Source organism: Panicum hallii, chromosome 5, assembly GCF_002211085.1.
Source record: "Panicum hallii strain FIL2 chromosome 5, PHallii_v3.1, whole genome shotgun sequence".
Lineage (NCBI taxonomy): Eukaryota > Viridiplantae > Streptophyta > Magnoliopsida > Poales > Poaceae > Panicum > Panicum hallii.
In genome coordinates this window covers 40,464,302-40,536,390 of record NC_038046.1, presented here as the reverse complement: position 1 = coordinate 40,536,390, position 72,089 = coordinate 40,464,302, and the positions used below count along the sequence as shown (strand labels likewise).

General features: G+C 47.3%; 1 protein-coding gene across 1 annotated transcript; it reads left to right on the top strand.

The window, feature by feature from the left end:
• Positions 1-40,233: 40,233 nt before the first annotated feature.
• LOC112894242 (pathogenesis-related protein PRMS-like) lies at positions 40,234-41,023 on the top strand. Its single transcript, XM_025961883.1, has one exon. It carries the CDS (start codon positions 40,281-40,283, stop codon positions 40,770-40,772), a length of 492 nt encoding a protein of 163 aa, XP_025817668.1. The 5' UTR covers positions 40,234-40,280; the 3' UTR covers positions 40,773-41,023.
• Positions 41,024-72,089: the final 31,066 nt, after the last annotated feature.

The window sequence follows — 72,089 nt, the reverse complement described above, 5'->3', positions numbered from 1 at the left end:
TGTGGGCTGGGACGTGAGATTGCTTGCCAAAGAATTGGCAGTTTTGGCATATCCGCACCAGGTCTTCATCATCTAACACTGCGGTGGGCCAACAAAAACCAGCTCTGTATGCTTTCCCAACTAGCGCTCTTGAAGCTGCATGGTTGCCGCATACGCCCTCATGTATCTCTTGTAGTATGTCATAGCCATCTTCTCCCGTGACGCATTTCATGAGTACACCTGATCATGCGCCCACGCCGGTAGAGTTTATTGTCAACTAGGACAAAACCTTTGCTTCTGCACATGACATGAGCTGCCGCTATGCTTCTTGCATCCATCCCCGCTGGTTGTCTTTGGTCCCGGATGAAGTCAATGTAAGTTTCTCTCCAGTCCTCTCCGAGCATCAAAACCTCCCGATCGGGCTTCCGTAGGCTGGTATCAGTGGTTATCTGAGGTGAGGGCTTGATGGATGGTTGCTTCAGCTCCTGGATGAAAACTCCCACTGGAACTTGTGCACGGGTGGATCCTAGTTTGGATAGTATATCTGCGCCAACATTGTATTCCTGTATCACCTAATGAACCTCCAGTTCGGAAAACTTATTTTCCAGCTTGCGCACTTCTTGTACGTAGGCGTCCATTATCTCCTTATTGCAGTCCCACTCTTTGTTGACTTGCTGAATGACCAGAAGTGAAGCGCCGTATACAAGTAGTCACTTGATGCCTAGTGATATCGCCAAATGTAGCCCGTGAAGCAAGGCTTCATACTCGGCTTCTTTCTTGGATACCTCCCAAAGGATCTGGAGGACATACTTCAGTTGCTCGCCTTTCAAAGAGATAAAGAGGACTCTAGCACCTCCGCCATCGAGTTTAAGAGATCCATCAAAATACATGGTCCATTGCTATGGCTTGTCGACTGGAGTTGGAATTTGGTTCTCTCTCCACTCGGCCATAAAATTGACTAGAGCTTGAGAATTAATTGCAGTGCATGGCTTGAAGTCGATTGATAGAGCCCCCAGTTCCACTGCCCACTTTGATATACGTCCCGTGGCGTCTTGATTGTGTAGAATATCCGCCAACGGAAAATCTGTAATCACAGTGATCTTGTACTCGTCGAAGTAATGGTGTAGCTTTCTTGATGTGATCAGTATTGCATATAGAAGTTTCTGGACTGCCGGGTATCGTACCTTAGATTCAGAGAGTACCTCACTAACGAAGTACACGGGCCTCTTCACTCCAAACGCATGGCCCTTCTCGCTGCGCTCGACTACAATGGCACTGCTGACGACACGAGTTGTTGCCGCAATATAGACTAGTAGATTTTCTCCCAGCAGTGGTGCTGTGAGGATCGGGGTGAATGTAGGTGTTGTTTCAGATCCTGCAGGGCCCGCTCGGCCTCTTCCATCCACTGGAACTTGTCTTGGCACTTCCGGCAGTGATGCCCTCTCGACATCATCTAAGCCTGCACCGATGACAGTGGTCTTAGATGAGTCGCCCTCCTGGAGCTGGATCGTCTTGAGGGCCATGTCACCGGTCGACTGGATACTCGACTTGCTAGCCTTCCTCGTTGGGATTTCCAGCCCGGCTTGGGAGAGTTGTTGTGCGGCCGCGAGTACTTCTCCTGAAGCATATGGCACACGCGTAGTCGAAGCGTACTTGATGGCCTCCTGGTTGCAGTCATATGACTTCTTCAAGTCACCTCGGAGAGTGAGTACCCCACTTCATCCTGGCATCTTGAGAAGTAAATAAATATAATGCGGCACTACCATGAATTTGGCCAGTGCCGGCCTGCCTAGTATGCAATGATATGAAGATTCGAAGTTGGCAACTTCGAATTTGATGAACTCGGTACGGTAGTTCTCCCTCGTGCCGAAGGTGACTGGAAGGACCATCGTGCCAAGTGGATGCGCTGCATTGCCTGGGACAATGCCATAGAAGGGAGACTTGCTTGGGACAAGCATGTCTGTTAAGTCCAAGCCCATCTTTCTCAACGTGCTGGCGAAGATGAGGTTGAGACCGCTTACGCCGTCGATGAGTACTCTGGTGAGCTTGACCTCTGCCACCACCAGGTCCAGGACGAGGGGGAATTTGCCAGTGTGGCAGAACCAACCTAAATTACACCGGCTCAAGTACGCGAGTCCTCGCTGGAGGGCTACCTCGTACTTCAAACGGTATAATACTATTGGTCTATCGGGTAACGTCCCGATAAACCACCGAACACAGGATCCAACAAGGTACCTCACACGAAGGTGAGTCCAGAGATATAAATACCATTACATTTTTACACCACAGGCAGATATATTACAAAAATACACAAAGCATCATCAGTTCCCAGTGAAGGGAGATTATTACAAAACAGGTTTAAGTTTTACGTCAAAGCATCAGAGTTTAAAAAGCGTAAACACAATACACGTCGTTATTACAGATATCATGCTAGCCCTGGCATGATATCACGCGGCGGAATCTGTGTTGGTCGGGGACGGATCCCACTCCACGGACCAACCATCAGGCAAAGGGTAGGGCCACGGTGTAATGAATGCTGGCTCATCAGGAGGATTACCTGAAGTAGATCAACAAAAACAAGGCTGAGTATACTAATACTCAGCAAGACTTACCCGCTCATGGTATACTTAGCCATGTATCTAGACTTATGTTGGCTTTTAAGGTTTTGGGTAGGGTTTTTAGCTGAAAAGCAACAAAGAGTAGATCCTTAATTTCAACTTTTAGCTTTCAGGTTCTATTTGATTAACCATTCTAGGTAAGCACCTACAACTATTCAAACATGGTAGAATCTTTAATCAAACATCATATTTGATAGTCACATAGTTGCTCTTGTTACTCTATGTGGCAAAGGGATTAAGCATTCTCAATCTCCGCGAGAAACAGACGATTCCTGAAACGAATTTCAAAACCTTGCAAGGATAAACCTAACACACACACTGGGAACACCACAGGGTTGTTCCGAAGCAACCATTTGCCTTTCATTCCGACTCGTGGATCAGATCCACCACAAGCGACTGCAGGACCATACACACTTCCAAAGTGCAGGACGTACGTCTGTAGCGCGACTACAAAACCCGTACTCCTGGTTGCCTAGCAACACGTATTCCTACACGTCGAACAAAGTAACCAAAAGAAGCAAATACATGTGGTGGGGGGTATGTCCACTCCTCGGGCCGATTGGTTACTAGGCTTACCGCTTGCCATATTTCACGGCATGTGGCTAGTACTTTCAAACGCTTAACCACCGCTACCACACACTGCGACCTTATCAAATTCCATACACAGACGGGTATCATCTCAATATGATACCTCACAAAATCCCATCCGTCATCCTTATAATGATAACAGGAATGTAAACATCACAATTCCTATATCGCGTGAGTGACAGGAAATCACTCGACTTCTACCGGTCCTATAAGCATAGCAGCTAGTCGGACTCAAGTTCTAGTGTACAATACATTGGTTCCTGGAATTATGCAACTAAGGTTTTCAAACAATTCCTAAGAACTTAATGCATAAAGACATATATAAATAGTATAATTCGCAGTGTAGATAAAGTAAGGGTTATGTCCGGGGCTTGCCTTCGCTGGTGGGGCTGGGGTTAGTCAAATTAATATCTTCCGAACCTTGGTTCGGGGCTTCAGAGAATTCCACGACGAGACTTCCGGGGTCTTCAGTTGATTCTATTCCTTGTTCTAGAACAAGTTCGTAGTCTCCGTCGGCAAGAGCGGTCGAATCTATATGAGATGCAATGTTGCAAGTTATGGAATGCATAAACTTTTATGGTATTTCACAATAAAGTTGCAATCCAAACAAAAGAACATTACATTAAAATAAATAACCTGACTATCCTACACTGGGCAGTCATTTATCGAGTATTAACTAAACTAACTAGTCTCATTAGGCAATAGGGGGGTTACCCTAAACATTCAATTAACTATAAAAGGTAGCATATCTGGTTACCATAAGCAACACTAACAACACTTAGCAAACTCCATTTATTTTATTAGTAAACGATGTAATTAACCTTAGGTTATTATTTAAGTATGGCTAACTTTGGATTAATTAAGCAAATCTTATTTTAGGAAAAATAAATTAATATTTATGAAAATTATCCTAAGTGGGTTTAATTGAAATAATATGTTTATCTTGAATAATTTTTACAGAGCAAGATATTCCAAAACAGGAGCTACAAACTTTACTGAACATAGATTGGTATTAGATCTAATTACTGTAGTTTTATTGGAATTTTATTCTAAAAGAAACTAAGCCACAAAATTAAACAAGATCAAGATTAAAATTTTAAGATGAAATTATATCTGGAGTTTTACACTAAAACTAGGGTTCAAAACTTAAGGACACCATAAACTACTCAAGACTAGCATTCCAGAAAAGTTTCATAAGTTTTCATGCATAATAATTATTATTTATGAATTACCTTTGAATTTAAGCTTGAAATTTATAACTCAAGTTATATTAGGTTTCTGATTCTCAAATTTGTATGATGGATCATACTTATAAAGATCAAGTTATGGTAGAAATTTCATCCCTAAATATGCACAGATGCTTTTGAAATTAATTTGTGAAGCTTTCATGAACATATAACAAAGGTAACAAAATACTCTAGCTAGAGGGCTGATCTATGCCTAAAAAATTTACACAAGCCTACTCAAATCATATGCAACATATGCTCCAAAAATCAACAGCAGCAAGGCTATAGATCATAAGGTTCAATTAAAACATCCCTTTACTTGTATTTAAAATACAGAACAAACTATGCATTTTCATAACTTGACTGTGAAATAAAAGTTGTAGAACTCATCATAAGGATTCTAACCCAACAAGTTTGGTATTTTTCTGATTTTTCTATGAATTTCTACACATTTTTAAACTTCACTGATTTGAAAGAGAGGGAGGGACTGAACTTTTGCGTTTAGACCCCTAGACAAACTCAAATCGTTGCACTCCAGTCCTAGCTGCCATGGCCGGCAGGGAGAGCTCGGTTCCGGCCAAAATCCGGCGATCCCCGGGGTCGGCGGCGAGGGGCAAGGGTAGAGGAAGCATTAGGGAGTCGAGGGCTACCTGTAGAGGGTCTCGGGGAGAATGGAGAGGGCCGGTGGCGAGCTGCCCACGGGAGCAGTAGCTCCGGCGAGCGGCGGCTCGAATTCCGGCGAGCTCGGGTGGGGAATGGGGATGGCGCGTGGTATAGAAGCTCTACGGCGAGGAGGGGACCCGATTCCGAGACTCAACTCAAGGAGAGGAAGGTCGGAAGGGGGAGCTCGACGTGGAGCAGAGGGCGGCGGCAATGGAAGTGGGCGGCGGCCGTCGGTGCACACGCAAATGAGGCTTGGGCTGCTTGGAATGGATCACCAGGAATGGAAGGAGTGAGGAGGGAGGTAGCATTGCGGCTTGGGGCGGCTACTAAGGCCCGGCGGTGGATGAGCAGGAGGTGGCCGTGACCAGTGACGCTGGCAGTCCGAAACAGGAAGGGAAGCGAGGTGGCGCGCGGGGAAGAAGACAACGGAGAGGAGGTAGAGCGGTGGAAGACCCTCAGGCGACGCGTGGGCTTGTACAGTGGCTGGAGGTGGAGCTTGGGGTGCGGCGCCGGCGATGGGCGGCGGTGGCAGAACGGGAGCAGAGGGGAAGCGAGGCTGACAGAGGAAGAAGAAAGCAGACAGGGGTCAGAAGGACCCATTTGCAAATTGAAAAACTTCCAGGAACTCCTCTGTAAAGAAAAATTTCCCATTGATAGAAAATCCTAGTGAGAAAAATATCTAAAGCAATGTTGTAAAGAATTTCAAACCCTACAATAATGCTTTAGGGTTCAAGTTCAAAATCTCAAAGGATACAGTTTTATTTTAAACTTTTGAACACAACTCAAATTATAAACTTTTTGTTATAATTCAAACAAAATGCTTTAATGATTAGGGTCTTTTTGTAAGATTGCCTGCAGTGTAATCATGACTAGCCTTTTTACATTTTAGCCCTTAAGTAAAACTGAGTTTTACTTTTATCTTTCAACAATTTTACATGTAAACCCTTATACCTTTGTGTTAATTACACATGGTCCTTAGTTTCCAACAAAAGTCTATTTTTCTTAGATTTTATTTAACTTTTGCACTTTTCTTCTCTATAATCATTTAGATTTACCACTAAAGAGTACTTTTTCTCAATTACACTCAAGTACTTATATAATTCATAAATTAAAATATACCCCTAGCTCTCTTTACAACTCGTATACACCATATCATGCATACATACAAGACATCCAAACTTAATGTCTAGATTTCTAACTACCTGGATGTTACAGCCGGGCTCCGAGAAGCAGGTCCACTGATCGTCTCGTGAGAACGAGATGGGGACCTCCGACAACCGGAGTGGTCAAGGTACCGCTGGCTCGACGAACATGATTTCTCGGAGGAGCAGTTTCTGTTCCCTCCTGGGACTGAACTCTTCATCACCTTCGAAGATGACGTCGATGGTTTTCGAGGTATCTTGGAACTTCGCGTTGTGCGATTTGTCCCCTTGGTCGTCCTCCTCGGGTTCTTTCTCCGCTGACTTGTTCTTCTTGTTATTGCTGGGATTGCTGAATGTCCTCCGGAGGGGGTAGCAATCAATTGCCGTATGATTGGCACCTGGATGCCATGGGTATTTCTTCTGCAAGAGTTTTTCAAACTCCTCCTGCATTGTTGTCTTCCTGCCTCATGAAGGATGATCCACAACCGCGACGAGGTCGTTTGGCTTGCGCTTTCGGGATGAACCCGAGTAGTCCAACTGGCCCTTGTCGGTACGATTGTCATTTGTGCGCCTCAGGTTGTTGTTATTGCACCTCGGGAACCGCTCACACATCTTTTCCTCTTTCTCGGACCAATCGTGCAACATGTCATGAAGTCCTGCAACAGTTTTTAGTCTATTTCGCCCAAAGTCTCTATAGATGCCTGGGTCGGTGAGGCTTGTAGAAGCAGTCGATGATGTCCTCTTCTGAGATGTTCGCAATGGTGGCTCGCACGTCGAAGAAACGGTGTGTGTATGACCATAGGAGCTTATTGCATTCCTGTCTACACTGAGCAAGGTCATGACGAGTACCTGCGCGGGCGATCACCCTTTGGAAGTTGTCGATGAAGACTTTCTTGAGCCGCTCCCAGGAGTCGATCGAGTTGTTGCTAAGGCTCTCTAGCCATGTGAGCGGCGTAGGGTCCAAAGCCATCGGGAAGTAGACGACCTTGGTGATGTTGGAGCCTCCTGCGACTTCTATGGCGGTGGAGTAAAATTGTAGCCATTGCTGAGGAGCTTGTTTGCCATCATACTTGGTGATCCCAATCAGCTTCAAGCCCTCAGAGTACTTGTAACTGCTGAACCGTGCTATGAACGCTAGAAAGCAATCACTGTAGTCGGTACCCTCTGGATCGGCTACTTCACGCTCTCTGCATCTGGAATCAATTATGGATCATGCATCGCGTCCTTCATTGATTCTCTAGCGCAGGTCTTCTGGAGGATTCCGATGATTGGGCTATCGAGGGTTGCCTCCTGGAGGTGGCTGCTACATCCTGCCAGTGACCTGACTCCCGCGAGCGTTGTTGTTGTTATTGCTTTGCTGAGGTCGAGGACGGCCACCTGCCATTCGACTGTTAGGCTGGCTACAGCTTTGGCCCACGTGTTCTTCTCCGATGGTGGATGCCGGGTTTTGTTGATCGAGCTGAATCCATGCCCTCTACGCGTAGCGAAGTGCTGGGCGTAGGTTTGAATCGTTGCTGCGTTCGAGTATGGCAGTTACCCTGGCGATGTTAGCCACGGGGGTTCTGAAGTCCCGCTTGCTCACGGCGGCGAATTCGGCGTCTAGCTCATGATGCATAGATCGCATGCGCTCGTTGACCCTCCTTCGCCGGGCTGCGCGGGCTCTGTTCCTGTAACACCCTAATGTAATTTTCCCAAATTTTAAGAAATTTATTTTGGCTCAAATAAAATTTTCAAGGTTTTTCTAATTTATCCTGCATTTAAAAGAAATTTATAACACGGGAAATAAAATTTATTATAAGGTCAACATGTTTGTGCATTCATGCTGGTGCATAAGTTTTATTTGGTTGAGTGCATACAAGTTGAATTCAAATTCGAACTGAATTCCAATAGATTTGAGTGGAAACAGGAAAGTGAGTCAGTCATTCTCTCTTTTCTCAGTCACTCCCGTAGTCTCTCTATTCTCAGTCATTCCTTCCTTTCTCTCAGTCATTCCTTCTGTTCTCAGTCATTCCTTATATTCTCAGTCATTCCTTCCTTTCTCTCAGTCATTCCTTCTATTCTCAGTCATTCCTTATATTCTCAGTCATTCCTTCTTTTCTCAGTCATTCTCGTTCTTTCCTCAGTTATTCCTTCTTTCTCGGTCATTCCCCCAGCTCGACCCCACCTGTCGGCCCCTTCTTCCTCCTTCTTCTCCGGCGCTCAACTTCCCCCCGAGATCTCCGGCGAGCTCCCTCGCCTCGGGCCCGCACGTCAGTGGGACCGCCGCCGCCCTACAAAGAGCAGCCCCCAACCCATCCGAACCCTAACCCTAGCCCTTGCGTCGCCCCGAGGACCCCCAGCGCCGCCGCCGGTGAGGCGCTCCGTCCTCGCAATTCCTCGCCGTCGGTGATCCCCGGACCTCCCTAATCCCTCTGGCACCCTCGCAGGACCTTCGCGTGTCGAACCGAGGAAACCCGACGCTCGGAGAGCGCCCACAGCCGCCTTCCCCACGAGCGCCGCCTGTCTCCGTCCGTGCTCCGCCGCCGTCGTCGCCAGCACCTTTGCACCGCCCCTCAGTCGATCTAAACCCCTCGGTGAGCTTCCCCTTCGCGCCCTGGTTCTTTTGTACTAGGAGTCGTGATCCTTAGCCAGCCGCAGAGCCTGGACCGCGCGCACGCCGTCGTGGTTTGTCGTGCCGAGCCGCTCTCGCCGTCGTTCCACCCTAACCGAGCTCGAATCCACCTCCACAAGTGCCCAACTAGGTTCCCCGCGTTGTGCTCTACCTCCTGGGTTTGATCTCGTCGTGAAAACGTCCCCGGGAACGCGTGATCGCGTGTCTCCGGCGAGCTCCCGAGCCGCGCCGCCGCGGGCTTGATCGCCGGCGTCTTCTGCCGCCGCCTGTGCTCCCCGACCCAACCTGAGCCGTCCGATCCGAAGTCAGCGGTCGGGATTAGATCCCGCGTACCTCTTCCATCCCAGCCCTCCGATCAGGATCCAGTGGACCGGACCCCCTCGGACAGATCGGACCGTCCGTAAACGGCAGTCAGATCGGACCGTCCGTAAACAGCAGTTAGATCGGACCGTCCGAACTGAATCGCGTGTAAACCGTTGGATCTAGATCCAGCGGCCACGATGCGCACATACCCCTTCGCGAAATAGATCTGATCTGGGCCGTAGAAGTTAGATCCAGTGGTCCAGATTAGCGCGTACCGCTTCAGCCTGGCCATTTTGTTAAAGAGCCCCTGAGTTTCCTTGGAATCAACCCGCAGTCCACCCGTAGTTCAAAAATAATTACGGTTAGGTCCTTTTCTTCTCGTTTAGACCCCTGAGCTTCCTGTATTTTTGAAACCGCAGTCCATATCCAGTGTTTTCACGCGCTAGCCCCGTGTCTATCCTTTAATTACGTTTAAGTCCTCAGTTTTTGTCCAGAAGCCCCTGGTTTTCCTGTTTTTCTCGCAAATAGGTCCCTGGATCTTGTTTTAGGCGTAGTTTTCGCGTTTTAGCTCCGTTTTAGGTGTTCTTTATATCCACGCGATCGCGGTAACACGTAGAATCGTTCTAGCATAGTTTTGTGTGCTATTTCTATGTAATGTTGTACTGTTTCTTATATTTTTGTCCTTGTTTGCATGTATGTGTATGTGCTGGACTATGTTTTGGCGTTACGATCATGAGTAGACGCGGAGCCTTTGGACCAGTACCAGGAGCAGCCATCTTTCGAGCAGTTCGAGCAGCAGCCGGGAGAGTACGAGGAAGGCAAGTATAACATGAACCTCCTATCACTTTTAAATACAATTTCATACTGCATTTTAATACTGTATGCCTATAAGGATTTCCTAGCCACCTTTATATCCTTATATACATCCTTCGGGTTGCATTTTGGTTAGTTGTGCTAGGTTGCTGCGCTATAACAAATCTTGGTCCTTTTTAATTAATTGGATTAATGGTCCTATGCAACTTAATTCTGGAGCCTACCCTCTGTGCTGTGTGCTTGAGTGGTTAGTGCGTCCTTAAAAGATGTTTTGTTAGAAACATGGTTTAGGGGGCCAGCACGGTGCTTAGTGCTTGGTTGGCCACTCTCCCTAAGGACCGGTTCATAGAGCGACAACCTGGGACAACCGCGCAACCACAAGACTGGAATGGGACGGTCTTGACTTACTAATTAGGTCATTTTGGTTTGGGAGTAACTTACCTGCGTGGGCAAGAGGGGTGGTAAGCTTCAATGGTCCCTGCTCCTCCGGCTTGGTCTGTGCTGTGTGTCTTGTACCCCCGGAGGTGGGCCCCATCGTCGCTGATCCAGAATCCTTAGCGGTTACACCTTACCAACGTGATCCTTTGTAATGGTCTCGTAGTGTGCTTGCTAGCCATCTCACCTAAGGAAGTGTGATGAACAACTAGCGTAGCCCACGACTTGTGGGTAAAGTTGTGCAACCTCTCGAGAGTGTAAAACTGATATATCAGCTGTGCTCACAGTCATGAGCGGCCCAGATCCTCCGTCTGATTAGTGGGGTTATCAACCTTTGATTAGGGAGATTCCCCGGGGTGGTTTTGGTTTGGATGGTTCTCAGTAGTTCTTAATTAATATTGATTAAATTCTTATGCAATTGGGTTATGGTAATTCATCCACTTGTAGTAATTAGCTTTAATAAAATTTGCCAAGATTAAAAGCTAATGCAGTTGAGTCAGCTAGCCTAGAGCCTCATAGTTTGTGTTATACTTGTTGAGTACGAGTTTGTACTCACACTTGCCTCTCTACTCTTCTGTTCTATTTCGGATATCTTCGACTGCTGCTCAGTGCCCGGCAACGTGGAGGACTACGTCAGCGGCTTCGACGACTTCTAGGCGTTTGTCTCCCAGTCGACGTCCCTGTGGCGCCCAGCTCTTCATGTATTCATATTACGCTTCCGCATCCCTTGAACTGATTCTTGATTCAGTTGTAATAAAGATATTCATTTTATAATTTATACGCTTTTATTCGTGACATGTGTTGTGATATCTTGACAGTCTGTTGTATATATGCGTGACTTGATTCTGGCGCATATATGATTGCTCGATTTATGTTCTTATAAATCGGGTGTGACAGATTGGTATCAGAGCCGTGTCGACTGTAGGACGAAGCCTAGATAGAACTGGTCGAGTTTAGGACTTCTTTTCGCTTGCTCTGCTTCCGCAAAACCCAAACCTCATTTTCTGCTTCTATTCCTTGAGCCTTAAGTCCTTGATTTGCTATCTCTCTCCTGTCCTTTCTGAGAAGTAGCTTGAGTCTTCCGTAGACGTTGGCCTGAGTCGCCTAACCATGTAATTTATAAGTTTAGGTTGTCCCGGTGAAAATACGCTAGAACGAGTGTGTTGGTCGAGTAGTGTGGAAAACTCGACTAAGTTGTGAATGTTGAATGGTTGTTATTGTGCAAATGTATGATTTGGATCTTTGGTTGATTGCATAGTCTAGCAGTTAAACTCGTTCATGCAAATTGATCCTAACCCCACTTGAACTAAATAATAAAATTTGATTTAGATCGTTGGGGGTAAAACCTATATTCCTTTCTCTCTGTTATATCCTATCGAAGTTTCATCTCCTCAGCAGCACCATATCTTATTCTCATAAATTTCGTTTGTTGCAATCAGATGGTGAACACCAGGCGCACTGGTTCCGGTTCTGACCAGCAGGAGCAGAACAACCAGGGTATTGGTCAGCCGCTGCCGATGCCCCCACCACTGACCCCGGAGCAGTTCTTCCAGCTCCAGATGCAGATGATGGCGACCCTGAACAACACTGTCCAGGCTCTGCAGCACATCCACGCCCAGCCACCGCCTCCACCGCCGCCTCAGCCCCGTGATCGGCGTGCGGACTTTCTGAGAGGTCATCCTCCGACCTTCTCTCACGCCACGGACCCACTCCAGGCGGACGACTGGCTTCGTTCAGTGGAGCGTCAGTTGGTTGTTGCGCAGTGCGACGACCGAGAGCGGGTTCTGTACGCAGCAGGGCAGCTGCGAGGTTCCGCTCTTGACTGGTGGGAGTCCTACCCAGCTCGGGACCGTGATGCTCTCACGTGGGACCAGTTCCGTGAGCGTTTCAGGAACCACCATATTCCTGAGGGCATAATGAAGATGAAGCAGAAGGAGTTCCGTGCCCTTAAGCAGGTAAATTTGAATGGAATTCCCTGCAACTTCTTTGAGCTTGATCTATCCTTGAACTCTCTCGTAAGCCTGACCTATTGAGCGATTTCTACCCTTGTTATCGGTGTTCGTTATTTCAGGGATCGATGACGGTGACGGAGTACCGTGACCGTTTCCTTCAGCTTGCCCGCTACGCCCCTGCTGACGTCGCTCGTGATAGCGATAAGCAGGAGTACTTCAAGGAGGGACTGGATGATCACATCCAGTATGCGCTACTGAACCACCGCTTCGACAACTTCAACCAGCTGGTTGATGCTGCCCTCAACACCGAGCGTAAGCGCCGGGAGATTGAGGATAAGAAGAGAAAGATGGCTCCATCCTCTTCGGGCAGCAACACTCGTCCCCGCTATCAGCATCCACCACCGCCGCAGCAGCAGAGGCTGCCTCAGCAGTACCAGCAGCGGCAGCAGTTCCCGCCTCGTCCTCAGCAGCAGCAGCAGCAGGCGGGACAGGGTCAGAGGCTTCCAGCGCCTCCGGCTCCACCAGCTCAGAGGCAGGGGGCGCCCACTCCTCCTCCTGGGCAGCAGGCTCCAGCACTCCCACGAGTGTGCTTCCACTGCGGCGAGCCGGGGCACTACGCCAATGTCTGCCCTCAGAAGGCGCAGGCAGGACAGCAGGGGCGTGCAGCTCAGCCCAAGGCCCCAGCTCAGGGCAGGGTGAACCACGTGATGGCCGAGTCAGCGGCCGAGGCTCCTAACGTGGTTATTGTTACGTTCATGGTTAATGCCCATCCTGCTACAGTGCTTTTTGATACTGGTGCTACACATTCTTTCATCACCCAGTCTTTTGTTGAGCATCATGGTATTCCTACTAGCACATTAAAGAGGTGCATGTTAGTATCTTCACCGGGAGGGCAGTTGAGGTCTCATGTCTTCTGTCCCAGAGTCAGTGTGGCCATAAGGGGGGTAGATTTCAGTGCAAATCTGATGGTGCTAGACACCAAGGGCATTGATGTGATTCTCAGGATGGAGACTCTTGCTAAGTGGGGAGTCCGGATAGACTGTGCTCAGAGGACAGTTCTTCTGTCAGCACCGGATGGTCAGGAGGTTACTGTTGGAGCTACAGAGCCTTCTGGATTTCTTCATCAGATGGAGGCTAGACCCACGGATGGTATTCGCGTGGTGTCTGAATTCCCGGATGTCTTTCTGGACGATTTGCCAGGTATGCCGCCTGATCGCGACATTGAGTTTTCTATTGATCTCTTGCCTGGCACAGCCCCTATTGCTAAGCGGCCTTATCGTATGGCTCCTGTCGAGCATGAGGAGGTTAAGAAGACTGTCGATGAGTTGCTAGCTAAGGGTTATATCCGTCGCAGTTTCTCTCCTTGGGCTTTTCCTGTATTGCTTGTAGAGAAGAAGGATGGCGCGAAGAGGATGTGTGTCGATTATCGGGATCTGAATGCAGTCACCATCAAGAACAAACATCCACTGCCCCGTATTGAGGATCTCTTTGATCAGCTTCAGGGTGCTTGTGTATTCTCGAAGATTGATCTGCGTTCTGGTTATCATCAGCTGAAGATTCATCCTGAGGATATTCCGAAGACGGCATTCACCTGCAAGTATGGGCTATACGAGTATACGGTCATGTCCTTTGGCTTGACTAATGCTCCGGCTTTCTTCATGCATCTGATGAACAAGGTTTTCATGGATTATCTGGACACCTTTGTGGTGATATTCATTGATGATATCCTGATATATTCCAAGTCAGAAGCAGAGCATGAGAAGCATCTGAGGCTTGTGTTGCAGAGGCTCAGAGAGCACAAGCTGTATGCCAAGCTCAGCAAGTGCGAGTTCTGGATTGACGAGGTTCCATTCCTCGTCATGTTATCTCCAAGGGAGGTATTGCTGTGGACCCCGGGAAGGTGAAGGATGTGCTTGACTGGGTTGTACCGCAGACGGTGAAGGAAGTCCGTTCTTTCTTCGGTTTAGCAGGTTATTATCGGAGGTTCATTGAGAATTTCTCCAAGATTGCGAAGCCTTTGACTTCCTTGCTAGAGAAGGGTGTGGATTTCTCTTGGACTGATGAGCGTCAGAGTGCCTTCGAGGAGCTGAAGAAGAGGTTGACTACGGCACCAGTCCTTACTCTGCCAGACCAGAGCAAGAGGTTCACAGTGTATTATGATGCTTCGAGGGATGGTCTTGGTTGCGTCCTGATGCAGGAAGGCAGAGTGATAGCTTATGCCTCGCGGCAGTTGCGCCGGCACGAGCTAAATTATCCCACTCATGATCTGGAGTTAGCCGCGGTTGTGCATGCTCTGAAGATATGGAGGCATTACTTGTTTGGGCAGAGGTGTGATATTTACACCGATCACAAGAGCCTCAAGTATATTTTCACTCAGAGTGAGCTGAACATGCGGCAGAGAAGATGGCTAGAGTTGGTCAAGGATTATGACCGGGAGATTCATTATCATCCGGGCAAGGCTAATGTTGTAGCAGATGCTCTGAGCAGGAAGAGCTATGCTAACATGGCCGTGGCTTTTCAGATGCCTCAGGAGTTATGTGAGGAGTTTGAGCAGTTGAGCCTGGGTTTCTTGCATCACACCTCGGGTACATCATTCGAGGCAGAACCCACTCTAGAGGCAGAAATCAGGCAGCATCAGAAGGAAGATAAGAAGCTGCAGGAGATTCGTGAGTTGCTCAAGATTGGCAAGGCTCCTCATTTCAGAGAGGATGATCAGGGTACCTTGTGGTGCAAGGGTCGTATATGTGTGCCGGATGTGAATGATCTCAGGAAGCTGATTCTGAGTGAGGCTCATGATACAGCATATTCTATCCATCCAGGCAGCACGAAGATGTATTACGACCTGAAGGAAAGATTCTGGTGGTATGGAATGAAGCGTTCCGTTGCGGAGTATGTGGCTATCTGCGACACTTGTCAGCGTGTCAAGGCAGAGCATCAGAGGCCAGCAGGTTTATTGCAGCCGCTGAAGATTCCAGAGTGGAAAAGGGAGGAAATCACCATGGACTTCATTGTTGGCTTGCCTCGTACTCAGAAAGGGTACAACTCCATATGGGTAGTAGTGGATCGGTTGACGAAGGTTGCTCACTTCATTCCGGTGAACACTACTTACTCCGGTACTAGACTCGCAGAGTTGTACATCTCCAGGATTGTCTGTCTGCATGGAGTCCCGAAGAAGATTATATCTGATCGAGGATCTCAGTTCACTTCACGGTTCTGGGAGCAGTTGCATGATTCGTTGGATACGAAGCTGCGCTTCAGTACCGCTTATCATCCTCAGACAGATGGGCAGACAGAAAGAACCAACCAAGTGTTGGAGGATATGCTTCGAGCTTGTGCTATTCAGTATGGTACCAGCTAGGATAAATGCCTGCCGTATGCAGAGTTTTCATATAACAACAGCTATCAGGCCAGTCTGAAGAAGTCTCCTTTCGAGGCCCTGTATGGTCGGAAGTGCAGAACTCCGCTGTATTGGGATCAGATTGGCGAGAGGCAGGTATTTGGTCCGGATGTTGTTGAGGAGGCCGAACAACTGGTACAGCAGGTGCGAGAGAATCTGAGGGTCGCTCAGACTCGTCAGAAGAGCTACGCGGATGTTCGTCGTCGGGAATTGACCTTCGCAGTGGGTGATCATGTGTATTTGAAGGTCTCGCCGATGAGAGGGATCCGCAGGTTTAATGTACGAGGGAAGCTAGCACCTCGGTACATTGGTCCGTTCAAGGTGTTGGAACGGAAGGGTGAGGTGGCATATCGTTTGGAGTTGCCACTCAATCTCTCAGGGGTGCACGATGTGTTCCACGTGTCTCAGCTGAAGAAGTGCTTGAGGGTGCCAGAAGAGCAAGCACCAATAGAAGGGTTGGATGTGCAGGAGGATCTGACCTACACCGAGCATCCAGTGAAGATTCTGGAGACATCTGAGAGAGTTACCAGAAACAAGAGGATCAAGATGTGCCGTGTTCAGTGGTGTCACCACACGGAGGATGAGGCTACTTGGGAGCGAGAAGACGAGCTGAGGAAGACATATCCCGATCTCTTTGCTAGCTAGCCTATCCGAATCTCGGGACGAGATTCCTGTAAGGGGGGTAGGTTTGTAACACCCTAATGTAATTTTCCCAAATTTTAAGGAATTTATTTTGGCTCAAATAAAATTTTCAAGGTTTTTCTAATTTATCCTGCATTTAAAAGAAATTTATAACACGGGAAATAAAATTTATTATAAGGTCAACATGTTTGTGCATTCATGCTGGTGCATAAGTTTTATTTGGTTGAGTGCATACAAGTTGAATTCAAATTCGAACTGAATTCCAATAGATTTGAGTGGAAATAGGAAAGTGAGTCAGTCATTCTCTCTTTTCTCAGTCACTCCCGTAGTCTCTCTATTCTCAGTCATTCCTTCCTTTCTCTCAGTCATTCCTTCTGTTCTCAGTCATTCCTTATATTCTCAGTCATTCCTTCCTTTTTCTCAGTCATTCCTTCTGTTCTCAGTCATTCCTTATATTCTCAGTCATTCCTTCTTTTCTCAGTCATTCTCGTTCTTTCCTCAGTTATTCCTTCTTTCTCGGTCATTCCCCCAGCTCGACCCCACCTGTCGGCCCCTTCTTCCTCCTTCTTCTCCGGCGCTCAACTTCCCCCCGAGATCTCCGGCGAGCTCCCTCGCCTCGGGCCCGCACGTCAGTGGGACCGCCGCCGCCCTACAAAGAGCAGCCCCCAACCCATCCGAACCCTAACCCTAGCCCCTGCGTCGCCCCGAGGACCCCCAGCGCCGCCGCCGGTGAGGCGCTCCGTCCTCGCAATTCCTCGCCGTCGGTGATCCCCGGACCTCCCTAATCCCTCTGGCACCCTCGCAGGACCTTCGCGTGTCGAACCGAGGAAACCCGACGCTCGGAGAGCGCCCATAGCCGCCTTCCCCACGAGCGCCGCCTGTCTCCGTCCGTGCTCCGCCGCCGTCGTCGCCAGCACCTTTGCACCGCCCCTCAGTCGATCTAAACCCCTCGGTGAGCTTCCCCTTCGCGCCCTGGTTCTTTTGTACTAGGAGTCGTGATCCTTAGCCAGCCGCAGAGCCTGGACCGCGCGCACGCCGTCGTGGTTTGTCGTGCCGAGCCGCTCTCGCCGTCGTTCCACCCTAACCGAGCTCGAATCCACCTCCACAAGTGCCCAGCTAGGTTCCCCGCGTTGTGCTCTACCTCCTGGGTTTGATCTCGTCGTGAAAACGTCCCCGGGAACGCGTGATCGCGTGTCTCCGGCGAGCTCCCGAGCCGCGCCGCCGCGGGCTTGATCGCCGGCGTCTTCTGCCGCCACTTGTGCTCCCCGACCCAACCTGAGCCGTCCGATCCGAAGTCAGCGGTCGGGATTAGATCCCGCGTACCTCTTCCATCCCAGCCCTCCGATCAGGATCCAGTGGACCGGACCCCCTCGGACAGATCGGACCGTCCGTAAACGGCAGTCAGATCGGACCGTCCGTAAACGGCAGTTAGATCGGACCGTCCGAACTGAATCGCGTGTAAACCGTTGGATCTAGATCCAGCGGCCACGATGCGCACATACCCCTTCGCGAAATAGATCTGATCTGGGCCGTAGAAGTTAGATCCAGTGGTCCAGATTAGCACGTACCGCTTCAGCCTGGCCATTTTGTTAAAGAGCCCTTGAGTTTCCTTGGAATCAACCCGCAGTCCACCCGTAGTTCAAAAATAATTACGGCTAGGTCCTTTTCTTCTCGTTTAGACCCCTGAGCTTCCTGTATTTTTGAACCCGCAGTCCATATCCAGTGTTTTCACGCGCTAGCCCCGTGTCTATCCTTTAATTACGTTTAAGTCCTCAGTTTTTGTCCAGAAGCCCCTGGTTTTCCTATTTTTCTCGCAAATAGGTCCCTGGATCTTGTTTTAGGCGTAGTTTTCGCGTTTTAGCTCCGTTTTAGGTGTTCTTTATATCCACGGGATCGCGGTAATGCGTAGAATCGTTCTAGCATAGTTTTGTGTGCTATTTCTATGTAATGTTGTACTGTTTCTTATATTTTTGTCCTTGTTTGCATGTATGTGTATGTGCTGGACTATGTTTTGGCGTTACGATCATGAGTAGACGCGGAGCCTTTGGACCAGTACCAGGAGCAGCCATCTTTCGAGCAGTTCGAGCAGCAGCCGGGAGAGTACGAGGAAGGCAAGTATAACATGAACCTCCTATCACTTTTAAATACAATTTCATACTGCATTTTAATACTGTATGCCTATAAGGATTTCCTAGCCACCTTTATATCCTTATATACATCCTTCGGGTTGCATTTTGGTTAGTTGTGCTAGGTTGCTGCGCTATAACAAATCTTGGTCCTTTTTAATTAATTGGATTAATGGTCCTATGCAACTTAATTCTGGAGCCTACCCTCTGTGCTGTGTGCTTGAGTGGTTAGTGCGTCCTTAAAAGATGTTTTGTTAGAAACATGGTTTAGGGGGCCAGCACGGTGCTTAGTGCTTGGTTGGCCACTCTCCCTAAGGACCGGTTCATAGAGCGACAACCTGGGACAACCGCGCAACCACAAGACTGGAATGGGACGGTCTTGACTTACTAATTAGGTCATTTTGGTTTGGGAGTAACTTACCTGCGTGGGCAAGAGGGGTGGTAAGCTTCAATGGTCCCTGCTCCTCCGGCTTGGTCTGTGCTGTGTGTCTTGTACCCCCGGAGGTGGGCCCCATCGTCGCTGATCCAGAATCCTTAGCGGTTACACCTTACCAACGTGATCCTTTGTAATGGTCTCGTAGTGTGCTTGCTAGCCATCTCACCTAAGGAAGTGTGATGAACAACTAGCGTAGCCCACGACTTGTGGGTAAAGTTGTGCAACCTCTCGAGAGTGTAAAACTGATATATCAGCTGTGCTCACAGTCATGAGCGGCCCAGATCCTCCGTCTGATTAGTGGGGTTATCAACCTTTGATTAGGGAGATTCCCCGGGGTGGTTTTGGTTTGGATGGTTCTCAGTAGTTCTTAATTAATATTGATTAAATTCTTATGCAATTGGGTTATGGTAATTCATCCACTTGTAGTAATTAGCTTTAATAAAATTTGCCAAGATTAAAAGCTAATGCAGTTGAGTCAGCTAGCCTAGAGCCTCATAGTTTGTGTTATACTTGTTGAGTACGAGTTTGTACTCACACTTGCCTCTCTACTCTTCTGTTCTGTTTCGGATATCTTCGACTGCTGCTCAGTGCCCGGCAACGTGGAGGACTACGTCAGCGGCTTCGACGACTTCTAGGCGTTTGTCTCCCAGTCGACGTCCCTGTGGCGCCCAGCTCTTCATGTATTCATATTACGCTTCCGCATCCCTTGAACTGATTCTTGATTCAGTTGTAATAAAGATATTCATTTTATAATTTATACGCTTTTATTCGTGACATGTGTTGTGATATCTTGACAGTCTGTTGTATATATGCGTGACTTGATCCTGGCGCATATATGATTGCTCGATTTATGTTCTTATAAATCGGGTGTGACAGTTCCTGGCCCTTCGTGCCTCACACTCGGGGTCATTTTCATCGCCGGTGTTGGTTGTTGCCTCGTCTTCGGATATCATGTCAAGTGCTTCGTTGGGTGAGATGCCATCGTCCTCGCCCTCTTCCACCATCAACACTTGGCATGATATGAGCTCGTCGGAGCTTGCTTCAACTAGCTCGGTCGATTCTTCTACCATGGTGGCTCATGGCTTGCCCTCCTGAAAAAGGCAAGGGCTCGAGGTGTGCCATGAGTCGGTCTTCGTCTTCCAGTAGATCGACGAGTTTCATGCCCTTTCAATGCACGAAACGGCCTTCTGGAGTGGAGGTGATCATCAGACCATTGTCACCAAGGCAACCCGTAGCCCCCCGACATGCGGTGGCTTTGGGTTTTCCAATTTGGAGTAAATAGTCCAAGTCCTTTTCCAATGTGGAGAGAGACTTGGAATTGTTGGTCTCCTCATGTTCAGTGGCCGAATTGCGTAGACCGAGTCATGATCGGTTACGCAAGTTCTCAGATTGGAGCGAGTCCATCCGAGCATGGTCGTTGCAGCGCAGGGCGGAGTCGCGTTGAAAATGGACTCCTCCTCGGTCTTCCTGGTGGAGCCATGGGTCGACAAGTCATCGAGATTGTCAACAAACTCGTCGAGCTCGCTATGAAAACTTGCTGCGAGAGACTTCGGCTTCATGACGTCGATGGTTAATCGACGAAAATCGCCCGCGCCGTCTGCGACGCAGACCCACGAGCCGAAAATGAATGTCGTGCCCGGGGGGGGGGCACAACACTGGTGAACTTGAATGATGCCATCGAGTTCACCGTTGGATCTTCGATGCGCACCCCTACCTGGCGCACCAGCTATCAGTGTTTTACCGCCTGCCCACCGAGGGGTATAGCCGAGGTGGTAAGTTTTAGGTAGGGTGACGCCGAGATCAGGAACTTGAAGGTGCAAGCAACACAAGGTTTAGACAGGTTCGGGCCGCGATGTGCGTAATACTCTACATCCTGTTCGGTAGTTTATATTGCCTTAGGTGTTGATGTGTTTTGACGGGGTCCCTGCCCGCCCTTATATATTCGGGAGGACAGGGTTACATGAATCCTTGTCTGACACTAGCCTAGGAATCATACTCGAGTACAACTCGAGTAGTACAACTCGAGTACACAGATAAGGTATAGGACATGTCCTATCCCCTATTCCTGTATGAACTACGTTATGTACACAGTCCCGTAGTCCCGGGTTTGACAACGCGCGCTTCCAGCAAGTAGCGATAGCTATCTTCGTAAAACAAAACCCAACCCCTCCCTGGCGGTGGCTGAGGAGTATTAGTACCTGGGAGGGCAACCAGATAAGTTTAGGGTTTGCCCTCCAACCCTAGGATGCGCCCTTGCTGGGCTCTACTGGGTATACAGCCCATTGGGCCTAATTGGTGATGCAGCACCATGGACAGAGCGGCAGTCTGTAAGAAAAATGAGGACTGCGCCCAACTCCAAATAGATGTCATTGAGTTTCCAGATCCATTTGAAAGTAGACTTCATAAGCTTTCCGTGATGTCCTTGAACTCTCCAATCAGAGTCCAAATGAGGTCGGAGCCGCTGTCACGAGTTGGTGCTATCCTATTGTCCGAATCCAGTCCACGCGAATGCCCTCCCTTTCTTATCCTCCCCATCATACCTAAGCAAAACAAAAGCATGTGTGTTTGCATCATCTAAATATAATGGACAAGAGTAAGAATGAACTTACCTGATGATGGAGTTGACGGGTACGAGCTCAAGTAATAGGACTGAGCGGTGACGATGTTGGTGTGGATGTACCGTTGGTGTTGATGTTCTCAACATCCTCCCCTTCTTGCATTTGAGTCATCCTCGATTCAAGCTCATCTTCCTCTCCCAAATATGGTGTCAAATCTGCAATGTTAAATATGGGACTAACCCCAAAATCTGCAGGAAGATCAAGCTTATATGCATTCTCATTAATTCGTTGCAGCACTTTAAAAGGTCCATCAGCTCTAGGCATCAACTTAGATTTTCTCAATTCAGGAAACCTTTCCTTTCTCAAATGCAAACAAACCAAATCTCCCGGTTCAAAAGTCAATTGCGTCCTTCCTTTATCACCAGCAACCTTATACCTAGCATTCATGCGTTCTATATTTTCCTTAGTTGTTGCATGCAGTTTTGACACCAATTCAGCACGCTGTGTAGCATCAAAATTCAATTTCCCAGAAGTTGGCAAAGACATTAAATCAACAGGAGCATGAGGTAGTAGGCCATAAACAATCTCAAAAGGGCACATCTTTGTAGTAGAGTGCAGTGAACGATTATAAGCAAACTCAATATGAGGCAAACAATCTTCCCAAATTTTAATGTTCTTCTTTAAAACAGCCCTTAACATCGTTGACAAAGTCGATTCATTTGACCATCAGTTTGGGGATGACAAGTGGTAGAAAATAAAAGCTTAGTCCCCAACTTAGCCCATAAAGTCCTCCAAAAGTGACTAAGAAATTTAGCATCTCGATCAGAAACAATGGTACTTGGCACACCATGTAGACACACAATTTCTCGAAAAAAAGTCAGCAATATGTGTAGCATTATCTATCTTATGGCAAGGTATGAAGTGTGCTACCTTTGAAAATCTATCAACCACCACAAAAATGCTATCACACCCCTTCCTAGTACGAGGCAAACCCACCACAAAATCCATAGATATATCCTCCCAAGGAATACTAGGGACAGGTAAAGGCATATACAAACCGTGTGGGTTTAGTCGATACTTAGCCTTTTGACATGTAGAGCAGCAAGCAACAAATCTCTCCACATCTCTTCTCATCTTTGGCCAAAAGAAATGACCAGCAAGGATGTCCTCTGTCTTCTTTGCTCCAAAATATCCCCTCAACCTGCCTCCATGTGCTTCTTGTAGTAACAACAAACGAACAGAGCTAGCTGGAATGCATAGCTTGTTAGCTCTAAACAAAAAGCCATCATTAACCACGAATTTATTCCATGCTTTACCCTCTTTACAATGCAGCAACACATCTTTAAAATCATCATCATGCACATATTGCTCCTTACTGGTTTCTAGACAAAAGATCTTATAGTCAAGTTGTGTCAACAAAATATACCTCCTGGACAAAGCATCAGCAATGACATTCTCTTTCCCTTTCTTGTGTTTGATGACATAGGGAAAGGACTCAATGAATTCGACCCACTTAGCATATCTACGGTTCAGCTTTTCTTGATTACAGATATGCTTCAAAGATTCATGATCAGAATGTATGATAAATTCTTTGGGCCAAAGATAATATTGCCATGTTTCTAAACTTCGCACAAGAGCATATAATTTCTTATCATAAGTAGAATAATTCAGAGCAGGCCCACTCAATTTCTCATGAAAATATGCAACGGGTTTCCCTTCTTGTAACAAAACACTACCGAAACCAATCCCACTAGCATCATATTCGAGCTCAAAAGTCTTATTAAAATCAAGAAGTTGGAGGAGAGGTGCATGCGTCAACATATCTTTCAAAATGTTGAAGGGGTTCTCTTGTGCTACGCCCCAAGAAAAAAGGAAGTCCCTTCTTTGTTAGCTCATTTAACAAAGCAGCAATGGTGTTGAAGTCCTGCACAAAGCAACGATCAAATCCAGCAAATCCCAAAAAGCTTCGCACTTGGGTGATGGTCTTGGGGACAGGCCACCCTTGAATGGCCTCCACCTTGGCTTGCTCAACTTCAATTCCCTGTGGAGTGACAACAAAGCCAAGGAAAGAGACTTGATCCGTGCAAAGTGTGCACTTCTCAAGATTACCAAAAAGATGTGCGTCACGTAGAGCATCAAAAACAGCACGTAAATGATCAAGATGTTCATCCATGGATTTGCTGTAGATCAATATATCATCAAAGTAGACAACAACAAAATTTCCAATGAAAGCACATAAAACTTCATTCATTAATCTCATGAAAGTGCTAGGTGCGTTAGTTAACCCAAATGGCATGTCTAACCACTCATACAACCTGAACTTAGTTTTGAAAGCAGTTTTCCATTCATCTCCTATTTTCATGCGAATTTGGTGGCAGCCACTACACAAATCAACTTTCAAAAACACAACAGCACCACTCAATTCATCAAGCATATCATCCAAGCATGGAATAGGATGGCGATAGCGAATGTTGATGTTATTAATTGCTCTACAGTCCATACACATACGCCATGATCCATCTTTCTTCGGCACTAAAAGAACCGGAACAGCACAAGGACTAAGTGTGAAGCAATTCTTGCACTTGACGCTGAATCTCTTTGGTTTCTTCCGGGTTGGTCCTGTACGGTGCACGGTTAGTCAATGAGGCACCAGGAATGAGGTCAATCTAGTGCTCGATCCCTCGAAGTGGGGGCAGCCCTGGTGGTACCTCACTTGGGAACACATCAGCATATTCCTACAAAATGTTAGCAACAGCAGGAGGCAAGGAATGCTGCTCATCACGAAGGGAAATAAAAGCATCTTTGCAAACCAAAGCATAGACAACTGATTTGGAGGCAGCCAATTCATTAATAATAGATTTAGTAGCTAGCAAGCACTTTCCCTTCAAAGTTATCTCACCTTTTGGATCAAAAACAGAATTGCTATTGTTCTTGTTCTCATTTTAGCATGTTCCTATGATCTAAATTCTCTTGCTCTAGCGACATCATCTTGCATAATCGCTTCAGGTGACATTGGATGCAACACAATCTTTTTATCATGGTATAGGTAGAGTATTGATTTGATCTACCATGATACATAGAATCTCTATCAAATTGTCAAGGTCGTCCTAGCAGAATACTACAAGCTTGCATCAGCATAACATCACATTCAACAACATCTTTGTATGAACCAATGGCAAAATTGATTCACACAAGTTTAGTTACCTTGGCCTTACCACTGTTATTCAACCATTGAATGGAATATGGATGTGGGTGTGGTTTGATAGTAAGTGCGAGCTTCTCCACCATGTTGCTGCTAGCCAAGTTGTTGCAGCTACCGCCATCGATGATCATGCGGCACGAATGCTCTTTAATGACACACTTTGTCTGGAATAATGTATGGCGCTGATTTTGCTCCGCTTTCTCCATTTGCGCGCTCAGCACACGCTGCACAATGAGGCTCTCATACCGGACAGCTTCACCTGCATTAATATGTTCTTCCGGGCAGCCCTCACTACCTGCATGGTCAGCCACAAGCAGTGCAAGTGTAGCTTCATCAAGTTCACTAGCAAATGAGTACTCACCATCATGATTGACAATCAAGACACGCTTGCTTGGACAGTCACGCATGACATGTCCAAAACCCTTGCACCTGTGACATTGAACATCCCTTGTTCTTCTTGTGGATGCCACCGATGAAGCACTCGTAGCTGGCTTTAGGGCAGTCTTTCCCGCTGAATTTATCAGGCTATCACGAGGCTTCTCACTAGAAGGAGGGGGTGCTGACCGGCTCGATGATGAATACGGTGTAGCAACATGTCCAGTCGGTGTAGTCGACGAGCAGGGCTGCATAGAAAAATTCTTTCCTACAGAAATATTAGTCTTGGTGCTAGCTCGTCATCCCTGCACTTCCCTTTCAACTTTGCAAGCAAGATGGAACAAACAGGTTATGTTAGTGTACTCTTTATAAGCAAGTATGTTCTGAATTTCCCGGTTTAACCCGTCCAAAAATCTAGCCATAGCAGGTTCCGTAGCCTCCTCTAAGGTATAACGCAACATACCCATTTGCAGCTCTTGGTAATACTCTTCTGCACTTTTAATTCCCTATTTTAATTGTTGCAGCTGGTTCAAAAGACCACGCACATAGTAAGATGGAATAAATCTCGCTCTCATGATCCGTTTCGAAGCATCCCAAGTTTGTGGCATGTTATTAGGATTTTTCTTGCCATGTTCTATCCACCAAACGAAAGCAAAATTAGTAAACTCACTAGTTGCAGCCCTAACACGTGCATTCTCAGGAAAGTCATGCCAAGCAAACTTTTGACCGACAGCCATCTCCCAAGTAAGATAAGCATCAAGATTATATTTACCATCAAAAGAGGGTATCTTAAATTTTATCTTACTGTAAAGCATTGTCATTGTTGTGTACCTCACGTGGACGCTGTCCACCCATACCCTGACGGATATGGTGTCGACGTCGCTGATCTCAACCCTCAACTTCGGTGTCAGCAGAATAATCAGCACTCAAATTTTTTGCATTGCGCTCATCCTCTTCTCTATGCTGATCATGAGTCCGTGCATGGAGCTCATCGAAACGCCCCAACAGAGCAGCAAGACTCATGTCGACACAGCCAACCATTGTCTCCAACCTTGCAAGCTTGGTGCTGTTGAAAATTTGCGCGGTCTCCATTTGCCCGATCTTCTCATTTATCACCTGCAAATCATTATCAATTTCATCTGTGTACTCCCTCACTTTTCTCTGAAAATGTTGTATGATGCCCTTGGTACGAGGTGTAAGCTGACCACTATCCTCTTCTTCATCGGAACCTGCCATGGTAAAAGTGCAAGAGCAAACAGGAAACAAGTAGAAAATTTCCTACAACTACTAGATGTAATTGCTGTGTGGTGCTCTCTTACTCTCAACCTGTTGTACAAGCTAGGGGTCTGCAACAACAAGTCAGGCACTAGGAGGAAAGCGTATCAGTGTTGCAGCAACAACTCCTGTGAAGCTGAAATCGAGCATGTGGAGCTGTAGGTGGGCTAAAAAAAAGTGGACACAAGAAAATACTAGCACCACGTTAGTCATGAAAGCAAGTTGAGTAATCGCTCGATGGTAGTACAGTGCTGGTTCTAGTCTAGACCATGCTATAGATGCGAGCCTAGACACAAGGGAAGCCACAAAGCACCAACCAAAACACCAAGAACCAACAAAGGAAGAATCAGCCCCTTTCTTTTTTTCTTATCTTTTCTCTTCTTTTCCTTTTTTTTTCAGAGGGAACTCAAAACTGATTATATGAACAAAAAGACTAAAATTGAACAATTCATGGCACACACATTTTCTGGAGAGGGTAGGGGTAAAAAGGTAAAAAGAAGACCGAAACTGCACCTATTGAGTAAGGTAAAACTCTCTCTCTCTCTCTCTTGAGTAAGGCTGAAACTGCACCTATTGCAGCGCCATACGGTCACTAAACCAGATCGGAAACAAGCACGATGGATACAACTTGGAATCAGCGAGCAGATACTATATGAAGATGCGTGGATGAGGCTAGATGGTGACAAGGACTCAAAACTCTAAAAGGACTAAAACTAAGACCAACAACTCGACACGGACCAAAGTAACCGAAGACTCAACAAGCCCTAACCAAGCAATTCTAGCAAAGGCTCAAAGGGTCTATACAATCTCGGGAGAACCTAATCTAGTAATTTTTTGGCTTTTTTGTGGACTATAGGAAAATAAATAGTAAAGGGTAGGAAATCTCTCACCGATGAACCTTGCTTTAATACCAACTGATGAGAACCTGAGGGGCGGATCCCAATCTTTTGGTGAGGGATGAACTGGATAACTCGAATTGGGAAAAAAGAAGACGTTGGCCGTCCGACTTCAGCAACGAAGGATGCTACGCCTTAGCAACTGATACACCTCCTCCCTAGTCGCCGTTCCCTTGTGATGCGCGACATTGGCCACGAGGGCACCCGTCCTGCAAGCAAATAGAAGAACTTGCAAGAACAAGTAAACAGGCACTGAAATCGCAAGAGGGAATCAAAGAACTCAATCTAGATTGATCGAAAATGGGGTTCCGAATACAAGAAGGTGGGCGGTTCAACGAACACGCGCGCTTCCAGGAAGTAGCGATAGCTATCTTTGCCCTCCAACCCTAGGATGCACCCTTGCTGGGCTCTACTGGGTACACAGCCCATTGGACGGACCTAATTGGTGATGCAACACCATGGACAGAGGGGCAGTTTGTAAGGAAAACGAGGACTTCACCCAACTCCGAACAGATGTCATTGAGTGGCCAGATCCATTTGAAACTAGACTTCAGAAGCTTTCCATGTTGTCCTTGAACTCTCCAATCAGAATCCGGATAAGGTCGGGGCTGCTATCATGAGTTGGTGTTGTCCTGCTGTCCGAATTCGGTCCACGCGAATCCCCTCCCCTTCTTATCCTCCCCATCATACCTAAGCAAAACAAAAGCGTGCGTGTTTCCAATGTTTAAATATAATGGACAAGAGATTAAGAATGAACTTACCTGATGATGGAGTTGACGAGCATGAGCGTGAGTACTAGGATCAAACGGTGATGATGTTGGTGTGGATGTACCGTTGGTGTTGATGTCGTCATCAAAGTTGATGTAGTCGAAGTAGCCATAGCCGAAGGTGCCGTAACATCTTCAAGCCTTATCTCACGAGCACCGGACAAGACTCCGTCGTCTAGGATGGACTTATCCTCTAGTACGCCCCCAACCCCTCTTGGCTGGTGTTTGTGAGATAAGCTTTGTATGTAGTGGAAGTAGTCAGCGCAGATGACGTAGACGTTGTAATTGTAGCAGCAGTCGAAGGTGATGACGAGTCGGCAGGCACTCGAGCTGTTTAAGGTGATGATGAGCCGGCGAGCCCCTCGAGCTGAACTAGCAGCGAGGGCGACGTTGGTGGTGAAGCCAAAGGTTATGGCGAGCCCTTCAAACCGTAGCTGAGGCGAGTCAAAGTTGAGGCTGAGGGTGTGGTTGAGTCCCTCGAGCCTAAAGTGGTAGTGACCACATCTCAACTTAGCCTGGAAGCTTCAATCGGTTGGCGCCTTGTTGCTTGCTCGGTGGCTTCACTCAGTGTCGCCAACGGACGAACGTAGCAGCAGCTTCGCATCTCGGGCCTGCACGGACACCAGCTCCTTTGGCCCTTTGCCAATTGAAGCTTCCAACGTTGCCTTGTGCAGTTGTCCTATGCTTTTCTACTTTTGCAAAGCAAAAAGGAGAACAACGAAAGTAGAAGGATTAAAGTATTTTGTATGGACAGGTGGAATATAACCTTCAATCTTGGCTTTGTAGCTTCTTTGAACACATGAGATAACCTTCGCATGTTGGCTTATTGCTTGGGTTTGAAATAGGCATGCCAGTGATTAATGCTTGTGTCATTATGAGTCAACCAATCGCAGCATGCGATGGTTCGTCCTCTGAACATTTCAGGAAGACTTACGGAGGTTTGTGATACCCAAGAAACGGAGGTTTGCCTCGCTGCTCCTATGAAATTGAGCATCGCCTCTCGATCACTTGTTAGGCGCAGGCATCAAATGGATAACATGGCCTTGAATTGAATCGATACATAGACAAAACACTAGTGCACGCTAGTGTAGTAACTGTTGCTTTTTTGTTTCACCGAGCGAAGGTTCTGTCTCATGCTTGGACTATGAACAGCCGTAGGAACTTCGATTTATGCAAGAACTTCTCTGAGCTTGAGGACTGCACTTTTCCTCGATTGCTGCGAGGGTTTGGCACTCGCCGCGGAGGTTCCTGCAGCTTCGGTTTGCTGTAGAGCTCGGCGCTTGCCGGCCACTGCAAGGGTGTGACAAGTGAAGCATGGCGAGGTAGCAGCTTTGCTTGCCCGACTTAGCTTGCTTCTTAACGTGAGCCTCGCAGGCTGTGTACATGTGTTTAGGACGGGCTTGCCGCGGAGGTTTGTGCTGGCCACGAAGGTTCTTGCACCTGGGAACTGAGGTGAGGTACATCATTGCCTGGTACCTCGAGCGCGCACCTGGAGACGACGAGCTATGGTCTAGCTTGGCTGTTATGTCTCTTAGCAGCTTCGATATCGTTTCGTGATGCTCAACAGGTTCGATGCTACTCTGAAAGTGAAACATTTGATCCTGCAAAAAAATTTCTTTTCTGACAAGTGCTTTCAAGGAGCAAAAAGGATGACCCTTGGGTTAGAGAAAAACAAAGATTCTTATTTTTAGAAGGCGAAGTCTCATTGTAGAGGTCACAAGCCTCTTAGCTCCTCGAAGCTAATCTTTTCTTTGCCATGCATAAAGATGATGTGTTCATACGATGAGATGATTTGATGTATGCTTTTGATGCGTATGAATGAAATGAATGCATTTGTATAAATATAGCCAAAGGTTTTTTGGCCTCTGGTTACTTTCGAACCATGAGAGCCCCTTGGCTTTCGAGTGCTTATTGCACTTTTACTTTTTAGCTGAATGTGTTTTGGCTTTGATACCCTTAGGTTCTACAGCCTCTTGGCTTTTGAGTTCTTATTGCACTTTTGCTTTTGAGCCAAAGATGTTTTGGCTTTCGAGTGCTTATTGCACTTTTATTTTTGAGTCGAAGGTAACCGCGTGATGTGTGTTTAGGTTTCCTTGTAAGGTTAAGAAATTCGATTCGAATCGTCCATTTCTCGTGGTAATTAAGATTGTTTAATACTTCTGCCACATAGAGTAACAAGAAGAACTACGGCTATGTTGAAACTTGTTGAATGGTTAAATATTTACCACCATATTTGCTCAGAGATAGATGCTCACTTAGACTGGTTAAATGAACTAGAATATTGAAAGCTAAAATATAAAATTAAGGATTTACTCTTTGTTGCTTTTTAGCAAAAAGAAAACTCTAAAATCTTAGAGCCATGCATGCTTAGTAGTCGGTATTTTTATACCACTGGTCGAGTAAGCCTTGCTGAGTGTTAGTATACTCAGTCTTGCTTGTGGTAATATTTTTCAAGTGGGTCTTTCGAAGATATGATAGCTGGTTTGACTTGGCCGTGTACTTTGCCGACTGGTTGGTCAGTGGAATGGGATCCATCCTTGGACAACAATAACTCTGCCGAGTGATGCCACATATTGGCTCCATCGTGGTATCTAGATCGATGCTAGATGATCGTATTTTTCTTTCCGCTATTGTTAAACTCTGAATAATATTTTATGTTGCACTCTAAAGCACTCGTGAACTTGACTTGTAATAATTGATGTCAGACTTATAAGATAAAAGCTATGGAATGTTGTAATATCTGGACTTGCCTTCATGTGAGTTATGTGTACGCTTGGTTTCGATAATTGGTTGCATCGGGATTTACCCGACAGACTGTTGGATTACTCTGTTTGAAGTGCATGGTAGCCAGTCTATCTTTATGGATGAAGGTTAGTGCACTTGAACCGGGTTAATCCGGGCGGTTCTGCCACAATTAAGGACATCAATTTATAAACCACAAGCACAAGGATCATCGTAGTTTTTCCCTTATGAGTATTCTTTTCAAGGTTTATCAATTGGTGGAACAAGTAATCAAGAACTATTTCAACTAAGCATTGAGCACATGGATTCATTTTTACAGTTGAGAGAATTGATCTATAGCGAGTATAAACACAAACAGATAACAAATAGAAGCAAGAGGTAACCAATCTAGAACAAGCCTAGACTATGCACAAGTAGTAGCTCAGAGCATGAATAACATATAACCATTCAAAGCATCTTTAAATCCCCACCTCCGGTTTGACTCTTGAATATTGACCTCGCTACTAAGAACCAAATACTGTTACGATCCTACTGTTCTGAGCAAGAGGTTCTAAGAGCATAAACACAAGGCACATGTCACACTGCTATGATAGATCATGCATGAAAATCTAGTAACCACGACGACAAGAACAGCCTTACAATAATCAATATGGATCACAGATTGTAATAAGCATACTCATAATAGCAGAAATCATCAAAGGAGCCATATGGATAGCTAAAGAATCAGAACATATAAATTATATTACTATGACATATTGTTCATCACTAGATCACCACCGAGATCATACCTCTGGTCTATTTATCCTAGCTCAAGAACACCAGCATATATGCTCATCTTTACGATCAATCATACATGTATTCGGACTTGCAGGGCTGTAAGTAGTAATAAAGTTAAGTGAATGTGCTAGTGTCATACCAAAGCATACCAACCACATACTTTTGGAGTTGAATTTCAATTGTCCCGATTCCAATAATCTCAATCGCTTCAATCAAATGGTATAACATGTCCCCGAAACATGTTACAAGTCTAATTTTTCTGCTACCTTGCACCCTACAAGGTGCACCGGGCACTTCTCGTAATGGGAATGCACGATCACAAACGACCGCTGCACGCCGAGATGCAGCGCCCGCAGCGCCATCCCGCGCGCCCGGTCCATGACGTCGACAACCTGAACCACAAGCGAGCTCGTCCCCGCCTCTGAAGTCATCTCGAAGTCTTTCAAAACCAACCTGATGGCAATCCGCAGGGTATCATGCTCGTCGGATTCCTTGAGGAGAGTGGTTTTCGTCTCACCAAGCTCCTTCTCCAGGCGGCAGCGCGCCACCACATCCTCTCCATGTTTCCCATCGAGCAATGTCCAGACACATGTCAACGACATCAAAAAGCCTGCTGGGAAACTTCGAAAGGATGGCTAAGGCAAGCAAGGTCTTACAATTCACTTGATCGCGGAGCTTGCCCATCTCAGTAGTCAGGCGAGCAATTTTCGCTCGCCCAGTTGGAACCTCCACGGCAAGCTCGGCAGCCATCGCCTCAGCTTGGAGCTTTCGCTCAGCTTCAACGACGCACTCTTGCTGAAGGAGTGCCACCTGCTGGGCATTTGCTAGGAAGGAAAATCAAACACACCACGCCTATGAAACCGACAATCCGAGGGGAGAAGGAGAAGGATCATACCCGCGAGATTCCCCTTAGCGACCCACGCCAGCTCCTCCCGCTCCTTGGATAGGCGCACGGCAGCGTAGTAGTCTTGGTCAAATGCCTCGAGTTTGCCATGAAGCTCGTCCATGGTGCAAACCCACTGGTCCTGCTCCCCTCACAGCTGCTCGAACGCCTCGACATCTACAAGCGCCTTGGCTTGGGCATCGGCCACCTCTTGGCAGACCACTGTGAGCTGCTCTGCCAGCTCCTCACACCGTTGCAACTCTTCAGCACGGTGATCCTGGTTGCGATTCATGAGGAACTATGAAAAATAAACATGAAAGAAGTGCCCGGGAAGGGCGCGAGGAACAAGGATGCCGAGGTGCCGTACCTGGCAGGTCGGGATGACAACGACACACAACACGCCCAGCACGGCGGACAAGGCTTCTAAGACGCCTTGCCACTCCGAGAGCAAGGATCACTGCAACGGGGTCACGCGAGTCCCGAGCACCTCCCGCGCGGGCAGATCGCCGCCCGTTTGAGCCAAGGACGGCGACGCCCTCCCGCCATGGCTGGGGTTGGCCACTTCTGTAAACGCCAAGGTGGCGGGCATCTTCTGCGACACCACCCCTGCCAGGGCAGCCCCGGCCGCCTCACCACCAACAACCAAGGACTCCTCCTGGGCAACCGCCATGACCTCACGTGGTTGCGGCTTCTCCCGCACAATCTCCTCATTTGTGCGCCCCGCGAAGAATGCATTAGCCTGATGGGGTGGCGGTGCCACCTGCGTCTCAACCTCAGGGAGCGAATCGGGCATGCCCGTCCCTGACCCCTCCTCGATGAGCGTCGCCAACGGCGGCACCTCTTCCGTTGGTGCATCTCCCCCTGACAGATCCTCGGCCATCGTCCGCAGCCCCAGGTTCACAGGCGCCGCGTCTTCCTCGGCACCCTCCATGCTTGCACCAGACGAAACGCCGCCGCTCCCGAAGGCATCCGCCGGAGCACTAGGACCTTCCACGGCACCACCACCAAGGTACCCACTCGGCCTCCGGCACTATAGCAAAGGCCTGAGGGCAGTTAGTGCACCATTGGCAGAGAGTCGCCAAGCATGAAGAAACAAAGTGATGGTCGACTCACCGAGACACCACCATACGAGGGCGCTTCGGGGTCGGACCTCCCGACCCCAGCTCCGCCTCTTCGGCACGCTGTCGTTTGGGACCCCCACCCCCCACTAGTACGGGAGCCCCCAACAGGGTGCCGCGATCCATCTTCGTCGCTTCCGTGCGTGCAGCCCCCCTGCTACATCGGTGCAGGCGTAGGGCTGGAGGGCACCTGCATTGACGCCGACGGCTGAGGGGATGGCCCCATGTTGTCATCGCGTGCCCGCTCGTCATAGGGAAAGTCATCCCACTCCTCCTCCTCCTCGTCGATGTCATCATCATCATCATCATCGCCCTCTGCTGCTTCCTCGTCTGATCCCTACCGGCACTTCCAGTGCTGCAGCTTTTCATGCTCCCGCGCTTCCTTCTTGACCTTCTCCACATCCTTTTTCTTCTTGCGTGCCTCGTCGGCAGCATGGTTCGCCGCTCGCATAGCTTCATCCTCCGGCAACGGCGCGCGAGAATGGCGGAAGGGGCTGAACTGTCCCTACAAAAATGGACCCACGAAGTCAAAAGTAAGAATCAAGAAAAGAGCAAGATACAACGAGGATGTCGGGAAGTACTCACCAGGTCGATGAAGCCAGTGTCAGGCCGCATCATTGGATGACCCTCGACCGGGAAGATCGCGTCGGGCTCATCCGCCTCCCAGATGCGTTGCTGGATCTTTGAATCCCGGAGCAAACCCTAGGCAAGCGTCGTGCCCTCAAGCTGCATGCCTGGCGCCATCCCATATAGCGGAAGCATGCGCGCCGTCAATGGCGCCACCCGCCTTGAGTGGTAGGCTCCGGTGACACCGACGCCATAGAGGCTATGGCCCTTTAGGTACGCTATGGCACCCAGGAGCAGGGCGAGACTCTTCTTCTTCTTTTCCACGGGCCGCCATGACCACACCGGTGGAGCCGCCACAATCGCACGGCCGGTGAAGAGCGGAAGGGGGGCGGCGTCGTGGTTCTTGATGTAGAACCACCGTGAATGCCACCCTTTGTTGGACTTCATGGTGGTAATGGCCATGTACTTGTGGGCCCGGGGTCCGCGGAGGTGGATTCCGGTGCAACCTATCGGAGCTGTCGACCTGTCCCTCTTCTTGACCAAGGAGATGGTGAAGAAGTATCTCCAGAGCTCAAAGTGAGGTTCGATCCTATGAACCCCTTGCAACGCGATGAAGGCTGCAATTTGCTGGATCCCGTTCGGGTTGAGGTGCTGCAATTCAATCTAGTAGTGATGGAGGAGCCCTCGAATGAAGGGATGAGGGGGCATCCCAAACCCGAGCTCGTGGAAGTGCGCAGAAGAGACAAGGTAGCTATCACGCGGCGTCGTGCTCTCATCGGTCACGTTGATCAAGGCATGAAGGCGAACACGTCTGCAGGACCCTCTTCGTGAATCTCTGATTCGTCCAGAGGCTCGGGGGCAACACCTAGTGGGTGCGCTCACCCGCACCCACATGAGCCTGACAAGGGCAAGACCCACCCGAGTCACGTCAACCAAGATGCATGGCCACGGACGGCCCACCGGAAGGAAGGGCACCGACGGCCCAATACCAGGCCAAGAAGAAGGGCATGAGCCACCTCGCCCGACCACTAGAGGACAGGATCCGCCTCGCCCGATGTGACAACCTAGGTGTCTGAATGTAGCCAACAGAGGGAGAAGTTGTAATGTATATGTTGAATTAGTGAAATTGAGTGAAGTGTGTAAAATAAGGGTTTATGTGTAATTTCTCAAAAATATAAGTTCTTTTGTACAAAAGTTTTGAATTACAAATGTAACTCTCACTTCTACTAGGGGTCAAAATGTAAGAATGTTAGTCATCATTACCTTGCATAAAAACTTGCATTTAGGTCCAAAACCTAATGAAATTTACCTTCAATAGGACAAAAACATGATAATTTTGAATTTAACCCAAGAGTTCAAAACTAAAACCTTATTCTTTGAGTTTTTGAACTTGAACCTTAAAGCAAAGTTGTAGTTTTTAAAAAGTTCTACAACTTTTATTTTGACCATTTTCTCATTTGAGCTTTAGAACAGAGGGAAGTTTTGTTTTGCAGTGAAGTCCCTGTAATTCCTGTAATTGCATATAGGACCCTAGGATGCCCCCTTTCTCCTTCCTCTGTTTTCTCTGCCGCCGCAGCGGCGCTGCCGCTGGCTGCTGTTGCCACACCACCCGAGGCCAGTTCCTGCTCCAACGCCGCTCCACGCGTCGCTAGGAAGCTCTGCCGCAGCCTTAGCGCCTCCCCGCTATCCTCTCCCGCGCATGCCACGTCGTGCCGCCGTCGCCCGAAGTTGCCACGTCGCGTCACCGGTCGACAGCAGCTGCTCCGACTCACCCGTGCCTCTTCTTGGTTCCGCCGCACGTCCAAGAGTCCTTCTCGACTTCTTTTATCCGCTCATGCGCTCGCATTTTGCTTCTTCGGCTTCTCCTCCGCTCAGTACCCTGCCAGACCACCACCACGCTCTCTGCTCGCCGTCGTCAGCCGCCTCCGCCTCCCCACACCCACAATCCCATGCTCCACCGGCACCGCCTCCCCACTGAAGCTTCATAGCTAGTTCTTCTCCATTCCCTCACGCTCGCGCCACTAGAATGCCGCGCCGGCCGTTCTGTCCACCGTTGCCGTTCGACTTCACCGTCGTCCCGCTGCTCCACCCCTCTTGGACCTCATCGAGCTCACCACCAGCACTACATCTACTCGAAGAAGCTTCCTAGCCACTTCTTCGCCGCCTTCCTGCACTCCGACCACCGGAATGCCGCCGCTATTGAACTCCATTGCCGTCGCTCCGCGCCGCCGTGGACAGGTAGCCCCACCTCTTCTCGATCCACACCAACCCCTCCAGCAACTTCGCCTTGTTCTCGTGAAGCTCGCCAGCCCCTCCATCGCCACCCTTGAGCACCGAAGCCACCTCGCCGTCAATCTCCCTCTCGCCGCCGTCTCGGGTCGCCGTAGGGACCAGCCCTTCCGGCCATCCTAGCCCCCGCCAATCAGCTCTTGTGAACTGCCTCAGCCCCTTGAAGCTCCTTCCCCACCTCTGATCCACCATCGGTGAGCCACCTCGCTAGAACGCTGGCGTTCCCCTCCCTGTCCCCTCTTTCAATCCGGTCAAGGACTTGATTGCTTTGATTTCAATCTTATTAGGGTCTTTCCTGTGAAAAAATAGGGATCTATCAAGAATGAAAAATTGTGCTAGATCCTGTTCATGAAAAATTATGAAAATATTTTTGAATAATTTTTCTGAGTTGCTTAACATGCCCATAAAGTTTCAGCACCTGAATCTATAAGGAACTCTATATATAAATATATCTTAAAATAATAGTGCTGATTTTGTTTTATTTTTGTAGCACTGTTCTTGTGGAGATAAAATTCTATTAAATTTACAGAAGCTTTATTCATGCTTCATCAGTACTCAATTAAATTTATAGCTCCAGTACTGCAGTGGTTTGCTCTGTGGAAATAAAACATGTTCTAGGTGCTGATTAATTGAAATATTTATTCTAATTTATTTACTGCATAAAATATTCTGAAAATTTTAGTATAAGATTATTTCAATTAGGTCTGTTTATAATAATTTTGTAGTATTAATAATGACTCCTAACTTAGGGTTTGATTATTTGATCAAAAACAAAAGTTTTTAATAATAATGACCCCATTTCTTTAAAGCATAATTAGTCTAGTTCCTAAAATCCACTAATGGTGTTTAATGGAATTAGTTTGGTAAATTAGGATCACCCCCATGCTATCTAATGTAATTAGTTTGGTTGCTTAGAGTAACTAAACATGTCACTTAATGCAATTAGGTAGTTTAGTTTGCACTCGATAAATGATTGCCCAGTAGGAGAGTAGATGATAGGTTTGCTAAATAGAATGTTTGTTTATTGGATTGCAACTTTATCGTAAAATGAAATGAAAGTGTATGCATTCCCTAAATTATAATGTTTGCATATCATGTAGACTCAACGACTCTCGCTGACGAGGATTATCAGCTAATTCCGGAACCAGAAGAAGGAATTTCTGAAAACCCCGGGAACGTCACCGGAGATTTAACTGAAGCCCCAAACCCCGGTTCGGAAAGTTTTAGTGTTGACATCTCTAACCCCAACCCCACCAGCGAAGGCAAGCCCCGGACATAAACCCTATTTTCATACACTACAATTTAAATATTGATTTATTGTACTGGTGCATCTAAGTTCTTAGGAGTTGTATGGAAACCCTAGTTGCACATTCCTAGAATCCTGTGTACTGTATATTAGAACTTGAGTTCGAGTAGCTGCTATGCTAATAAGACCGGTAGAAGTCGAGTGATTGCTTGTCACTCGCGAGCTTTATAGGAGTTGCAATATTTACAATCCTGCAATCACTGTAAGGATAATGGCCGGGGTTGTGATTATGATTCATGACCTTGGCAGAGACCCCGTCTGTGTTGATAAAAGTTTGATAAGGTCGCAGTGTGTGGTAGCAGTGGTTAAGCGTTTGAAAGTACTAGCCACATGCCGTGAATTATAGGTAAGCGGTAAGCCTAGTAACCGATCGGCCCAAGGAGTGGGCATACCCCCCACCACTCATAATTTGGTTTTCCGCACACGCACCAACTTGCGAGAGTATGTTCCGCACAGCGGACAGGAGTACGGTCATGTAGTCGCGCTACAGGCGTACGTCCTGCACGATGTGCGTATGGTCCTACAGTCGCTTGTGGTGGCACTGATCCACGAGTCGGAATGAAAGGCAAACGGTTGCTTGGGAACAATCGTTGGATGTTCCAAGCGTGTGAGTTAGGTTTACCCTTGCAAGGTTATGAAAGTCGATTCAGAATCATCCGTTTCTCGCAGAGATCGAGACTGCTTGATCCCTTTGCCTGATAGAGTAATAAGAGCAACCTTATGATTATCAAAGGTGATGTTTGTTTAAAAGGTTCTACCATGCTTGAGTAATTATAATTGCTTACCTAGAATGGATAATCAACTAGAATCTGAAAGCTAAAATTTAAAAATTAAGGACCTACTCTTTGGTGCTATTCAGCAAAAGACAAACTCAAAACTTTTCACAAAGCCTTCATAGTCTAGCTACATGGCTACGTATACCATGAAATGGGTAAGCCTTGCTGAGTATTAGAATACTCAGTCTTGCAAATTTAACTGTATTTCAGGAAATCCTCCTGAGGACTCTGCTCTGCCTGTACCCTAGCCCTATGCTTTATCCAATGGTTGGTCCGTGGAATGGGATCCGTCCCCGGCCAACACAGGTTCCTCCGAGTGATGTTGGGCTTGGGCTTAGCTCGATATCCGTTCCGCGACGTCTGATAGTGTCGTATTTTACTTTCCGCTGCAGATACTCACCCTTTAAACGGTTTTTATAAATTCTTACTAGTTAGGTCTTACTACTATATATATATATATCCGAAACTACTGTAATATTATGCCTGTGATGTAAAATCATCGGTGCTTGTATCTATGGACTTGCCTTCATGCAAGGTACCTTATTTTGATCATGAGTTAGGTGGTTTTATCAGAACTTTACCCGACAGACCACGGATTACACTTTTTGAAGTGCGGTTGAGCCCTTGCTGTCTTCCGAGAAAGGATCAGCGCACTTGAGCCAGTGTAATTTAGGTTGGTTCTGCCACACCCGACCCCTGTGAGAGAAGTCCCGCCTCGCCCGACCTCAAGGGCGCAGGCTTGGCCTCGCCCGATCTTGAGGGGGAGCTTCGCTTCGCCCGACCCCGAGGGAACGGCCGCCGCTGGGACGTGGGGCCCTCAGAGTCTCACGGAATGACAGGTCGTGCCGGGGGCCGAACCTCTGGTCGGGGGCAGGTAAGGATGTGACTCGACATGACCCTGGAGAGGATAGGCCATCACCGAAAGCCCCGGTCGTCTGCCTCACTGGAGGTCAAGCCGTAAAACGCGCCGGGGGCTCATGCCGCCCATCTTGTTGGGGTGCACATCGCCCACCAAGCATGCCGGGGGGCCCGTGCCACCCGCCTTGTTGAGATGCACGTTGCATCTCGCGCTAGGGAGCGGTGCAGGGACACCCCCATCATCATCTACAGGACCAGTGGGAACCACACTCAAGGATCCCGGCGACCTTTCTCTCTCTCTCTCTCGTGTATCCAACCCCTGCCCCTTGGCATATAAAAGGGAAGGGGAGGACCCGCATAGGGGGTACATATTTTGGAACAACAAATTTCACTCACCCACACAGCACTACGCCACCAGAGACTTGGGAGCCTGTTCCCTGTCTCGTCCTTTTGTAACCTCTACTGCAAACCAGTGCAAGAATACAAGCAGCTCGAACTAGATTCAGGGCGTCCGACAGCACTCTAGTGCAGATCCGGTGCAAGGGTGGATCTGATGTACTGCAGTCGGACGCTGGCGGACAGCGACGAGCCGGTGACCAATGGTTGGGGGGTGTTGGAGTGGGAGAGAGGAGGAGGGACGCGACATAGGGCCTAGCTTCAGCGCCACAATTGGCCGCTACCGCTAGTGGCCGCGGTAGCGGCTGCTAGGGTCAGGCGGGCCGGGTTACCCCGGGAAGGGCGGGGCGCCCCCGAGTCGCCCAGGAGAGCGACACGGGGGAGAGAATTGTTAATTCTATGCCCCTTCATTACGTGCCAAGAAAAGATCGGCTTTATTTTCCACGCAAACCGGAGAAAATTCACCTCCTCCTCCACTATAAATACACCTACATGCACTCGCAAGCTTCCCACAGCAAAGAAGTTACAGCCGCACATCTGCCATTTCTAGCTTAATCTAGACCAATGGAGCCATCCAAGCTAGTAGTTGTTTTGCTCGTGCTGGCCATGGCGACCATGCGGCCTTCCAGCGCTCAGAACTCGCCTCAAGACTACCTCACGCCCCACAACCAGGCCCGCGCCGCCGTCGGCGTCGGCCCGTTGACCTGGAGCACGAAGCTGCAGCAGTTCGCGGAGAGGTACGCCGCGCAGAGGGCCGGCGACTGCCGGCTGCAGCACTCGGGCGGGCCCTACGGGGAGAACATCTTCTGGGGCTCCGCCGGCGCCGACTGGAAGGCGGCGTACGCGGTGAGGTCGTGGGTGGACGAGAAGCAGTGGTACAACTACGCCTCCAACAGCTGCGCCGCCGGCAAGGTGTGCGGCCACTACACGCAGGTGGTGTGGCGTGCCACCACCAGCATCGGCTGCGCGCGCGTCGTCTGCAGCAACAACCGCGGGGTCTTCATCACCTGCAACTACGAGCCCCGCGGCAACATCGTAGGACAGAAGCCCTACTGATCGCTAAACTATATCCTCTGGCTCATGGATTACGTGGCATGGGTGCATGGGACTTTCTATTATACGAATAATAAGGCACTAAGTAAATAAAGTGTCAGTGTGGGCCGTTAAATATCACGGTGTGCTACCTCTATCTCTTAATAAAGCCAATAAATAAAGGAGTTTGCTATTTATTGATAGAAGGTTGTTTTTTTCCTGTTATATACTCCAGGAGTGTGCTACCTCCATCCGCAATACTAAATAAATACAGTAATAAGACACAATTTGATTTTAAGTTGGATATGTCGGTGCTTTGTTCTATGAACTTGGTCGAACAAAAATTTAAACTTGGATAAACTAAAACGCTTATATTTTAGAACGGATGGAGTACACATCACAAATTATTCTTAAAGCTCCCAATCAATCTACCACCTTTGGCATACCCCTCAGTGGACTACCAACATAAGCCCCAACGTTAATTCATTTTATGTAGTACTTATTTGATTAAATCATGATTAATAATAGTAAGAAAACATCACATTACTTAATATTTTTGAAGCAAATACCAAACAAAAATTTTAATAGTCAACTTTGAACATATGAAGATATTCAGTAATACCAGAAACCCTCAACAAGGGAATGCCCAATCACTACCGGTGTATAAAATGACTATAGGTGGGTCACCAACTAACATTTCTTTAGCTCAAAGAGCAAGTCATGACTATTATGAAGTAATACTATATTTAAGTTCAATAAGGGTCGTCTGCCTCTCGTGTTCAGTATTCCAAAGAAAAAAGAGGTAAGTAATAGATCACTTTTTATTATTCGCTAGAACCAGTAGTGATCATCATTATTGGTACAGTTATGCTGAACCGAAGAACCCTATGTGATCATCACTATATAAGTTGGTTATTGACTGGGACGAGCAAGAGTGATGGTAGGTTTATCACTATATATATAAGTTGGTGTATGATTAGTTTTGTTTGACTAATAATTGGCTAAATGGTAAGTGACTGATAAGGTAATTTAAACGTTTAGGAAAAAATGTAACATATAAGACAACTGACAAAAATTATTAACATGGTTACCCAAATACAATTCTCTGGAATTGTTGGTATCTTGTAGTGAATATTTCAATGAAAGGATGCACCAATAATAGCATATGTATCAATTAAGTATAGGAAACAAATGTTAAGTTCGAAGGAATTGGAACAATTATTTACAAAAGCACCGCCAGTCTAGTAATAAATTGGAAAATATGAAATATATGTTTGTTGTATGGTCTGGCTTCCCATGTGCTCCTCCATTTCTAGCTTGCTTCGTTACAAATTATTTCTGTATGTGAGTAGATTCGTCTCAAAATATTGTTTCATAAAGTTAAAATAAGCATATTATAAAATATATGTTTGTTGTATGGTCTAGCTTGCTATGTTTTATGAATATTTTCTAATTAAAATAATAGTCAAAGTTATGTTCTGGAGACCATGAAAAAGAAAATCTCAAATAAGCATACCGCGAATAATTATTTTCCACCCAAGAGAAAGACTTCCACGAACAAGACGTGCCACGGAGGAAAAGTCTGGTTGATGGACAGTACAAATTAAGGACTTGCATAGTCAAAGCGTTTATTTCTACTTCTACGTGCATAAAGCGATTACCCGTGCCGTCTGCTATCCGTCTGCTAGAGGTAGACTTCCAGTGCACCGTGGTCACACGTCAACTCATCAGCTAGACAGCTAATGAGTGATGTCTAAATACTACAAAGGTTTATTCGGCGAATCTGAGCAAAATAATTTTGCAATGGATGTCATAAGCAATGATATAACTAAAGTCAGCAAAAGAGAAAATGAGATACTTACTGCTCCCTTTAAAGAAGAGGAGGTAAGGGAAGCAATATTCCAAATTGAGTACAATATTTTTCCTTAAAAAAAGGAGCATAATAAATCTCTGCTCAGATGGCATCCCAACAGAATTTATGAGGTACTCTTGGAAGTAACCAAAGACGATCTCATGACTCCTTTTAATGATTTTCATCATGGACAATTATCCATATACTCCCTATATTCTGAAATATAAGGCATTTTGGTTGGTCCTAGGTCATTGTTTTAATTTTGACCAAATTTATAGAAAAGAGTTTTAATATTTTGAATGTCAAATGAGAATAATTTGATCCATTATGAAATATATGTTCATAATTACTTATTTCATGTGTTAGATATTAATATTCTTCTCCATAAATTTGGTCAAACTTAAACTATTTTAACTTAAGACAATCCAAAATGCTTTATATTTTACGACGGATGGAGTGCAACCTAAACTTTGGAGTCATTGTGCTTCTTCCTAAGAAGGACAATGCAATGAAAATAGAATAGTATAGTCCCATATGCTTACTTAATGTCAGCTTTAGAATTTTCACTAAAGTTGCAACTGATAGGATTAGTAATGTAGCTGAGAAGGTGATTAGACAAACTCAGATGACTTTTATGACTGGCCACAGTATAATAGAATTTCTCCATGAGACCATTCATGAAATACATAGGAAGACGCAGAATGGGAGAAATACTAGAGTTTGATTTTGAGGAAGCGTATGCTAAAGTAAAATGGCCGTTTCTCCAACAAGCACTGTGAACGAAAGGATTGTCATCATATTGGTGTGATTGGATCCATAGCTTTATATAAGAGGGGGGCATGTTGGGATGAAGGTTAACCAATGAAGTCGGGTCTTATTTTCAAACACATAAAAAACTTAGATAAGGCGGCTCTCTTTCCCCCCTTCTTTTAAATATTGTAGCAGATATGGTGGCAATATTAAAATCAAAGGCTAAAGTTGATAGGCAAATCAGTAGAGTTGTACCACATTTGGTGGATGATGGCTTGTTAATATTACAATATCCAGATGACACTATTATCTTTATGGAGCTAGGTATCCGCAAGATGCATAGAGGCTTAAAAATAGTGACTGGAAGGAGGTGGAAGACAGATTTCAAAAGAAACTCAGTTGAGAGTTTATGTGTAGAGTTTACTGAATCCTACCAATACAATCTAGCATCTCGAGTACCGCTTTGGTGGATTGCCGGTCCCAAACACCGATAATTAGTGGTAGGGTGTAGAGTTTATGTCAGACTCTGGTAACATGAGTCCTCATAAATATGAGAGAAGGACCATTGTTCTAATCATGATGACAGGTTCGCAGGAGGAGGATGCGCATTGCCATAATCCCGGAAATTTATCACAACTAAAAACAAACTGTTAGTGAAAAGTATGGAATGTCTAGATATTTGTCCAGTCTTTGTGCTTGATTCTTTATGGTTTGTTTGAGTTATTTGCTCTAGAGTATTTCTCTAGAGTTTTCTCTCAATCTACTTATTGGAAAGGTTGTGAGTTCAGGTACCTGGTGAAAAAGGTTGGAGACAAGGCCACACATCTTGGAAAGTTACTCGATCTACTTTTGTTGAGGTTTGATTAGTCGTAGGAGATTCCGCAAAAATCTCAGAAAACTCCGGTGAAACTGAATTTCCTACGGCATGACTAATCAAACCTCAACCAAAAGTAGATTAAGTAAATTTTTGAGTTGGTGTGGCCTGGTCTCCAACGCTTTTCATCAGGTACCTAAACTCAAAACCTTTCCAACAAGTAGATCGAGAGCAAACCATAGAGAAGTACTCTAGAGCAAAGAACTTAAACAAATCACAGCGAACCAAGCACAAAGACACAATACTTTTTTACCCAAGTTCAGTTCCACACGTGAAACCTACGTCTCTGTTGAGGAAACCTAAGAAGGCATGTTTCTTCTCAAGCTTAATCCTCCCTTTAGCGACCCCAAGGTCTAGCTAAGGTCACTTACTAAATGTCAGGTTGTACAAACATCCCAGGACACACCACAAGCTTCAGTGCTCGATGGACGATGCCTAGCCAACTAGGAGCTTGAAGTTCCAAGAGTAACAAACACGAAATCCACCGGCTTGACCAAAAACAAGATGCTCAAAAGATGGGAAATCAACTCATTAGTAAACACTTGCTCTCCCTTCAATCCCTCTTCAATCCTCCTAACCAAATCTCACTTGGAGTGTAGTAAAGAGGAGCTTAGAATGTGACTAGAGCAGCTCAGGTCGAGTTACTTCGGAGAGAGTAAATGTGGATTGGGTGAGGGGTTATCTATATCCCTTCACACAAAAACTAGTTGTTGTGCATATAAGTTCCAAAAAAATCTAGAAAATTCTTTCATCATAAAAATGGACATTCAGTGCTACTGATACAGAAAATTAGCATTGAACATTTGGTTCCAAGAAGATGGGGATGGTCCAAAGTAATAGATCGATCAAGAAAATTTACCAATTGCAAACTATATTAGTATATATGACAGTAAAAATGATTATGCTCCAGAGAAGATAAAATATAACACTATGGCATAAGCTAAAAACTTCCACCGGTACCATGAACTGTGTTTTCTAGGAGATGAGGAGATGAATAAGTTTTTCTTAGCAATTCAGCTCTTTCAGACAGAAGCATATGCTCTCCAAACAAGAGTGTTTCCGAAGTGATTTACAATAAAAGATGTTCATCTAATCCAACAGTAAGGGATTAGGATTCATGCATGGTAGAGATTGCATATTTGCAGAGAGTGATTTAGAAGATGAACGACACACAAGCTAGTGAACCAGCAACGGTTACTCCAAGTGGCAAATGTCCAAGGTGGCGAGCCACAGATGGAAGTCAAGCACATTGGCAGATGACCAAATGGGCACTCGATGACTTTCCCTGGGGGTTGGTAGGTGCATGGTGATGAGGGACCAATTCAATTGGGTACTGCAAATGGCTGAAGACCAAAAAGCCACCGAAAATACATAAAAGGTTGGGGCTAGACCTGTAAAAGATCCGGTCTATGCCTGGTTGGGAAAGATGTAATGAATCTAAGGGGTTTTCCGCAGATCTCACAAGACACAAGAAAAATAGAACTATTACATGGTTCTTCAGGGGCTAATTTGCAAAATCCTCGGGCAACATCCATGGTGGCAACATCCATGGTGGCCACCAGCACCATACATTTCAAAGTCCTGGTGATTTAGTGTGACACTCAGGTAATTAGTGTGGTCACATCCTAAACTTTAGTGTAATGTTATATGCAAAATGTGGTAAAAGTGTGTTTAAAAATTTAAGTACTAAGGGAAAAGGGTTACTTATATAATTATATTTAAATTAGAGTCCTTTTGTGCTAAATGGGTGAACATGGAGGGTAGAATTCAAAAGTATGAGGGTTGTTCTGCAAAAGTTAAAAACTTGTGTCTAAATTGCAAAAGTAGGTGAAACTACCCTTTGGATATATTTGTGGTGTAGTTTTTAAATAGGGTTTGTATAAAGTTTAGAATCTTTGCTAAAATTTATTTAACTCCAACTCCTTAGCTCTTCCGTGGATGAACCTTAAAGCAAAGTTGTACATTTTGAAAAACCATACACTTTTTCTTTTGGGCCATCTCCATTTGAGCACTGGTGTGAAAGTTATTTATGCTTTACAGTAAGGTCCCTGTATTTTCTGCCTTTTGCAACCGAGTCCTCCATCGTCTTCCTCGAGTCCCCGATCTCCTCTGCCTCTGTGCGCACGCGTGACCCGCCGCCGCCGGCCGCTTCCCGAGCTCCTACCGCTCTGCGCCGCTCTTCCACGCGTTGCCCACCCCTCCTCCCACCGCCACGCCGCCTCCGCTGTCCTCCCCTCGCCGTGCCACGTCGGGCCGTCGGAGCCGAGCAGCTGCCACGCATCCGAGGGCATCGCCGGCGCCGTCCGCCGTCTTGAGCCCGATCCCATGACCACCTCTCCTCTCCCCCTCTTCTACGAAGCAATGCGCTGCTATAAAGCCGATCCAAACCCCTTCCACTCGCCTGTTCCCTCTTCTTCCTCCTCGCGACACCGAGCCGCCGCCGCACTCCTTCGCTGGAATTCCCCTCGACCACGCCATCCCGCTCAAATCCCCACGGCCCAACGCTTCCCCACCTTCTCCCCTAGCTCCCCGACCTGATCCAGTTCAGCCCCCGGCCCTCCTTCGCCGGAATTGCTCCCACCCCGGGCCGCCTCTCACCGGAGCCGCCCGAGCTCGACCTCACCATCGACAGCCCCTTCCGCTTGACCTCCAGCCCATCCAGGTACTCAGGTCGACTCCCCGCAGCTCACCGGTGCTCGTGCGCGCCTTGCTTGCTCATGTTCACCGGCCCTTCGCCAGGAACACTAGTGACCCGACACGGCCGCCGCACCTCCCCGTCGCCGGTCGTGTTCCACCGTCACCCGTCGTGCACCTCCCTCCCAAACAGCTCCCTAGGTCCCGTAGATACTGCCCGGTCAGCCCCTCCCCGCCAGTAACCTCGCCGCCGGCGAGAACACGCCGGGGCCGATCGGCCGGCCGCCGTCACGGCCTAGCAGGGGCATAAGTGCAAGGAATTTTAGTGTTCCAGGAACCCAGGCGCAAAAATACCGAGAACCCCCCCCCTCTTGTGGTTTGTTATTTCATGTGAATAATGCTGCTGCCTCGTAAAATTTGTAGAAAACTGTAGAAAAATCCAAAAATTGCCAAACTAATTTTGTTGGAAACTAGATTTCAAACCCTACAACTTTTATTAATGAAGTTTAGTTTGTAACTAAATATTGTTGAATCTATTTTAAACTTAAGGTTAAAAGGTATTTTGTACATAACTTCTACATATTAGCTTTGTTTCTTGTGATTTTTGGCATGTAACTTCTATAGGCCATGTGTGAGCTTGTGTAAAAATTTCAAACTTAGCACTGTTTTGTAGTTTAAATTCTTTTGAATTTGGGTAATTCAAATTTGAGAGGATTTGAAATTAATTAAGCATGTTCCTTAAGCTTAATTAATTAGATCTTTTTGTCATAATCTAATGTGTTGATAATTAGTCTATAATTAAGTTTTCAAGACTTTATAATTCTATTTACCTAAGTTTTGAATTTAAACTTGGAAATTTGAATTAAAATTCAAATGTCTTAATTCCTGTTTTCAGTAAATCCAATACTATAATCATAACTTAATTATAAATGATAATTCAAGGCTAAACCCCCTTGTTTCATGAGTTCATGTGTGTTAATTATTGGATTGCAACTTTATCATGAAATAAAATCTTTAACTCAAGCACCATCTCAATTAAATTGTTGCATATCATGTAGAATCAACGACGCTCGACGACGGAGACTACGAGTTGGTCTTGGGACAAGACCAAGGGTTTTTCGAAGACCCGATAAACGTCGTCGAGGATCTAACTGAAGCCCCGAACCAAAGTTCGGAAGTCTCTGATATCCCTGCCCCCACCCCCACTCAAGAAGGCAAGCCCCGATGCATAACCCAATATTTCAAATTACTACATTATGCAATCTTATACTTATATATTATATCTTGCATTAAGTCTAGGAGATGAAATAGAATCCTAGATGCATTGAATCCTAGGAACCAATGTACTGTACCTGAGTCCTTATCGAGTAGATGCTCTACTAATAGGACAGGTAGAAGTCGGGTGATTTTCTATCACTCGCGCGATATAGGAGTTGCATGTTTATTATTTTGCAATCACTATAAGGATGATGGACAGGGTCATGTACGATGTCATGACCTAGAGTTTTACCCTTTCTGTTTTGATGAAAGTTGTTAAGGTCGCTGTGTGTGGTAGTGGTGGCTAAGCGTTTGAAAGTACTAGCCACATGCCGCGAAATATGGTAAAGCGGTAAGCCTAGTACCTGAATGGCCCGGCAAATGGACATATCTCCACCACTCGACATTTATTTTATGTTTACACGCACCGACGTGTGGGAGTGCGTTCTGCAAGGCAGACTGGAGTACGATCATGTAGTCGCGCTACAGACGTAGGTCCTGCACAATTGGTTTGCGTACGGTCCTGCAGTCGCTTGTGGTGGCCCTGATCCATAACCCAGAATATGAGGGAAACGGTTGCTTCGGAACGATCTTTGGATGTTCCAAGCGTGTGAGTTAGGTTTACCATTGCAAGGTTTGAAATTTGATTCAGAATCGTCCGTCTCTCACGGAAATTGAGACTGCTTATTCCTTCTGCCACATAGAGTAAGAAGTGAATCCATAAATGAAATAATCATGGTGAATGATAATCTCTACCTTGCTTGCTTAGTGTAGGTGCTAACCTAGAATGGATGATTACTAGAACATGAAAGCTAAAATTTGAAAGTAGATCATACTCTTTGTTGCTTTTCAGCTGAAAATAAACCTAGGATCTTTACAATGCCTTCATGAGTCTAGTTACGGGCTAAAGTATACTCAACCCTGGGTAAGCCTTGCTGAGTATTCGAATACTCAGTCTTGCTAGTAACATTTTCAGGTATAACCTTCGAGAACCCCACAGATAGTTCTGCGTGGCCAACTTCTGTTCCGCATGGCTAGTCCGTGGAGTGGGATCCGTCCCCGGCTAGCAGTGATCCTCCGGAGTGACACCAGGCATTGGGCTAAGCATGGTGTCAACCTCTGTGACGTATGTAGTCGCGTGTTTATTTCCCTTCCGCTGTGAGCATGGACAAGCAGTTAAGCTTGTCGGTTTAAACACTATTTGTATAAGTTTTACTTTATGTTTTGAACAAGGTTTCTAATGGTATTTGCATATCTGTAAATTAAAAGTGGATGAGCTGTACTGTGGTTGTAAACTCGCCTTCGTGCGAGGTAAACGTGCTTCGATCCTGTTGAACCGTGGTTGCATCAGGCGGAGACCCGACAGACCAATGGGTTGTTCCGTTTGAAGTGCGTTGGGTTAGTATCGGCTGCATAGCAATGACTAGCGCACTTGAGTCAGAATAATTCAGGCGGTTCTGCCACGTTTAGGGCATCCAATAGTACGGTGAGGGTAGGAATAGAGAGAGGATATTGATGGGGTTCTGTTTTGGTGCTTACCAGAGGAGGAGATGTGGTGACTGCGGACCGCGAGGGTGACGGCAGTCCACGAGGGCAACGGCTTGACGCAGGCCATCACTGGGCGACGTCCGAGGAAAGGAGCAGGCGACGGCGGGGCTGGATGGCAACGCGGTTGTGCACTGATCCATTGCATGGGAGGTGGGGCTGCGCCATTCGTGCGATCTGTTGCAGGGAAGTTGCACCATCCGCGGTGATCGCGGACGATGTCGGTCATGCCGTTCGCAGCCGTTGTAGGGAACGCGCGCCATTCACGGTGATCGTGGGTGAACACGGATGGGCTTGCACTGTCTGCCGTTCGTGCTGATTGCGGGCGACGCGGAAGGGATTGCAGGGCGGACGTGGACGCCAGATCACACGGCTGGGCAGCAGGATCAAGCGGCCAAAATCGAGAGTTGGCAGGATGATGGATCAAGCCGAGGGTGACGCACGACGGAAGTTTTCATCTCGCATAGCCTTTTTTAGTAGTAGCGAAACCTTCCACTACATTTGATGGCCCATGCTTTGCCGAACATGTCTCTCTGACCCTCGATGAGAGCCAGGAGGGTAAGGGCTAGCTGTGCAGTCGCGCCCTTTGTTCCTACGTCAATCTACTCCTTCCGTCCCAAATTATTGGTTATTTTGGCTTTTTTAGATACATAGATTTTGCTTTGCACCTAGATATAATATATATCTAAATGCATAGTAAAACTATACACCTAGAAAAGACAAAACAACTAATAATTTGTGATGGAAGGAGTAGTCGCTGAGACTAGTGCTGTTTTGCTCCGATGCCAATCTAGTTGCCAAGTCTAGCGCAAAGCGGCTAGTTCAGCCCCCCGAGCGAGTCTAATGCTGCAATGTTGGTGACGACGGTGGCCATCGCCGCTCAGGTTGATCTGCCACCACCTCACATGGTGAGTGCAGAGCGGGACGTAGCGTAAGGTCCCAGTATGGTGGAACCAGCCCCCAAGATTCCATCAAGTTAGCCGATTTTGCCGCCCCTGCCGACGAGTATGATCTACCCCGTAGTGCGTCTGATTCTGGCTGACGAGGTGGCAAGTATCCCGCAGCAGCAGCCAACTCACAAAGATCAAGATGCTGTGGGTACTTTTTCAGGTAACATATTGGTGTCTCCACAAGGGTGGCTACATGTCGTCCCGATAGAATTGATTGATGATCCGATGCTGACCTCAGAGGTCTTGAAGAATTTCCAAGTTACATTCAGGGAATTGTACAAATTCTCCACGGTATGGTTGCTGGTCTGTTAGAACATGCTCAGTTGACTATCTTGCTTGCTTAAGTGACCATTTATTTTGTTGTGCGGACACTAGCCAATCGACCTAAAAAGAAGTCTGACAAGCTAAGAGTTGTTGAAGATGGGGTTCGCTAGTTGCAAGCCAAAGATCGCCAGATTGGTGAAAAAACATATCAAATTGTGGGTCTACAACGTGAACTTGATGCCATCAAGCTTGAGCGCACCTGAGAAGTCTAGCTCCTCCGGAAGGAAATTGAAAATCTGTATAAGAAAAACAAATCCCTAGCCAAAATTCATCGAGGTAATTGCTATCCCAATCTGCTTTACCCAGTTTGATGTAGCCGATTAGTATTCTCTAAATGTCTTTAAGTACGATCTCCTTGACATTTTTCCGCATAACTCAAAAATACATTAAAATATAAAGAAGAACTGCTGACTGACTTAAAGAATCTTATGTACCATCATTCAGATGAGGTAGAGCTCCTAGCGAAGCAGCTTGAAGATGCTAACAAGCAGCTCGTGGAGTGCATGTAGCAGATCAAGCCGATAGCCGAGGAGAAGGAATTGAGGTAGAAACAACTTGAAGACCTTGAGGACGCTGCTCGGGTAGTCGTCGACATGGTGGACCCTTTAGAAGGAGTAGTAGATAATAGGACTCTGTTGGAGCGCCTTCGCGAGGCACTGCAGGAGTTATCTAGCTACCTTTCGGAGATCACCAAGACATACGTGGCGCACGTCCTAGGGCTTGTGAAGCGTCCCCCCATCAGGGAAGACTTAAAAGTGTTACTTTATCAGTCCCAGGAGGCTGATAACACTTTTATTACATCAGATGGTACATCACCGTACAACTCTTCGCGGTAATGGGCAGTAAAGCGCCACTATCGCGAGGATTACAACTAACACCCACACTACTACACTAGCTACGAGAAGAGGATCATCAGAGTCTTGCGCCATGCGGAGTTCCAACGGTGGCCTCAACCACAGGCAAGACTGGGTGCAGGACGGAACCCTACTTGACGTCTTCGGGGATATAGTCTGGATCTTCCACTGTAAAAGTAAGAATGGGGTGAGTACGAACATACTCAGCAAGTCCAATCACACCCGCGGAGGGGGTGTAACAGAATTAAATGCACAGGATAATCCAAGGATAAGGTTATGGTTCATTTGCGGAAAAACTCGGTTTTATGCAAAGGTTCATTTAAAACATTTTCAAAATAAGTTTTCAAATACCAAGGAGTACGTGCTGTTGATCCACACAGGATCCAAGTTTTAAACCGCTACCGGACTCCCCGTCCGCCGTGGCTCACACGACTCAACTGCCGGATACTTTCCAAACAACTCACACCAGCCCAACCGTTCCCAGAGAGAAACACTAGTTATGTGACCACACCGTAACTTGCCCAATACCGTGGGCACGGCTATTCGAATAGATTTTCAACTCTGCAGAGGTGTGCAACTTTACCCACAGGTGGGGTACCACAGCACGAACACCTTAGTGCCGGTGCAGATCCCATCAAAGCCCTTACCCACCTTAGCTAGACCTGGCTAGCCACCACGGGATCTATCAAGGGGTCATTCGACCTATCACCGAGGTTTAACCGGGGCATAAGTCACACAGAGCTTATCCCGTCTCCTTGATCACCCGTTGCTCCTAGCTCTCCTGATGGCTACCAGACTAACTAGTGGGGTTAGGCTAAGCCGTTGCCCATACAACGGTCAAGTGGTTTGCACGACAGGAAGCTAGGTGAGACGACACATCAACTCGGTCCTTAGGGGTGACAAGATGGATATCTCCCTTCCTCGCTCAACCACAAAGGTGCGAGCACACCAACGGCAAATCACATAGAAATGCCATCCATCCCGTCTGACTTATCTTTCAAAACCACATTTTATCCCTTCCCACACGCACACACACACTTTCTTTATAAAACCAGGTGGTCAAGGTATGGATATCACAAACAAGGGTGGCTGTCCTACCATGTTTTCAGTAAGCAAAACCATGCAATTTTATAAAACAGGCCACTGGGTTGTGTTTATAAAAACTAGGACAGAAACATGCATCAAAGGGTGGAGTTGAACTTGCCATCGTCAAGTCCTTGCGGGAGGTCCTGATCGAAGCACTATCCCTTGGGCTCGGGGTCGCAGAACTGGTCCTCCTTAACTTGGTCGCAGTCGGGACCCTCCTCGTTCACTCCGTGTCCTACGACGCAAATAAACAGGCACACAATCAAGCGAAAGAACTAAAAGCTTTTATCGTTGAGCTTGAATCGGAAATAATTTAGTTATGGAGATGGGGTTGATATTCTTGGGTGGTTTCGTGATGGCATGGCTAGAACTATACTAGAAAGGGAGTGGTAAAGTTTCAGGTTGTTCGGAGGTTGTTTGGCGCATAAAATGACAAGTTAACGGGGTGTTAGGGTTTAAACAAGGGTCCGAGGGCCTATTCGTAATTGTATATGGTGTGGAAAGGACTTGGTCATAATTTCTAGAGAATGTTTGAGGCTCATTAGGAAGTGGTGGAAGTTTATTTGATATTAGGTTTATATGGTGGAGGGTGTATTTTGGATTATCAGAAAGGGCAGGGTTTCTTTTGCGAACAAATGTAAAGGGTGAAAGGCTCTTGAGGGAAATAGGGGAAAGGTAGGGGGCTTTGGGCAAATTTGCCCTCCTTCTTCCTCCTCCCGTTGACAGAAAACAGGGGAGGGAAGGGGGTTCGGGCGCCGGCCGATTCCGGCAGGCCGGAGCGCGGCGGCGGCTGGGGATGGGGGCAGAAGGGAGAGGGAGGTGAGGGGGTTTGATTCCCGGCCTCACCTCGGGCCGGGGTGGCGTGTGGGAGCGGGGCGACGGAGGCCGGCGGCGGCGGTTGCGGGAGCTCGGCGGGGCGGCGCTAGGGCAACGGAGGCGGGGAGCTGGGCGTGTGGTGGCGGTCGTGGGGGTGCCGGGGTGCCCCTCAGCCCTACTTATAGGCGGCCGAGGCAGTGAGGTGGGTGGTCCGGCCGTCGGCTCCGCGGGCGGCCATTAATGGTGTTTTGGCCGCTCGCGGCTGTCGTGACGTGGCGTGGCGGTGAGGGCGCCGGGCACCGCACGTGGGGGAGGGGCGGTGCTGTGCGGCACAGGGCGGGGGGGGGGGAGGGGGGAAGTGACGGCGCGCGCGGCGGGACGGAACGCGGCAGCGGCGGGCGGCGTGGCGTCGTGGGTTCGGGCTCGCGCGTGCGCACACGGCGCGGCGTGGCGCGGGCCAGGGCGGGGGCACGAGCGACGGCCGACACGGCGCGGCGCATGGCCACGCGTTGCGCGTGCGCGTGCGTCGCGGCGCGGCCAGGCAGAGCAGGCGCGCGGCAGGGAGGAAAGAGAGAAGGAAGGAGGGGGAAGAAAGAAGAAAGAAGGAAGGAAGAAGGAAAAAGGGAAGAAAGGAAAAGAAAGAAGGAAAGGGAAAGAAAAGAAAAGAAAAGAAATGGGAGAAAGAAAAATGAAAGAAGAAAGAGAGGGAGGGAGAGGAGGGGGGGCGCGTCGGCGCCAATCGCGGCGGCGACCGCGGCCGGTCGGCCACGTGCGCGTCATTCGCGCTGTGCGAGGAGAAAGGGATTGCATCGGCGCTGATTGCGAAAAGCGGTCACGCGCGGTCGTCGGACCGCCGAGCGGTGCGGGATAGGGGTCAAGCTAGGGTTTTGACGACGAGCGGTTTTTAAACGAAACATCCTAGCACGCGATTTAATTTGGCGAATTTTCAGGGCGTCACAAACCTACCCCACTTAAATGAATCTCGTCCTCGAGATTCGGCTGGTCCTTAAACAGGTGGGGGAACTCCTTCTTTAGAGCCTCCTCGCGCTCCCAAGTTGCTTCCTCTACTCCATGCCTGCTCCATTGAACCCTGCATATCCGTACTTCGGAGTTTCTTGTCCTCCTAGTGATAGTGTCCAGGATTTTGACCGGTACTTCCTGGTATCGCAGATCCGGTTGCAAGTCTATTGTTTCCACCGGCACGTGTTCACCCTCGGGTACTCTCAAACATCTCCTTAATTGCGAGGCGTGAAACACTGGATGTATATCCGACATTTCTTCTGGTAACTCCAGTCGGTATGCTACTGCTCCGACTTTCTTTAGAACCCGATACGGTCCAACGTATCGAGGGGCCAATTTTCCTTGTACTTGGAATCTTCGCATCCCTCGAATAGGCGAGACCTTGAGATAAGCAAAATCTCCTGGGTCGAAACTTATCTCTCGCCTTTTCTTGTCTGCGTAGCTCTTCTGTCGGGACTGAGCTGCTTTCAACTTCTCGCGGATTTCCACTACTTTTTCTTCTGCTTCTTTTATGAGGGTGGGTCCTACTAGGGCACGTTCTCCAACTTCTGATCATATTAGAGGAGTTTTGCACTTCCTTCCATAGAGAGCTTCGAACGGCGACATACCCAAGCTGGCCTGATAACTATTATTGTACGAAAATTCTGCATAAGGCAGACTTTGCTCCCAATCCTTTCCGTAAGTCAGGACGCATGCTCTCAGCATATCCTCCATAATTTGATTTACACTTTCGGTTTGACCATCCATCTGTGGATGATATGCGGAGCTGAAATCTAACTTGGTGCCCATGGCTTGATGCAAGCTTTTCCAGAACCTAGAGGTAAATTGGGTCCCTCTATCTGAGACAATCCTGCTAGGTACTCCGTGTAGCTTTACTATATTTTCCACATAGAGTTTTGCCAGTTTTTCTCCACCGTAATTAGTTCGTACGGGTATGAAATGTGCCGATTTAGTGAGTCGGTCCACTATTACCCATATAGAATCGTGTCCCTTCTGTGTTCTAGGTAGACCCACTACAAAGTCCATCCCTATCTCATCCCATTTCCAAACCGGAATAGGTAGGGGTTGCAACAGTCCTGCTGGCTTTTGATGTTCGGCCTTGATCCTTTGACAAGTATCACAATGGGCCACAAATCGTGCAATATCCGCCTTCATTCCATTCCACCAATATTTTTGCCTTATGTCCATATACATTTTGGTAGATCCTGGGTGGATGGAGTAGGCCGAGTTATGCGCTTCGTCCATGATTATCTGCCGGAAGTCTCCATTCTGGGGTACACAAATCCTACTCTCGTACCACAGCGTTCCCTTATCGTCCACTCTAAAACCCGGTGCTTTGTTTTCTCCAGTTTGCTTGCAGATCCTTACTAACTCTTGATCCGAGTTTTGGGCCTCTCTAATTCTATCCTCTAGTGTCGATTGGACGTTTAGCACATGGCCGAAACCTCGAGGAACAATGTGCACATTTAATCGTGCCATCTCCTCGCGCAGATGGTCGTCTTTGGGCCCATAGGATTTCCAACTTAAGGCATCGGCTACTACGTTTGCTTTCCCGGGGTGATAATGAATTTCCAAATTGTAGTCCTTGACCAACTCCAACCATCTTCTTTGCCTTAAAAGTTTAAATCCGGCTGGGTGAAGATATACTTCAGACTCTTATGGTCGGTGTAAATCTCACACTTATTTCCAATCAAGTAGTGTCTCCAAATCTTAAGGGCATGCACTACGGCTGCAAATTCCAAATCATGGGTCGGATAGTTCTGCTTATGAGTCCGGAGTTGGCGAGAGGCATATGCAACAACTTTCCCGTCTTGCATCAGCACACACACTAATTCTTGTCGGGATGCGTCACAATAAATGACAAAATCCCGATGAATGTCCGGTAGGGTCAGCACTGGGGCGGTTGTCAACCTTTGCTTCAATTCTTGGAAACTTCTTTCGCAAGGTTCCATCCAGGCGAACTTCTTCTCCTTTTTAAGAAGTTCCGTCATGGGTCGGGCTATCTTGGAGAACCCCTCGATAAACCTCCGATAGTACCCACCTAATCCAAGAAAACTCCTGATTTCGCTAACGTTAGTCAGTCGCTGCCAGTTGGAAACTGCTTCGACCTTTTCTGGGTCCACTGCTACGCCTTCCGCGGTCAGAATGTGACCAAGAAAAGCTACTCTCTCCAGCCAGAATTCGCACTTGCTAAATTTGGCATATAGCCTATGTATTCTCAGCTTTTCCAATACTACCCGCAGATGTTGCTCATGTTCCTGAATACTCTTGGAGTAGATAAGTATGTCATCAATAAAGACTACGACAAACTTATCCAGCTCGTCCATAAATACCTTGTTCATGAGATTCATAAAATAGGCAGGGGCATTGGTTAGTCCGAAGGACATTACGGTGAACTCAAACTGCCCGTAACGGGTGACAAAAGCTGTCTTAGGGATGTCACTTTCTCTAATCTTGAGCTGAAAATATCCTGACCTCAGGTCGATCTTGGAAAAATACTTGGCTCCTTTTAGCTGATCAAACAGGTCATCAATCCTGGGGAGGGGGTACTTATTCTTAATGGTAACCTCGTTCAGTGCTCGGTAATCTACACACAATCTCATACTCCCATCTTTCTTCTTGACAAACAGCACTGGGCTCCCCATGGCGACGAGCTTGGTCTGATGAAACCCATTCGTTGCAGCTCTTCTAGTTGCTTCTTTAATTCTGTCAACTCAGAGGCCGCCATCCTATAGGGTCTCTTGGCTATAGGGGAGGTTCCAGGAATAAGGTCGATGACAAACTCTATATCCCTGTCCGGTGGCATACCAGGAAGTTCTTCGGGGAAGACATCTGGGTATTCGTTAACTACCGGGGCTCCTTCTAAGGGCTTGGCTTCCATGCTAAACATCATTGGGTTAAACTTACTATCCCGGGTATGGCAGATCACTTGTACTCCCTCGGGGTTTGTTAGGTGTACCACTTTGTCAGTACAGCCTATGAGACCATTGTGTCGGCTTAACCAGTCCATTCCGAGGATCACGTCTATTCCCCCAGACTTAAGTACTACCAAGTCTGCTAGGAATTCTACCCCACTTAAATTGATCCTTACCCGTGGACAACCTAATTGACAATTGATGTCGCCTTCAGGCGTCCGGGTTAATAGGGGTGTTTTTAGTAGTACTGTTGGTATTTTGTTTTTCTTCACAAAATTCGAGGATATGAACGAGTGCGATGCTCCAGAATCAAACAGCACTGTTGCCAGAGTTGAGTTGACTAAGTACTCACCGATCACTACGCCCTGAGCTTCTTGAGCTTCCTGCGCGTCGATGTGATTGACGCGGGCTCGTCCAAATGATTGCTGGGGCTGCTTCATCTGTTGGCTATTGTCGTTGTTGTGGATGGGCACTCGGTTGGCACCGGTTAGGGCTGGTCTGGGCCCATTCACCGTGTTGGAGAAGGCCAATGTAGCCGGCTTATTCTTGGCATAAGGGCAATTGGCGATGAAATGCCCTGTCTCACGGCAGTTGAAACAGGCCCTAACATTGCTGTTGTCGGAGGCGACCAGGCTTGTATTGCTCTGCGGGGCCCTCATGGTATTCTGACTTTTAGGCTGTGCTTCAGGGGCCCGTGGTCCTGTCACCTGGGACTGAGTCCTATATTGCATTGGGGCCTGAGATCTTGGTGCAGAGTAGCTGAAGTCCCTCGGCTTTTGGAAGCGGTCCTATTGGCGGGCCTTACTTTCCAGGAATTTGCGTTTGTTATCCTTCCTCTCCTCGGCTTTGGCCCTTTCCGTAAGGATAGCCTTGTTCATCAAGGTATTGAAGTCCGGATAGATATGAGGGGTAAGTAAGGTCCGGAGTTTTGGGTTTAATCCCTTCTTGAACATGTCTTGTTTCTTATCGTCGTCGTTCACTTCCTCCGGCGCATGTCGGGCCAATTCTATGAACCGGTGGGTGTACTCCTCCACCGTCATGCTTCCTTGTTGCAGTGCGTGGAACTCATCCGCCTTGCGCTTCATGGTGGCCGAAGGAATGTGATAGCGGCGGAACTCCCTCACGAATTCTCCCCAAGTGATGGTAGAGGCATCCTCGGCTGCAGCACAGTAATTTTCCCACCAAGCTAATGCGGTTCCGGTGAGTTGGTGGGCCGCCAGAAGGACTTTGTCCCGGTCCTGGCATTCGAATGGTTCGAGCTTCCTCTGGATCACTCGTAACCAGTCGTCTGCATCCAAAGGGTTGCAGGATCCGGCAAAGGTGGGCGGCTTGGTCCTTAGAAAGGCCGTCAGCTTGTCATTCATATTCTGCCCTCGTGGCTGCCGGTTAATGAGGGCATTGGCCAGTGTCTCCAGTATGAGGGTCTGGTTGTGGATTATCTACGCCAAGTCTCCGAGGGGTGGGGGCGGTGGTAGTTGCTCTCCTCCTTGATTTTCCCCTCGGTTCTGGCTGACTTTCTGTTCTTCCTGAGGGAGGTCTTGTTCAACAGGCTGTGCTCCGGCACCAGCGGCTGCGGGGTTCCGGCTACGGGAGGCCCTCGCGACGTTCCGGGGGGTCACCTGTTGATTGGGTAAATTGGGGTTACGATTATGTGATGTTTAAGTAGGTTTATGACATTTAAGTTGTTTAATTCATATATAAGATAGAATCTACCTTCTGCCGGTACTCATATAAACAAGCAGTACACAACAAACCAGCACACAACATCACAAACAACAAGCACAAACCATTTTATTGCTGCAAGGGGGGTACAACTTGGGGGTAAGACTAGGTCTCATGCTACTCGGCCAGGGTCTTGTCTACGGGCACATCTTAAACAGAAAAGGCTGGGGAAGGGGCATCACTGGGACGGCGTCGGTCACTCTACTCGCGAGGTGTGCCTTCTTCCGGGGTGGGGAGTGTGGGCAATCCTCGCTCGCCGTTCTCCGGGTTCCCATCTGTCAAGGGTTGCGCTGCAGCATCCCCTTCGACGGCGGCAGCAGAACTTTCAGGGTTCCCGGGTGGAGCTTGCGTGTTCCCAAAGAGCGGTCCCCATCCTATGACGGGTGTCCCGAGTAAAACATGGTTCTCTCCAATTGCCGGGACTGGTGTTCCACTTCGGGTCCAATCTTGCATACGCCGGTCTCGGGCCTGCCTGAGGCTCTCTTGGGCGACTGCTTCGCTGTTGACCGCGGCTGCGGCTCTTGCCTCGGCGTGGGCGGCTCGGATCTGCTGTAATCTCACTGCGAGCTCCGCTTGCTCGGCTCGATGGGTCTGCTCCCTTAGAAGGTTGGCTTGCTCATCAAAGAGTTGGTCCAGGGCGGCTAGGTAAGTGGCCACTTGGTACAGGGGGCCTTCTTCGTGGCGACGTCGTTCCAGGTTTCTCATGCGTGCTTCCCAGACTGGGGTTCTGATGGCCGGCGGGAAGAACTTTGCTGGCGTGGGGGCGAGGTGTTCTTCAAAAATCCGGCACAAATAACGGAGTGCTTTTCTGATGGCCAAGGGTTAGGTGTCCTGGTGTCTAAACCCTGTGGCAGTCACTTGCCAAGGCTGGATGTCGGGGTAGCGGTTGCTCCTGGCGATGACCAAAAGTGTCCAAAAGTAACATAAGTTCCCAACTGATGGAAATTATTACAAAACAGTTTAAAGTTTCAAGTCATGGCAGCGGAGTTTAAAACACGGTCACTGTATACGTCGCCAATACAGACATCATGCTAAGCCCTGGCATGACATCACTCGGTATGATCAGTGTTGGCCGAGGACGGGTCCCATTCCACGGACCAACCATTGGGCAGAGCATAAGGCCATGGTACAGGTAGAGCAGAGTCCTCAGGGGGATTACCTGGAACAAAAGTTACATTGCAAGACTGAGTATTCTAATACTCAGCAAGGCTTACCCGTTCATGGTATACTTAGCCATGTAACTAGACTATGAGGGCTTGTAATGGTTTTGGGTTTAGTTTCAGCTGAAAAGCAACAAAGAGTAGATCCTTACTTTTCAAATTTTAGCTTTCAGATTCTAGTGGATTATCCATTCTCGGCAAATATCATCTTTAATCATCATCAGGTTGCTCTTATTACTCTATGTGGCAAAGGGATCAAGCAGTCTCAATCTCCGCGAGAAACGGATTATTTTGAATCGAATTTCCAACCTTGCAAGGCAAACCTAACTCACACGCTTGGAACATCCAATGATGATTCCGAAGCAACCGTTTGTCTTTCATTCCGACTCGTGGATCAATGCCACCACAAGCGATTGTAGGACCATACGCACTACCAAAGTGTAGGACGTACACCTGTAGCGCAACTACATGACCGTACTCCTGTCCGCCTGTGCGAAACGTACGCCTACAGTGTGCGTGACTGTAGGACACACTCACATCCGCTGCGGAACGTACTCCCGCACGTCGGTGCGTGTGCGAAAAACCAAATTACGAGTGGTGGGGGTATGTCTACTCCTCAGGCCGATCGGTTACTAGGCTTACCGCTTACCATTTTTCGCGGCATGTGGCTAGTACTTTCAAACGCTTAACCACCGCTACCACACACTGCGACCTTATCAAATTTTCATCAACACAGATGGGGTTCTTACCCAGGTCATGAGTCATAATCACAACCCCGTCCGTCATCCTTATAGTGGTTGCAGGAATGTAAACATTGCAACTCCTATAAAGCTCGCGAGTGATAGGCAATCACTCGACTTCTACCGGTCCTATTAGCTTAGCAACTAGTCGGACTCAGGTTCTAGTATTCAATACATAGGTTCCTAGAAATATGCAACTAAGGTTTCAAAGTAATTCCTAGAAACGTAAATGCACAAATAGACATATATAAATAGATATAATTGCAGTGTAGCAAAAATAGCGGTTAATGTCCGGGGCTTGCCTTTACTGGTGGGGCTGGAGTCAAGGATGTTAGTATTATTATCTTCAGAAGTTTGGTTTGGGGCTTCAGATAATCCCTTGGTGACGTTCACTTGATTTTCAGAAACATCCTCTGCAGACTCCAGGGAGATCTCGTAAGTACTGTCTGCGGAAGTAGTCGTATCTACATGCGATGCAACATTACATTCAAAGTGTGCACATAAAACTATTTTACTTCACGATAAAGTTGCAATCCAACACTCACTTAACATATTACTCATATAATAACCAAAAAGATCTGAAACTAAACTTAGATAGAGCTTTAGGTGGACAACTAATTAAGATCGGCTATTTTTTGAAGATTACAACAAAGCCGATTGGAAACAATAGGGGTTCAGCCGATAGAATTTGTAAAGGAGGGAGCTATCTATACAGTTTTAGGAAATCTGCTGATTTCGGTTTGGAAGAGAAATCGGCAGGAGCGGTCTCTGCATATGAGCAGAAAAGATTAGCCGATTTGAGTTCACTTGGGGTCAAATTGGCTGATATGGCTAGGAACGTTAAAGGTACAGTACTTTAAGGATAGAAAAAGGAAGGATCTTGCCGATTGGATTATCAGCATGTTTTTGGTCTATCCGATTGGTTAGTACATTGGCCTTGGCCTTAGCCGATTCATGTGCATCAGGTCTAGCCGATTGGATGTCTACTGGTGCTGGCCGATTGGCCAAAGCTGTATCGGCCGTGCCTAACAGAGACTCTTACTGTGCTAACTTGCCGATCTGTGGTGGTGCGTTTCGGCAGGTGCAGCCGATATGCCATCTAAATCGGATGTCTAGCTGATCACTACGCGCATCGGCATAGCCGATTTGTGTTTTTAGCAAACTAGTCGATCTGTGAACATCGGCACGCTAGCCGATCAAGGTATGTAACTATTCAATATTGGAAGTAGCCGATTGTGCAACAACTACTCGACTCGTGTAGCATGTAACTATTTGATTGCGCATTGGTAAACTAGTCGAGAGTGTGAATATCGGCCGAGCTGATATGTGCGCATGTGCTAGATTTGTGAATCGGCACAAGTAGCCGATCAGTGCATTTGCAAAACTAGTTGATTAGTGAACATCGGCTGAGCCAATTTGTGTACGTGTACTAGTCGATCAGTGAATTGGCATATTAGCCGATTTAGTGCATCGGCACATTAGTCGATTTACACATCGGGTAGAACTAGTCGAGTGATGTATTGGCATAGCTAGCTGATTAGTGCGCGTAACTAGCTGATGGTGCATTGGTAGATTAGTCGAACTATATATCCGTACGGTCTGTGTCTCGGCATATTTAGCCGATTGGTGGGTCGGCTGTGTAGCCGGTTTTCATCCTTAATGTTTTTCTATATCTACTGGGGCATATCAGCCGTGTAGCTAATTGTTCTATTCTGCATTGACTGTGCCTAACTGAGATGTGCTTAAGTGTTATCCTAGGTAACTAGGTGTGGTTGCATCGGCTTGATTACATCAGCACAACAATCAATTGACGTACAGCCGATGGGGTCATGTAAACCAAACCTGCTACAAGAACCAGGTGGAACAGAACACTAATATCAGACTAGGCTGATGAGACCACAAGCGTGGAACTAGACTGAAGAGGATGTGGCTGATGGGCTTGTGCCGATAGATGTGTAGCTAAAGAGGGCGTGTGGTGGGTAGGCATATAGCTGATGAGTGTCCTACAGATGCGCAGTTAAATGGCATGTGGCCGATAGGGGTATGTTCTATGGGTGTATAGCTGAGGGGTGTGTGGCCAAATATCTCAGCCGATAAATCGACCGATAGAAGTGTGCTGAAATGGGGCCCTAAAAGATTGCAAACCAGACAAGAACAAGGTCACGATAGCAGGGCATGAGCACTCGTATGAAAGGGTTAACTAAACATCATATATGTCTATCATAAAAATATGAGTTAAGACTATCAAACTTATCAACAATGCCAAACGAAAAACATTCCATTTACCAAATATATCATTCACTCTTCTACTGGGCAGTCATTTATCGAGTATAGACTAACTTAATTAGCTACACTAAACAACAGGTTTAACTACGTAAAATAACTAGGGCTGGTTTCATTTTAACCTAATAGATATGGTTTATAAACTATAAACATCTGATCTTAAGATTAAGATCTGATGCTACAAAGATTATAGCAAACAAAACAAGCAGAATCAAAATTACCCTAAAATTTTCAAAACATTTTATGCAGTAAATAAATCAGAATAATTATTGAAAATAGTTAACACCTAGAACATGTTTCATTTTTACAGAATAAACTACTTTAGAAATGAGGTTGAAACTTTTGTCAGCTATATATAAAGCTATGTCTAAGCTACTATAAATTTATCAAGATTTTATCTTCACAGAAACTATGCCACAAAAATAAACAAACACAGCACTAACAGATTAAGAGTTATTTATAACTTTAGATATATACAAGATCGTATTCTGAAATTTTGTGAACAGATTACACTACTCAGGAGCAACAGCTCAAAATATTTTCATAATTTTTCATAAGCAAGAACTAGCATAAATGAATTATCTTTGAAAACAAGCATAAGTTCATAACTTGGTGTATAGCCTACTGCTAATCCTAATACTTTTACTATGGATTACACATGCAAAAAGGAAGCTAGGGTATAAATTTAAGATACAAACACTATCAAAAGCATCCTTAAATAAAATCTAAACATTTCATCAACATATAACAAAGGTACTCGAATTTCTAAGCAATTGAGCAGTAAAGAACTCAAAACTTTTACACAGAGCTACACATGGGACATACAACCTAAGTTTCAAAATTCAGATACAACACATGCATATAACATGAGATACAAATAAAACACTCATTTCCTAATATTTAACCTAGATCACAATTCAAATACATTCAGCTCAAGATCACAACAAAACAATTGTAGATTTTGACTTAAAGATTCAAACAAAATTGTTTTTGTATTTTTACGAATTTTCTACAAATTTCTATGGAATTTAGAAGTTCACTGATTTGAAAACTAGAGTTGAAACAAAATACTACAGATAGGCCCCTAGGTTTTGCACTAAAGACCCTAAATAGATTTCGATCTTCGCAATGTAGTTCCTAGCGGCACGGCGGTGATCTGTGCTTCAAATCCGATGAGGGAGAGGGCATATCAGCAGCGGGGAAGTGGTGGGGTAGCACAAGGGGCTCACCACGCGTCGGTCTTGTGAAGAAAACGGGGTCGGAGGTGAACCGGAGTAGGCCGACAACGTGCGCCATGGCGGAGGCGGCGGCGGCGGCTTCTGTTCCGACGAGATGTGGGCCGTAGCGGGGGTTTTAGCGACTCGGAGAGATGGAGGGTGATGAGGGGAGCTCGAATTTGGGGTTTGTGTGGACGGAGGATGGCCGGAGGGGTACTCCCCACGGTGACCCGAGGTGGCGGTGGAAGAACACGTCGACGGCGGCGAAGTTCCGGTGCGGGAAGGGCGGCGAGGTGGGGCTGGAGAGATTCAGTGGGTGGCGAGGGAGCTTACCAGGGGGTTGTAGTGGGCGCGGAAGGGGCGATGGCAGCGGCCCACAGTGAGCTGAGCTCGCCGGAGCAGAACAACAGGAGCGGCAGGGGTCCGGTACTCAGGGCGCTGGGCCGGAGGGAAGAGAAGAGAAATGGGATGGGCACGGGTTGGAGAAGCTTGTGGACAGGAGAACAGAAGCCAAGAGGGAGTGCTCGGTCCGTGCCATGGCGGCTGCGAGGTGGCGGCGGCAGAGCCGCAGGGCGGTGCTTGGACAGGAGCAGAGCGGCGTGGCGCGCGAGGGAAGGGCCAGAAGAGAGGGGGTTAGGGCGGCACTCAAGCTAGGGGCGACGCGTGGAGGTGAGGGGAAGCAGGAGGTGGAGCAGCAGCAGCAGCACAGCGGTGGCAGGGGGGGTGTTCTGCGCCGGCGGCAGAGGAAACAGAGGAGCAGAGCATGCCAGAGGAAGAAGAAAGAGAGGAGGGGGTCCGAGGGACTGGTTTGCAAAAATAGAAAAGTCCACGGACCTCACTATAAACTGAAATTTCCCACTGATCCAAAAGCCTAATGAGGAAATGATCAAAATAGAAGTTGTAGAATTTTTCAAACCCTACAACATTGCTTTAGGATTCAAGTTCAAAAACCCAAAGTACCAAGATTTAATTTTTAAACTTTGAACTAAAATCAAACTTAATAAAGTTTTGTCCTCATGAGTGTAAAATTCATAAAGTTCAGGACCTATTTGCAAGTTTTTATGTAATGTCATGATGACTTACATTCTTACACTTTAACCCCTAGTAACTTTGAAAGTTACTTTTGTAATTCCAAAACTTTTTATATAAAAGGACTTGTACTTTTGTAAAATTACATAAACACCCTTATTTTCATAACTTTACACAAATTTTCACACAATTCAACACATACATTTCAAATGAAACTTTTGGGTAAATATATTTTTTTACAGGGGTTAAAACAACCCTTCACCTATTTTGAAGTTACCTCCCATCCAAATACATTTTGCAAAAACAACCCTAGTTTTTCCGTAATTATAAAAATACCCCTTTTACTTACATTGAAGTTTTTAAAAGTTTCACATGAACACACACGAGCTTTATACTAACAAGCACATACTTCACACTAACAAATAATGTGCCTAGTTTACATGTACTTGAACTATCACACTTGGCGGGAGGCAGCAGCCACCTCCAGGAGGTAACCCGCGATAGGCCAATCATCGGCCTCCTCCAGAAGACCTGCGCCAGCACATCAATGAAGGCCGCGATACGCGGTCCATGATTGATTCCAGGGGGCAAAGTGCGCGAAGAAGTCGAGACAGAAGGTACTGACTGCAGCGACCGTTTCCCAGCTTTTTCCGCGCGGTTTAGCAGTTACAAGTACCCTGAGGGCTTCAAGCCGATCGGCATCACCAAGTATGATGGTAAGCAAGCTCCTCAGCAATCGCTACATTGCTACTCCACCGCCATTGAAGTAGCAGGGGGCTCCAACATCACCAAGGTCGTCTACTTCCTGATGGCTTGGACCCTGCGCCGCTCACGTGGTTGGAGAGCCTTAGCAACTACTCGATCGACTCCTGGGAGCAGCTCAAGAAGGTCTTCATCGACAACTTCCAGGGGGCGATCGCTCGTGCAGGTACTCGTCACAATCTTGCTCAGTGTAAATAGGAACGTAACGAGCTCCTACAATCCTATACACGCCATTTCTTCGATGTCCGTGCCACCATCGCGAATATCTCAGAGGAGGACATCATCGACTGCTTCTACAACGGCATCACCGATCCAGGCATCTACAGGGACTTTGGGCGGAACAGGCCGAAGATTGTTGCGGGGCTTCATGACATGATGCATGACTGGTCTGAGCAGGAAGAGAAGATGCGGGAGCGGTTCCCGCGGAGTAATGATAGCACTCTGAGGCGTCCTCATGACAACCGCAACAACAAGAGCCAGCGGGACTATTCAAGTCCATCCCGAAAACGCAAGCCAGATGATCTCATCACAGCTGTGGATCGTCCCTCGCGAGGCAAGAAGTCGACGACGCAGGAGGAGTTCAAGAAACTCCTACAGAAGAAATGCCCATGGCATCCAGGTGCCAATCACGCGGCAATCAATTGCTACAATTTCCGGAGGACATTCAGCAATTCCGGTGGTGGCAAGAAGAACAAGAAGCCAGTGGACAAAGAACCCGAAGATGACGACCAAGGGGACCAAGGGTGCAACACGAAGTTCTAGGATGCTTCAAAGACCGTCAACATCATCTTCGGGGGAGATGGAGACTTCGGTTCCAGGCGAGAACAAAAACTGCTTCTCCAGGAGATCATGTCCGTCGAGCCAGCGGCACCACGACCACTCCGCTAGTCAGAGGTGCCCATCTCGTTCTCCCAGCATGATCGGTGGACAAGCTTTTTAGAGCCCCGTAAGTCCCCCCTGGTCCTGGACCCGGTGGTGGCAGAAGTCAGGCTCACCAAGGTGCTCATCGATGGTGGGAGTGGCCTCAACCTCATCTTCGCTAGCACTTTGAGAAAGATGGGTCTCGACTTCACGGACATGCTGGTTCCAAGCAAGTCTCCTTTCTACGGCATTATCCCAGGTAATGCGGCGCACCCACTTGGCATGGTTGTTCTTCCAGTCACTTTCGGCACGAGGGAGAACTACCGCACCGAGTTCATTAAATTCGAAGTTGCTAACTTCGAATCTTCTTATCATGTTGTACTGGGTCGTCCGGCACTCACCAAATTCATGGCAGTGCCGCATTATGTTTATCTGCTTTTTAAGATGTCAGGACAAAGTGGGGTACTCACTCTCTGAGGCGACTAGAAGAAGTCATATAATTGCAACCAGGAGACAATCCAATATGCTTCAACTATGCGTGTGCCAGATGCTTTAGGGGAAGTACTCGCGGCTGCGCAGCAGCTCTCCCAAGTCGGGCTGGAGATCCCCTCAAGAAAGGCCAGCAAGTCGAGCATCCAGTCAACTGGTGACGTGGCCCTCAAGTCGATCCAGCTCCAGGAGGGTGACTCATCTAAGACCGCCATCATCGGCGTGGGTTTAGGTGAGAAATAGGAACTCGCGCTTGTCAGTTTCCTTTAGGCTAACCGAGACATATTCGCGTGGAAACTAGCGGATATGCCAGGGGTGCCTAGGGAACTGATCGAGCATAGTCTAAATTTACACCCACAGGCTGTGCCCAAAAAGCAACGCCTTCGAAGATTTGCTCACGACAAGCGTGAGGCAATTAAACGGGAAATAGCTAAACTCCTCGCGGCTGGTTTCATTAAAGAAGTGGTTCATCCAGAGTGGGTAGCTAATCCCGTCCTTCTAAGGAAAAAGAATAATGAATGGAGAATGTGTGTTGACTACACCGATCTCAACAAGTATTACCCAAAGGATCACTTCGGGCTACCGCGCATTGATCAAGTCGTCGACTCGACGGTGGGTTGTGTACTCCTTTGTTTCCTTGATTGTTATTCAGGGTATCACCAGATTGCGCTCAAGGAGGAGGATCAAATCAAGACCGCGTTCATCACCTCGTTCGGGACTTACGCCTACAAAACTATGTCTTTTGGTTTGAAAAATGCAGGAGCAACCTATCAGCGTGCTATTCAGATGTGCTTCGCCGATCAGCTGCATTGGAACATTGAAGCCTACGTGGATGACATGGTCATCAAGACCAGGAATCCCGATGGCCTGATTGCAGACTTGGAAGAGACGTTCAGCAGCTACGCAAGTTTCGGTGGAAGCTCAACCCTACTAAATGCATTTTCGGAGTACCATTAGGGAAATTGCTCGGGTTCATCATCAGCAACCGGGGAATTGAAGCCAACCCTTTGAAGATTTTGGCCATCACTGATATGGGGGCTCCGGCCATAATCAAAGATGCAGAAGCTAACAGGCTGTATGGCAGCCCTGAACAGGTTCATCTCCTGGCTCGGGGAGAGAGGACTACCCTTCTTCAAGCTCCTGAAGTGCCAAGACAAGTTCCAGTGGACAGAGGAGGCCGAGCAAGCCTTACAAGACCTGAAGCATCACCTTCAGTCTCCTCCAGTCCTTACAGCACCATTGCGGGAGAAGATCTACTACTCTACATTGCGGCAACAACTCATGTTGTCAGCAGTGCTATTGTAGTCGAGCGAGGCGAGGAAGGCCATGCATTTGGAGTGCAGAGGCCTATATATTTCATTAGCAAGGTACTCTCCGAATCCAAGGTACGATACCCGGCAGTTCAAAAACTTTTATATGCAATTCTGAATACATCAAGAAAGTTGCACCATTACTTTGACAAGTACAAGATCACTGTGATTACGGATTTTCCGTTGGTGGATATTCTCCATAATCAAGATGCCATGGGGCGTATATCAAAGTGGGCAGTGGAACTGGGGGCTTTGTCTATGAATTAGCCACGCACTGCAATCAAGTCTCAAGCTCTAGTCGATTTTATGGCTGAGTGGAGGGAGAATCAAATTCCAACTCCAGTCAACAAGCCAGAGCACTGGACCATGTACTTTGATGGGTCTCTTAAGCTCGATGGTGGTGGTGCTGGAGTTCTATTTATTTCTCCAAAAGGTGAACAAGTGAAGTATGTCCTCCAGATCCTTTGGGAGGTATCCAATAATGAAGCCGAGTATGAAGCACTCCTTCACGGGCTCCGTTTGGCAATATTACTAGGCATCAAGTGACTTCTTGTATATGGTGATTCACTTCTAGTCATTCAGCAAGTCAACAAACAGTGGGACTACAACAAGGAGACGATGGACGTTTATGTACAAGAAGTGCGCAAGCTGAAAAATAAGTTTTCTGGCTTGGAGGTTCATCATGTGGTACAGGAGCATAATAATGGCGCAGATATACTATCCAAGCTGGGGTCTACTTGTGCACAGGTTCCAGCGAGAGTCTTTGTCGAGGAGTTAAAACAGCCATCCATCAAGTCCTCACCACAGGTAACCACCGATGCGGACCCTCAACAACCTGATGCTTGGTGAGGACTGGAGAGAGGCTTATATTGATTTCATCCGGGATCAAAGACTACCAGCGGGGATGGACGTAAGAAGTGTAGAGGCAGCTCGTGTCATGCGCAGAAGTAAGGGGGTTCGTCCTAGTCGATAGCAAGCTTTACCGGAGTGGCGCACGTTCAGGCATTCTCATGAAGTGCGTCACGAAAGAAGACGGCTACGACATACTGCGGGAGGTACATGAGGGAGTTTGCGGCAACCACGCAGCTTCAAGAACGCTGGTGGGGAAAGCATACAGAGCTGGTTTTTGGTGGCCCACCGCAGTGTTCGATGCTGAGGACCTTGTGCGGAGATGCCAAAACTACTAATTCTTTGGCAAGCAATCTCACGTCCCAGCTCACAGCCTCATCACCATACCGCCATCTTGGCCATTTGCTTGTTGGAGCCTTGATATGATTGGGCCCTTCACAACGGCGCCAGGCGATTTCACCCATGTATTGGTGGCTATCGACAAGTTTACCAAGTGGATCGAGTACAAGCCGATAGCCAAGCTCATACCAGATCGAGTTGTTGATTTCATCTCTGATATCTTGCATCGCTTTGGCTTCCCGAATACCATCATCACAGACTTGGGATCAAACTTCACGGCCAACCAGTTTTTGGAGTTCTGTGAAAATGCATGCATCGAGATCAAGTATGTCTCTGTTGCACACCCAAGGTCCAATGGTCAAGTCGAAAGGGCGAACAGCATGATAATTGATGGCCTCAAGAAACGACTTTATGACAAAAATAGCAAGAAAGGAGGAAAGTGGATACATGAATTGCCACATGTCGTCTGGGGGCTCCGGACTCAGCCGTCCAAAGCTACAGGACAAACACCATTCTTCCTCGTCTACGGCTCTGAAGCTATCTTGCCGGCCGACATCATGTGAAAATCCTCAAGGGTTGAAATGTACAATGAAGGCGAGGCGGACGAAGCAAGGCAGTTAGAGCTCGATTCTATCGAAGAGGCTCGCTGCATCGCTCTTGTTCAGTCAGCTCGATACCTGCAGGGGATCCGGCGATATCACGATCGCAAAGTGAGGTAACAATCATTCAATATAGGCAATCTAGTCCTACGCCGCATCCAAGATGAGTCCGGCTTACACAAGCTCAACTCAAGGAGGGAAAGACCGTTCGTCGTCAAGCAGGTTACAAGACTGGGGTCATATCGACTATAATACCTCAAGGGCCAAGATGTCCCGAATTCTTGGAACATTCAGAACCTACGCAAGTTCTACCCATGAGGAAGCACGTGTGGATAGCTGTTCTTCGGACACCTAGGCGGCCTTTTTCTTCCGAATCAATTTGGAGGCTACGTGTCACAAAATTCGGAATGTAAATTTTTCTGTTAACAGACGAAGGCTCCGGCCACGTTCATGTTTTATAAATCAACTTCTTGTCATGAGTTGTGACGGAGGCCACGGCCACGTTCATGTTTTATCGACTTTGTGTTATAAGTTTTTACGGAGGCTTCGGCCACGTTCATGCTTTGTATGAATCGACTTTCACCTGACCTTTGATGGTCGCTTGCAACGATGATCGCATTTTTTCCCAACAAGTTTGATCCGTTCGATTGGTTTATACCTAACTCGTTGGATGGGCTTGCAAGAGGAGCTATTTTGACTGCTCCCAGAGTCATTGAACTTAGGGTAATTTTGATTTCTTGCCATAAGCACGATAGTCATGCGACGATGCTCACGTTCTTTCCCAACAAGTTCAATCTGTTCGATTGGTTTATACCTAACTTGTTGGACGCGCTCACATGAGGAGCGATTTCAACTACACCTAGAGTCGTTGCACTCGGGGTAGCTTCATTTTTCCTGCCATAAGCACGGCAGTCTCGCGATGATGCTTGCGTTCTTCCCTAACTGGTTAGACCTACTCGACCGGGTTGTATCTAACTTGTTGGATGGGTTCCTACCCGGAGTTGCTACGGCTACTTTCAGGGTCGCTGCACCTGGGGTAGTTGTCACACCCGATTTATAAAGAACATAAATCGAGCAATCATATATGCGCTAGGATCAAGTCAC

Bases quoted from the DNA above. Each gene is read 5' to 3' on its own strand.
- LOC112894242 (XM_025961883.1), top strand. From the start codon at position 40,281: ATGGAGCCATCCAAGCTAGTAGTTGTTTTGCTCGTGCTGGCCATGGCG.